Here is a 72,089-nt window from a genome sequence, read left to right as displayed (position 1 = left end):
GTAGACAAGCATCACATCCTGTAACCACTGCAGTCAAAGTGCACGAGGCATCACATCCTGTAAACACTCCAGACAGAGTACACGAGCATCACATCCTGTAACCACTGCAGTCAGAGTACACGAGCATCACATCCTGTAACCACTGCAGTCAGAGTACATGAGGTATTACATCCTGTAACCACTGCAGTCAGAGTACACGAGGCATCACATCCTGTAACCACTGCAGTCAGAGTACACGAGGCATCACATCCTGTAACCACTGCAGTCAGAGTACACGAGGCATCACATCCTGTAACAACTGCAGTCAGAGTACACGAGGCATCACATCCTGTAACCACTGCAGTCAGAGTACACGAGCATCACATCCTGTAACCACTGCAGTCAGAGTACACGAGGCATCACATCCTGTAACTACTGCAGTCAGAGTACACGAGCATCACATCCTGTAACCACTGCAGTCAGAGTACACAAGGCATCACATCCTGTAACCACTGTAGTCAGAGTACACGAGGCATCAAATCCTGTGACCACTGCAGTCAGAGTACACGAGCATCACATCCTGTAACCACTGCAGTCAGAGTACACGAGGCATCACATCCTGTAACAACTGCAGTCAGAGTACACGAGGCATCACATCCTGTAACCACTGCAGTCAGAGTACAGGAGCATCACATCCTGTAACCACTGCAGTCAGAGTACACGAGGCATCACATCCTGTAACCACTGCAGTCAGAGTACACGAGCATCACATCCTGTAACCACTGCAGTCAGAGTACACGATCATCACATCCTGTAACCACTGCAGTCAGAGTACACGAGCATCACATCCTGTAACCACTGCAGTCAGAGTTCATGAGCATCACATCCTGTAACCACTACAGTCAGAGTACACGAGCATCACATCCTGTAACCACTGAAGTCAGAGTACACGAGGTATTACATCCTGTAACCACTGCAGTCAGAGTACACGAGGCATCACATCCTGTAACCACTGCAGTCAGAGTACACGAGGCATCACATCCTGCAACCACTGCAGTCAGAGTACACGAAGCATCACATCCTGCAACCACTGCAGTCAGAGTACACAAGGAATCACATCCTGTAACCACTGCAGTCAGACTACACGAGGCATAACATCCTGTAACCACTGTAGTCAGAGTACACGAGGCATCACATCCTGTGACCACTGTAGTCAGAGTACACGAGGTATCACATCCTGTGACCACTGCAGTCAGAGTACATGATGCATCACATCCTGTACCCACTGCAGTCAGAGTAGACGAGCATCACATCCTGTAACCACTGCAGTCAAAGTGCACGAGGCATCACATCCTGTAAACACTCCAGACAGAGTACACAAGGCATCACATCCTGTAACTACTGCAGTCAGAGTACACGAGCATCACATCCTGTAACCACTGCAGTCAGAGTACACAAGGCATCACATCCTGTAACCACTGTAGTCAGAGTACACGAGGCATCAAATCCTGTGACCACTGCAGTCAGAGTACACGAGCATCACATCCTCTGACCACTGCAGTCAGAGTACACGAGGCATCACATCCTGTAACCACTGCAGTCAGAGTACACGAGGCATCACATCCTGTAACCACTGCAGTCAGAGTACAGGAGCATCACATCCTGTAACCACTGCAGTCAGAGTACACGAGGCATCACATCCTGTAACCACTGCAGTCAGAGTACACGAGGCATCACATCCTGTAACCACTGCAGTCAGAGTACACAAGCATGACATCCTGTAATCACTGCAGTCAGAGTACACGAGCATCACATCCTGTAACCACTGCAGTCAGAGTACACGAGCATCACATCCTGTAACCACTGCAGTCAGAGTACACGAGCATCACATCCTGTAACCACTGCAGTCAGAGTACACGAGCATCACATCCTGTAACAACTGAAGTCAGAGTACACGAGGTATTACATCCTGTAACCACTGGAGTCAGAGTACACGAGGCATCATATCCTGTAACCACTGCAGTCAGAGTACACGAGGCATCACATCCTGCAACCACTGCAGTCAGAGTACACGAAGCATCACATCCTGCAACCACTGCAGTCAGAGTACACAAGGAATCACATCCTGTAACCACTGCAGTCAGACTACACGAGGCATCACATCCTGTAACCACTGTAGTCAGAGTACACGAGGCATCACATCCTGTGACCACTGTAGTCAGAGTACACGAGGTATCACATCCTGTGACCACTGCAGTCAGAGTACATGATGCATCACATCCTGTAACCACTGCAGTCAGAGTAGACGAGCATCACATCCTGTAACCACTGCAGTCAAAGTGCACGAGGCATCACATCCTGTAAACACTCCAGACAGAGTACACGAGCATCACATCCTGTAACCACTGCAGTCAGAGTACACGAGCATCACATCCTGTAACCACTGCAGTCAGAGTACATGAGGTATTACATCCTGTAACCACTGCAGTCAGAGTACACGAGGCATCACATTCTGTAACCACTGCAGTCAGAGTACACGAGGCATCACATCCTGTAACCACTGCAGTCAGAGTACACGAGGCATCACAACTTGCAACCACTGCAGTCAGAGTACACGAGGAATCACATCCTGTAACCACTGCAGTCAGAGTACACGATCATCACATCCTGTAACCACTGCAGTCAGAGTACACGAGCATCACATCCTGTAACCACTGCAGTCAGAGTACACGAGGCATCACATCCTGTAACCACTGTAGTCAGAGTAAACGAGGCATCACATCCTGTAACCACTGCAGTCAGAGTACACAAGGCATCACATCCTGTAACCACTGCAGTCAGAGTACACAAGCATCACATCCTGTAACCACTGCAGTCAGAATACATGAGGCATCACATCCTGTAACCACTGCAGTCAGAGTACACGAGCATCACATCCTGTAACCACTGCAGTCAGAGTACACGAGGAATCACATCCTGTAACCACTGCAGTCAGAGTACACGAGGCATCACATCCTGTAACCACTGCAGTCAGAGTACACGAGCATAACATCCTGTAACCAATGCAGTCAGAGTACACGAGCCTCACATCTTGTAACCAGTGCAGTCAGAGTACATGATGCATCACATCCTGTAACCACTGCAGTCAGAGTACACGAGCATCACATCCTGTAACCACTGCAGTCAGAGTACACGAGCATCACATCCTGTAACCACTGCAGTCAGAGTACACGAGCATCACATCCTGTAACCACTGCAGTGAGAGTACACGAGCATCACATCCTGTAACCACTGCAGTCAGAGTACACGAGCATCACATCCTGTAACCACTGCAGTCAGAGTACACGAACATCACATCCTGTAACCACTGCAGTCAGAGTACACGAGCATCACATCCTGTAACCACTGCAGTCAGAGTACACAAGCATCACATCCTGTAACCACTGCAGTCAGAATACATGAGGCATCACATCCTGTAACCACTGCAGTCAGAGTACACGAGCATCACATCCTGTAACCACTGCAGTCAGAGTACACGAGGAATCACATCCTGTAACCACTGCAGTCAGAGTACACGAGGCATCACATCCTGTAACCACTGCAGTCAGAGTACACGAGCATAACATCCTGTAACCACTGCAGTCAGAGTACACGAGCCTCACATCTTGTAACCACTGCAGTCAGAGTACACGAGGCATCACATCCTGTAACAACTGCAGTCAGAGTACACGAGGCATCACATCCTGTAACCACTGCAGTCAGAGTACACGAGCATCACATCCAGTAACCACTGCAGTCAGAGTACACGAGGCATCACATCCTGTAACTACTGCAGTCAGAGTACACGAGCATCACATCCTGTAACCACTGCAGTCAGAGTACACAAGGCATCACATCCTGTAACCACTGTAGTCAGAGTACACGAGGCATCAAATCCTGTGACCACTGCAGTCAGAGTACACGAGCATCACATCCTGTAACCACTGCAGTCAGAGTACACGAGGCATCACATCCTGTAACAACTGCAGTCAGAGTACACGAGGCATCACATCCTGTAACCACTGCAGTCAGAGTACAGGAGCATCACATCCTGTAACCACTGCAGTCAGAGTACACGAGGCATCACATCCTGTAACCACTGCAGTCAGAGTACACGAGCATCACATCCTGTAACCACTGCAGTCAGAGTACACGATCATCACATCCTGTAACCACTGCAGTCAGAGTACACGAGCATCACATCCTGTAACCACTGCAGTCAGAGTTCATGAGCATCACATCCTGTAACCACTACAGTCAGAGTACACGAGCATCACATCCTGTAACCACTGAAGTCAGAGTACACGAGGTATTACATCCTGTAACCACTGCAGTCAGAGTACACGAGGCATCACATCCTGTAACCACTGCAGTCAGAGTACACGAGGCATCACATCCTGCAACCACTGCAGTCAGAGTACACGAAGCATCACATCCTGCAACCACTGCAGTCAGAGTACACAAGGAATCACATCCTGTAACCACTGCAGTCAGACTACACGAGGCATCACATCCTGTAACCACTGTAGTCAGAGTACACGAGGCATCACATCCTGTGACCACTGTAGTCAGAGTACACGAGGTATCACATCCTGTGACCACTGCAGTCAGAGTACATGATGCATCACATCCTGTACCCACTGCAGTCAGAGTAGACGAGCATCACATCCTGTAACCACTGCAGTCAAAGTGCACGAGGCATCACATCCTGTAACCACTGCAGTCAGAGTACACGAGCATCACATCCTCTGACCACTGCAGTCAGAGTACACAAGGCATCACATCCTGTAACCACTGCAGTCAGAGTACACGAGGCATCACATCCTGTAACCACTGCAGTCAGAGTACAGGAGCATCACATCCTGTAACCACTGCAGTCAGAGTACACGAGGCATCACATCCTGTAACCACTGCAGTCAGAGTACACGAGCATCACATCCTGTAACCACTGCAGTCAGAGTACACGAGGCATCACATCCTGTAACCACTGCAGTCAGAGTACAGGAGCATCACATCCTGTAACCACTGCAGTCAGAGTACACGAGGCATCACATCCTGTAACCACTGCAGCCAGAGTACACGAGCATCACATCCTGTAACCACTGCAGTCAGAGTACACAAGCGTGACATCCTGTAATCACTGCAGTCAGAGTACACGAGCATCACATCCTGTAACCACTGCAGTCAGAGTACACGATCATCACATCCTGTAACCACTGCAGTCAGAGTACACGAGCATCACATCCTGTAACCACTGCAGTCAGAGTACACGAGCATCACATCCTGTAACCACTGCAGTCAGAGTTCATGAGCATCACATCCTGTAACCACTACAGTCAGAGTACACGAGCATCACATCCTGTAACAACTGAAGTCAGAGTACACGAGGTATTACATCCTGTAACCACTGCAGTCAGAGTACACGAGGCATCACATCCTGTAACCACTGCAGTCAGAGTACACGAGGCATCACATCCTGCAACCACTGCAGTCAAAGTACACGAAGCATCACATCCTGCAACCACTGCAGTCAGAGTACACAAGGAATCACATCCTGTAACCACTGCAGTCAGACTACACGAGGCATCACATCCTGTAACCACTGTAGTCAGAGTACACGAGGCATCACATCCTGTAACCACTGTAGTCAGAGTACACGAGGCATCACATCCTGTGACCACTGTAGTCAGAGTACACGAGGTATCACATCCTGTGACCACTGCAGTCAGAGTACATGATGCATCACATCCTGTAACCACTGCAGTCAGAGTAGACGAGCATCACATCCTGTAACCACTGCAGTCAAAGTGCACGAGGCATCACATCCTGTAAACACTCCAGACAGAGTACACGAGCATCACATCCTGTAACCACTGCAGTCAGAGTACACGAGCATCACATCCTGTAACCACTGCAGTCAGAGTACATGAGGTATTACATCCTGTAACCACTGCAGTCAGAGTACACGAGGCATCACATTCTGTAACCACTGCAGTCAGAGTACACGAGGCATCACATCCTGTAACCACTGCAGTCAGAGTACACGAGGCATCACAACTTGCAACCACTGCAGTCAGAGTACACGAGGAATCACATCCTGTAACCACTGCAGTCAGAGTAGACGAGGCATCACATCCTGTAACCACTGTAGTCAGAGTACACGAGGCATCACATCCTGTGACCACTGTAGTCAGAGTACACGAGGTATCACATCCTGTGACCACTGCAGTCAGAGTACACGAGCATCACATCCTGTAACCACTGCAGTCAGAGTACACGAGCATCACATCCTGTAACCACTGCAGTCAGAGTACACGAGGCATCACATCCTGTAACTACTGCAGCAGAGTACACGAGCATCACATCCTGTAACCACTGCAGTCAGAGTACACGAGCATAACATCCTGTAACCACTGCAGTCAGAGTACACGAGGCATCACATCCTGTAACTACTGCAGTCAGAGTACACGAGCCTCACATCCTGTAACCACTGCAGTCAGAGTACACGAGGCATCACATCCGGTAACCACTGTAGTCAGAGTACACGAGGCATCACATCCTGTGACCACTGTAGTCAGAGTACACGAGGTATCACATCCTGTGACCAGTGCAGTCAGAGTACATGATGCATCACATCCTGTAACCACTGCAGTCAGAGTACACGAGCATCACATCCTGTAACCACTGCAGTCAGAGTACACGAGCATCACATCCTGTAACCACTGCAGTCAGAGTACACGAGGCATCACATCCTGTAACCACTGCAGTCAGAGTACACGAGCATCACATCCTGTAACCACTGCAGTCAGAGTAAACGAGGCATCACATCCTGTAACCACTGCAGTCAGAGTACACGAGGCATCACATCCTGTAACCACTGTAGTCAGAGTACACGAGGCATCACATCCTGTAACCACTGCAGTCAGAGTACACAAGGCATCACATCCTGTAACCACTGCAGTCAGAGTACACAAGCATCACATCCTGTAACCACTGCAGTCAGAATACATGAGGCATCACATCCTGTAACCACTGCAGTCAGAGTACACGAGCATCACATCCTGTAACCACTGCAGTCAGAGTACACGAGGAATCACATCCTGTAACCACTGCAGTCAGAGTACACGAGCATCACATCCTGTAACCACTGCAGTCAGAGTACACGAGCATCACATCCTGTAACCACTGCAGTCAGAGTACACGAACATCACATCCTGTAACCACTGTAGTCAGAGTACACGAGGCATCACATCCTGCAACCACTGCAGTCAGAGTACACGAGCATCACATCCTGTAACCACTGCAGTCAGAGTACACGAGGCATCACATCCTGTAACCACTGCAGTCAGAGTACACGAGCATCACATCCTGTAACCACTGCAGTCAGAGTAAACGAGGCATCACATCCTGTAACCACTGCAGTCAGAGTACACGAGGCATCACATCCTGTAACCACTGTAGTCAGAGTACACGAGGCATCACATCCTGTAACCACTGCAGTCAGAGTACACAAGGCATCACATCCTGTAACCACTGCAGTCAGAGTACACAAGCATCACATCCTGTAACCACTGCAGTCAGAATACATGAGGCATCACATCCTGTAACCACTGCAGTCAGAGTACACGAGCATCACATCCTGTAACCACTGCAGTCAGAGTACACGAGGAATCACATCCTGTAACCACTGCAGTCAGAGTACACGAGCATCACATCCTGTAACCACTGCAGTCAGAGTACATGAGGTATTACATCCTGTAACCACTGCAGTCAGAGTACACGAGGCATCACATTCTGTAACCACTGCAGTCAGAGTACACGAGGCATCACATCCTGTAACCACTGCAGTCAGAGTACACGAGGCATCACAACTTGCAACCACTGCAGTCAGAGTACACGAGGAATCACATCCTGTAACCACTGCAGTCAGAGTAGACGAGGCATCACATCCTGTAACCACTGTAGTCAGAGTACACGAGGCATCACATCCTGTGACCACTGTAGTCAGAGTACACGAGGTATCACATCCTGTGACCACTGCAGTCAGAGTACACGAGCATCACATCCTGTAACCACTGCAGTCAGAGTACACGAGCATCACATCCTGTAACCACTGCAGTCAGAGTACACGAGGCATCACATCCTGTAACTACTGCAGTCAGAGTACACGAGCATCACATCCTGTAACCACTGCAGTCAGAGTACACGAGCATAACATCCTGTAACCACTGCAGTCAGAGTACACGAGGCATCACATCCTGTAACTACTGCAGTCAGAGTACACGAGCTTCACATCCTGTAACCACTGCAGTCAGAGTACACGAGGCATCACATCCGGTAACCACTGTAGTCAGAGTACACGAGGCATCACATCCTGTGACCACTGTAGTCAGAGTACACGAGGTATCACATCCTGTGACCAGTGCAGTCAGAGTACATGATGCATCACATCCTGTAACCACTGCAGTCAGAGTACACGAGCATCACATCCTGTAACCACTGCAGTCAGAGTACACGAGCATCACATCCTGTAACCACTGCAGTCAGAGTACACGAGGCATCACATCCTGTAACCACTGCAGTCAGAGTACACGAGCATCACATCCTGTAACCACTTCAGTCAGAGTAAACGAGGCATCACATCCTGTAACCACTGCAGTCAGAGTACACGAGGCATCACATCCTGTAACCACTGTAGTCAGAGTACACGAGGCATCACATCCTGTAACCACTGCAGTCAGAGTACACAAGGCATCACATCCTGTAACCACTGCAGTCAGAGTACACAAGCATCACATCCTGTAACCACTGCAGTCAGAATACATGAGGCATCACATCCTGTAACCACTGCAGTCAGAGTACACGAGCATCACATCCTGTAACCACTGCAGTCAGAGTACACGAGGAATCACATCCTGTAACCACTGCAGTCAGAGTACACGAGGCATCACATCCTGTAACCACTGCAGTCAGAGTACACGAGCATAACATCCTGTAACCACTGCAGTCAGAGTACACGAGCCTCACATCTTGTAACCAGTGCAGTCAGAGTACATGATGCATCACATCCTGTAACCACTGCAGTCAGAGTACACGAGCATCACATCCTGTAACCACTGCAGTCAGAGTACACGGGCATCACATCCTGTAACCACTGCAGTCAGAGTACACGAGCATCACATCCTGTAACCACTGCAGTGAGAGTACACGAGCATCACATCCTGTAACCACTGCAGTCAGAGTACACGAGCATCACATCCTGTAACCACTGCAGTCAGAGTACACGAGCATCACATCCTGTAACCACTGCAGTCAGAGTACACGAACATCACATCCTGTAACCACTGTAGTCAGAGTACACGAGGCATCACATCCTGCAACCACTGCAGTCAGAGTACACAAGGCATCACATCCTGTAACCACTGCAGTCAGAGTACACGAGCATCACATCCTGTAACCACTGCAGTCAGAGTGCACGAGGCATCACATCCTGTAACCACTGCAGTCAAAGTACACGAGGCATCACATCCTGTAACCACTCCAGACAGAGTACACGAGCATCACATCCTGTAACCACTGCAGTCAGAGTACACGAGCATCACATCCTGTAACCACTGCAGTCAGAGTACACGAGCATCACATCCTGTAACCACTGCAGTCAGAGTACACGAGCATCACATCCTGTAACCACTGCAGTGAGAGTACACGAGCATCACATCCTGTAACCACTGCAGTCAGAGTACACGAGCATCACATCCTGTAACCACTGCAGTCAGAGTACACGAGCATCACATCCTGTAACCACTACAGTCAGAGTACACGAACATCACATCCTGTAACCACTGTAGTCAGAGTACACGAGGCATCACATCCTGCAACCACTGCAGTCAGAGTACACAAGGCATCACATCCTGTAACCACTGCAGTCAGAGTACACGAGCATCACATCCTGTAACCACTGCAGTCAGAGTACACGAGGCATCACATCCTGTAACCACTGCAGTCAGAGTACACGAGCATCACATCCTGTAACCACTGCAGTCAGAGTACTCAAGGCATCACATCCTGTAACCACTGCAGTCAGAGTACACAAGGTATTACATCCTGTAACCACTGCAGTCAGAGTACACGAGCATCACATCCTGTAACCACTGCAGTCAGAGTACTCAAGGCATCACATCCTGTAACCACTGCAGTCAGAGTACACGAGCATCACATCCTGTAACCACTGCAGTCAGAGTACATGGGGCATCACATCCTGTAACCACTGCAGTCAGAGTACACGAGCATCACATCCTGTAACCACTCCAGTCAGAGTACACGAGCATCACATCCTGTAACCACTGAAGTCAGAGTACACGAGCATCACATCCTGTAACCACTGCAGTCAGAGTACACGAGCATCACATCCTGTAACCACTGTAGTCAGAGTACACAAGGCATCATGTCCTGTAACCACTGCAGTCAGAGTACACGAGCATCACATCCTGTAACCACTGCAGTCAGAGTACATGGGGCATCACATCCTGTAACCACTGCAGTCAGAGTACACGAGCATCACATCCTGTAACCACTCCAGTCAGAGTACACGAGCATCACATCCTGTAACCACTGCAGTCACCACTGCAGTCAGAGTACACGAGCATCACATCCTGTAACCACTGCAGTCAGAGTACACGAGCATCACATCCTGTAACCACTGCAGTCACCACTGCAGTCAGAGTACACGAGCATCACATCCTGTAACCACTGCAGTCAGAGTACACGAGCATCACATCCTGTAACCACTGCAGTCAGAGTACACGAGCATCACATCCTGTAACCACTGTAGTCAGAGTACACAAGGCATCATGTCCTGTAACCACTGCAGTCAGAGTACACGAGCATCACATCCTGTAACCACTGCAGTCAGAGTACATGGGGCATCACATCCTGTAACCACTGCAGTCAGAGTACACGAGCATCACATCCTGTAACCACTCCAGTCAGAGTACACGAGCATCACATCCTGTAACCACTGAAGTCAGAGTACACAAGCATCACAACCTGTAACCACTGCAGTCAGAGTACACGAGGCATCAAATCCTGTAACCACTGCAGTCAGAGTACAAGAGCATCACATCCTGTAACCACTGCAGTCAGAGTACACGAGGCATCACATCCTGTAACCACTGCAGTCAGAGTACACGAGGCATCAAATCCTGTAACCACTGCAGTCAGAGTACAAGAGCATCACATCCTCTAACCACTGCAGTCAGAGTACACGAGGCATCACATCCTGTAACCACTGCAGTCAGAGTAGACGAGCATCACATCCTGTAACCACTGCAGTCAGAGTACACGAGGCATCACATCCTGTAACCACTGCAGTCAGAGTACACGAGCATCACATCCTGTAACCACTGCAGTCAGAGTACACGAGGCATCACATCCTGTAACCACTGCAGTCAGAGTACACGAGCATCACATCCTATAACCACTGCAGTCAGAGTACACGAGCATCACATCCTGTAACCACTGCAGTCAGAGTACATGAGGCATCACATCCTGTAACCACTGCAGTCAGAGTACACGAGCATCACATCCTGTAACCACTGCAGTCAGAGAACACGAGGCATCACATCCTGCAACCACTGCAGTCAGAGTACACGAAGCATCACATCCTGCAACCACTGCAGTCAGAGTACACGAGGAATCACATCCTGTAACCACTGCAGTCAGAGTACACGAGGCATCACATCCAGTGACCACTGTAGTCAGAGTACACGAGGTATCACATCCTGTGACCACTGCAGTCAGAGTACACGAGCATCACATCCTGTAACCACTGCAGTCAGAGTACACGAGCATCACATCCTGTAACCACTGCAGTCAGAGTACAGGAGCATCACATCCTGTAACCACTGTAGTCAGAGTACACGAGCATCACATCCTGTAACCACTGCAGTCAGAGTACACGAGCATCACATCCTGTAACCACTGCAGTCAGAGTACACGAGCATCACATCCTGTAACCACTGTAGTCAGAGTACACGAGGCATCAAATCCTGTAACCACTGCAGTCAGAGTACACGAGCATCACATCCTGTAACCACTGCAGTCAGAGTACACGAGGCATCACATCCTGTAACCACTGCAGTCAGAGTACACGAGCATCACATCCTGTAACCACTGCAGTCAGAGTACACGAGGCATCACATCCTGTAACCACTGCAGTCAGAGTACACGAGCATCACATCCTGTAACCACTGCAGTCAGAGTACTCAAGGCATCACATCCTGTAACCACTGCAGTCAGAGTACACAAGGTATTACATCTTGTAACCACTGCAGTCAGAGTACACGAGGCATCAAATCCTGTAGCCACTGCAGTCAGAGTACACGAGCATCACATCCTGTAACCACTGCAGTCAGAGTACATGGGGCATCACATCCTGTAACCACTGCAGTCAGAGTACACGAGCATCACATCCTGTAACCACTCCAGTCAGAGTACACGAGCATCACATCCTGTAACCACTGAAGACAGAGTACACAAGCATCACATCCTGTAACCACTGCAGTCAGAGTACACGAGGCATCAAATCCTGTAACCACTGGAGTCAGAGTACAAGAGCATCACATCCTGTAACCACTGCAGTCAGAGTACACGAGGCATCACATCCTGTAACCACTGCAGTCAGAGTACACGAGGCATCAAATCCTGTAACCACTGCATTCAGAGTACAAGAGCATCACATCCTCTAACCACTGCAGTCAGAGTACACGAGGCATCACATCCTGTAACCACTGCAGTCAGAGTAGACGAGCATCACATCCTGTAACCACTGCAGTCAGAGTACACGAGGCATCACATCCTGTAACCACTGCAGTCAGAGTACACGAGCATCACATCCTGTAACCACTGCAGTCAGAGTACACGAGGCATCACATCCTGTAACCACTGCAGTCAGAGTACACGAGCATCACATCCTGTAACCACTGCAGTCAGAGTACTCAAGGCATCACATCCTGTAACCACTGCAGTTAGAGTACACGAGCATCACATCCTGTAACCACTGCAGTCAGAGTACACGAGGTATTACATCCTGTAACCACTGCAGTCAGAGTACACGAGGCATCAAATCCTGTAGCCACTGCAGTCAGAGTACAAGAGCATCACATCCTGTAACCACTGCAGTCAGAGTACACGAGGAATCACATCCTGTAACCACTGCAGTCAGAGTACTCAAGGCATCACATCCTGTAACCACTGCAGTCAGAGTACACGAGCATCACATCCTGTAACCACTGCAGTCAGAGTACACGAGGTATTACATCCTGTAACCACTGCAGTCAGAGTACACGAGGCATCAAATCCTGTAGCCACTGCAGTCAGAGTACAAGAGCATCACATCCTGTAACCACTGCAGTCAGAGTACACGAGGCATCACATCCTGCAACCACTGCAGTCAGAGTACACGAGGCATCACATCCTGTAACCACTGCAGTCAGAGTACACGAGCATCACATCCTGTAACCACTGCAGTCAGAGTACACGAGGCATCACATCCTGTAACCACTGCAGACAGAGTACACGAGCATCACATCCTGTAACCACTGCAGTCACCACTGCAGTCAGAGTACACGAGCATCACATCCTGTAACCACTGCAGTCAGAGTACACGAGCATCACATCCTGTAACCACTGCAGTCAGAGTACACGAGCATCACATCCTGTAACCACTGTAGTCAGAGTACACAAGGCATCATGTCCTGTAACCACTGCAGACAGAGTACACGAGCATCACATCCTGTAACCACTGCAGTCACCACTGCAGTCAGAGTACACGAGCATCACATCCTGTAACCACTGCAGTCAGAGTACACAAGCATCACAACCTGTAACCACTGCAGTCAGAGTACACGAGGCATCAAATCCTGTAACCACTGCTGTCAGAGTACAAGAGCATCACATCCTGTAACCACTGCAGTCAGAGTACACGAGGCATCACATCCTGTAACCACTGCAGTCAGAGTACACGAGGCATCAAATCCTGTAACCACTGCAGTCAGAGTACAAGAGCATCACATCCTCTAACCACTGCAGTCAGAGTACACGAGGCATCACATCCTGTAACCACTGCAGTCAGAGTAGACGAGCATCACATCCTGTAACCACTGCAGTCAGAGTACACGAGGCATCACATCCTGTAACCACTGCAGTCAGAGTACACGAGCATCACATCCTGTAACCACTGCAGTCAGAGTACACGAGGCATCACATCCTGTAACCACTGCAGTCAGAGTACACGAGCATCACATCCTGTAACCACTGCAGTCAGAGTACACGAGCATCACATCCTGTAACCACTGCAGTCAGAGTACATGAGGCATCACATCCTGTAACCACTGCAGTCAGAGTACACGAGCATCACACCCTGTAACCACTGCAGTCAGAGAACACGAGGCATCACATCCTGCAACCACTGCAGTCAGAGTACACGAAGCATCACATCCTGCAACCACTGCAGTCAGAGTACACGAGGAATCACATCCTGTAACCACTGCAGTCAGAGTACACGAGGCATCACATCCAGTGACCACTGTAGTCAGAGTACACGAGGTATCACATCCTGTGACCACTGCAGTCAGAGTACACGAGCATCACATCCTGTAACCACTGCAGTCAGAGTACACGAGCATCACATCCTGTAACCACTGCAGTCAGAGTACAGGAGCATCACATCCTGTAACCACTGTAGTCAGAGTACACGAGCATCACATCCTGTAACCACTGCAGTCAGAGTACACGAGCATCACATCCTGTAACCACTGCAGTCAGAGTACACGAGCATCACATCCTGTAACCACTGTAGTCAGAGTACACGAGGCATCAAATCCTGTAACCACTGCAGTCAGAGTACACGAGCATCACATCCTGTAACCACTGCAGTCAGAGTACACGAGGCATCACATCCTGTAACCACTGCAGTCAGAGTACACGAGCATCACATCCTGTAACCACTGCAGTCAGAGTACACGAGGCATCACATCCTGTAACCACTGCAGTCAGAGTACACGAGCATCACATCCTGTAACCACTGCAGTCAGAGTACTCAAGGCATCACATCCTGTAACCACTGCAGTCAGAGTACACAAGGTATTACATCTTGTAACCACTGCAGTCAGAGTACACGAGGCATCAAATCCTGTAGCCACTGCAGTCAGAGTACACGAGCATCACATCCTGTAACCACTGCAGTCAGAGTACATGGGGCATCACATCCTGTAACCACTGCAGTCAGAGTACACGAGCATCACATCCTGTAACCACTCCAGTCAGAGTACACGAGCATCACATCCTGTAACCACTGAAGACAGAGTACACAAGCATCACATCCTGTAACCACTGCAGTCAGAGTACACGAGGCATCAAATCCTGTAACCACTGGAGTCAGAGTACAAGAGCATCACATCCTGTAACCACTGCAGTCAGAGTACACGAGGCATCACATCCTGTAACCACTGCAGTCAGAGTACACGAGGCATCAAATCCTGTAACCACTGCATTCAGAGTACAAGAGCATCACATCCTCTAACCACTGCAGTCAGAGTACACGAGGCATCACATCCTGTAACCACTGCAGTCAGAGTAGAGGAGCATCACATCCTGTAACCACTGCAGTCAGAGTACACGAGGCATCACATCCTGTAACCACTGCAGTCAGAGTACACGAGCATCACATCCTGTAACCACTGCAGTCAGAGTACACGAGGCATCACATCCTGTAACCACTGCAGTCAGAGTACACGAGCATCACATCCTGTAACCACTGCAGTCAGAGTACTCGAGGCATCACATCCTGTAACCACTGCAGTTAGAGTACACGAGCATCACATCCTGTAACCACTGCAGTCAGAGTACACGAGGTATTACATCCTGTGACCACTGCAGTCAGAGTACACGAGGCATCAAATCCTGTAGCCACTGCAGTCAGAGTACAAGAGCATCACATCCTGTAACCACTGCAGTCAGAGTACACGAGGAATCACATCCTGTAACCACTGCAGTCAGAGTACTCAAGGCATCACATCCTGTAACCACTGCAGTCAGAGTACACGAGCATCACATCCTGTAACCACTGCAGTCAGAGTACACGAGGTATTACATCCTGTAACCACTGCAGTCAGAGTACACGAGGCATCAAATCCTGTAGCCACTGCAGTCAGAGTACAAGAGCATCACATCCTGTAACCACTGCAGTCAGAGTACACGAGGCATCACATCCTGCAACCACTGCAGTCAGAGTACACGAGGCATCACATCCTGTAACCACTGCAGTCAGAGTACACGAGCATCACATCCTGTAACCACTGCAGTCAGAGTACACGAGGCATCACATCCTGTAACCACTGCAGACAGAGTACACGAGCATCACATCCTGTAACCACTGCAGTCACCACTGCAGTCAGAGTACACGAGCATCACATCCTGTAACCACTGCAGTCAGAGTACACGAGCATCACATCCTGTAACCACTGCAGTCAGAGTACACGAGCATCACATCCTGTAACCACTGTAGTCAGAGTACACAAGGCATCATGTCCTGTAACCACTGCAGTCAGAGTACACGAGCATCACATCCTGTAACCACTGCAGTCAGAGTACATGGGGCATCACATCCTGTAACCACTGCAGTCAGAGTACACGAGCATCACATCCTGTAACCACTCCAGTCAGAGTACACGAGCATCACATCCTGTAACCACTGAAGTCAGAGTACACAAGCATCACATCCTGTAACCACTGCAGTCAGAGTACACGAGGCATCAAATCCTGTAACCACTGCAGTCAGAGTACAAGAGCATCACATCCTGTAACCACTGCAGTCAGAGAACACGAGGCATCACATCCTGTAACCACTGCAGTCAGAGTACACGAGGCATCAAATCCTGTAACCACTGCAGTCAGAGTACAAGAGCATCACATCCTCTAACCACTGCAGTCAGAGTACACGAGGCATCACATCCTGTAACCACTGCAGTCAGAGTAGACGAGCATCACATCCTGTAACCACTGCAGTCAGAGTACACGAGGCATCACATCCTGTAACCACTGCAGTCAGAGTACACGAGCATCACATCCTGTAACCACTGCAGTCAGAGTACACGAGGCATCACATCCTGTAACCACTGCAGTCAGAGTACACGAGCATCACATCCTGTAACCACTGCAGTCAGAGTACTCAAGGCATCACATCCTGTAACCACTGCAGTTAGAGTACACGAGCATCACATCCTGTAACCACTGCAGTCAGAGTACACGAGGTATTACATCCTGTAACCACTGCAGTCAGAGTACACGAGGCATCAAATCCTGTAGCCACTGCAGTCAGAGTACAAGAGCATCACATCCTGTAACCACTGCAGTCAGAGTACAAGAGCATCACATCCTGTAACCACTGCAGTCAGAGTACACGAGGAATCACATCCTGTAACCACTGCAGTCAGAGTACACGAGGCATCACATCCTGTAACCACTGCAGTCAGAGTAAACGAGCATCACATCCTGTAACCACTGCAGTCAGAGTACTCAAGGCATCACATCCTGTAACCACTGCAGTCAGAGTACACGAGCATCACATCCTGTAACCACTGCAGTCAGAGTACACGAGGTATTACATCCTGTAACCACTGCAGTCAGAGTACACGAGGCATCAAATCCTGTAGCCACTGCAGTCAGAGTACAAGAGCATCACATCCTGTAACCACTGCAGTCAGAGTACACGAGGCATCACATCCTGCAACCACTGCAGTCAGAGTACACGAGGCATCACATCCTGTAACCACTGCAGTCAGAGTACACGAGCATCACATCCTGTAACCACTGCAGTCAGAGTACACGAGGCATCACATCCTGTAACCACTGCAGACAGAGTACACGAGCATCACATCCTGTAACCACTGCAGTCAGAGTACACGAGCATCACATCCTGTAACCACTGCAGTCACCACTGCAGTCAGAGTACACAAGCATCACATCCTGTAACCACTGCAGTCAGAGTACACGAGGTATTACATCCTGTAACCACTGCAGTCAGAGTACACGAGGCATCAAATCCTGTAGCCACTGCAGTCAGAGTACAAGAGCATCACATCCTGTAACCACTGCAGTCAGAGTACACGAGGCATCACATCCTGTAACCACTGCAGTCAGAGTACAAGAGCATCACATCCTGTAACCACTGCAGTCAGAGTACACGAGGAATCACATCCTGTAACCACTGCAGTCAGAGTACACGAGGCATCACATCCTGTAACCACTGCAGTTAGAGTACACGAGCATCACATCCTGTAACCACTGCAGTCAGAGTACACGAGGTATTACATCCTGTAACCACTGCAGTCAGAGTACACGAGGCATCAAATCCTGTAGCCACTGCAGTCAGAGTACAAGAGCATCACATCCTGTAACCACTGCAGTCAGAGTACAAGAGCATCACATCCTGTAACCACTGCAGTCAGAGTACACGAGGAATCACATCCTGTAACCACTGCAGTCAGAGTACACGAGGCATCACATCCTGTAACCACTGCAGTCAGAGTACACGAGGCATCAAATCCTGTAGCCACTGCAGTCAGAGTACAAGAGCATCACATCCTGTAACCACTGCAGTCAGAGTACAAGAGCATCACATCCTGTAACCACTGCAGTCAGAGTACACGAGGAATCACATCCTGTAACCACTGCAGTCAGAGTACACGAGGCATCACATCCTGTAACCACTGCAGTCAGAGTAAACGAGCATCACATCCTGTAACCACTGCAGTCAGAGTACTCAAGGCATCACATCCTGTAACCACTGCAGTCAGAGTACACGAGGTATTACATCCTGTAACCACTGCAGTCAGAGTACACGAGGCATCAAATCCTGTAGCCACTGCAGTCAGAGTACAAGAGCATCACATCCTGTAACCACTGCAGTCAGAGTACACGAGGCATCACATCCTGTAACCACTGCAGTCAGAGTACAAGAGCATCACATCCTGTAACCACTGCAGTCAGAGTACACGAGGAATCACATCCTGTAACCACTGCAGTCAGAGTACACGAGGCATCACATCCTGTAACCACTGCAGTTAGAGTACACGAGCATCACATCCTGTAACCACTGCAGTCAGAGTACACGAGGTATTACATCCTGTAACCACTGCAGTCAGAGTACACGAGGCATCAAATCCTGTAGCCACTGCAGTCAGAGTACAAGAGCATCACATCCTGTAACCACTGCAGTCAGAGTACAAGAGCATCACATCCTGTAACCACTGCAGTCAGAGTACACGAGGAATCACATCCTGTAACCACTGCAGTCAGAGTACACGAGGCATCACATCCTGTAACCACTGCAGTCAGAGTAAACGAGCATCACATCCTGTAACCACTGCAGTCAGAGTACTCAAGGCATCACATCCTGTAACCACTGCAGTCAGAGTACACGAGCATCACATCCTGTAACCACTGCAGTCAGAGTACACGAGCATCACATCCTGTAACCACTGCAGTCAGAGTACACGAGGTATTACATCCTGTAACCACTGCAGTCAGAGTACACGAGGCATCAAATCCTGTAGCCACTGCAGTCAGAGTACAAGAGCATCACATCCTGTAACCACTGCAGTCAGAGTACACGAGGCATCACATCCTGCAACCACTGCAGTCAGAGTACACGAGGCATCACATCCTGTAACCACTGCAGTCAGAGTACACGAGCATCACATCCTGTAACCACTGCAGTCAGAGTACACGAGGCATCACATCCTGTAACCACTGCAGACAGAGTACACGAGCATCACATCCTGTAACCACTGCAGTCACCACTGCAGTCAGAGTACACGAGCATCACATCCTGTAACCACTGCAGTCAGAGTACACGAGCATCACATCCTGTAACCACTGCAGTCAGAGTACACGAGCATCACATCCTGTAACCACTGTAGTCAGAGTACACAAGGCATCATGTCCTGTAACCACTGCAGTCAGCGTACACGAGCATCACATCCTGTAACCACTGCACTCAGAGTACATGGGGCATCACATCCTGTAACCACTGCAGTCAGAGTACACGAGCATCACATCCTGTAACCACTCCAGTCAGAGTACACGAGCATCACATCCTGTAACCACTGAAGTCAGAGTACACAAGCATCACATCCTGTAACCACTGCAGTCAGAGTACACGAGGCATCAAATCCTGTAACCACTGCAGTCAGAGTACAAGAGCATCACATCCTGTAACCACTGCAGTCAGAGTACACGAGGCATCACATCCTGTAACCACTGCAGTCAGAGTACACGAGGCATCAAATCCTGTAACCACTGCAGTCAGAGTACAAGAGCATCACATCCTCTAACCACTGCAGTCAGAGTACACAAGGCATCACATCCTGTAACCACTGCAGTCAGAGTAGACGAGCATCACATCCTGTAACCACTGCAGTCAGAGTACACGAGGCATCACATCCTGTAACCATTGCAGTCAGAGTACACGAGCATCACATCCTGTAACCACTGCAGTCAGAGTACACGAGGCATCACATCCTGTAACCACTGCAGTCAGAGTACACGAGCATCAAATCCTGTAACCACTGCAGTCAGAGTACTCAAGGCATCACATCCTGTAACCACTGCAGTTATAGTACACGAGCATCACATCCTGTAACCACTGCAGTCAGAGTACACGAGGTATTACATCCTGTAACCACTGCAGTCAGAGTACACGAGGCATCAAATCCTGTAGCCACTGCAGTCAGAGTACAAGAGCATCACATCCTGTAACCACTGCAGTCAGAGTACAAGAGCATCACATCCTGTAACCACTGCAGTCAGAGTACACGAGGAATCACATCCTGTAACCACTGCAGTCAGAGTACACGAGGCATCACATCCTGTAACCACTGCAGTCAGAGTAAACGAGCATCACATCCTGTAACCACTGCAGTCAGAGTACTCAAGGCATCACATCCTGTAACCACTGCAGTCAGAGTACACGAGCATCACATCCTGTAACCACTGCAGTCAGAGTACACGAGGTATTACATCCTGTAACCACTGCAGTCAGAGTACACGAGGCATCAAATCCTGTAGCCACTGCAGTCAGAGTACAAGAGCATCACATCCTGTAACCACTGCAGTCAGAGTACACGAGGCATCACATCCTGCAACCACTGCAGTCAGAGTACACGAGGCATCACATCCTGTAACCACTGCTGTCAGAGTACACGAGCATCACATCCTGTAACCACTGCAGTCAGAGTACACGAGGCATCACATCCTGTAACCACTGCAGACAGAGTACACGAGCATCACATCCTGTAACCACTGCAGTCAGAGTACACGAGCATCACATCCTGTAACCACTGCAGTCACCACTGCAGTCAGAGTACACAAGCATCACATCCTGTAACCACTGCAGTCAGAGTACACGAGGTATTACATCCTGTAACCACTGCAGTCAGAGTACACGAGGCATCAAATCCTGTAGCCACTGCAGTCAGAGTACAAGAGCATCACATCCTGTAACCACTGCAGTCAGAGTACACGAGGCATCACATCCTGTAACCACTGCAGTCAGAGTACAAGAGCATCACATCCTGTAACCACTGCAGTCAGAGTACACGAGGAATCACATCCTGTAACCACTGCAGTCAGAGTACACGAGGCATCACATCCTGTAACCACTGCAGTTAGAGTACACGAGCATCACATCCTGTAACCACTGCAGTCAGAGTACACGAGGTATTACATCCTGTAACCACTGCAGTCAGAGTACACGAGGCATCAAATCCTGTAGCCACTGCAGTCAGAGTACAAGAGCATCACATCCTGTAACCACTGCAGTCAGAGTACAAGAGCATCACATCCTGTAACCACTGCAGTCAGAGTACACGAGGAATCACATCCTGTAACCACTGCAGTCAGAGTACACGAGGCATCACATCCTGTAACCACTGCAGTCAGAGTACACGAGCATCACATCCTGTAACCACTGCAGTCAGAGTACACGAGGTATTACATCCTGTAACCACTGCAGTCAGAGTACACGAGGCATCAAATCCTGTAGCCACTGCAGTCAGAGTACAAGAGCATCACATCCTGTAACCACTGCAGTCAGAGTACACGAGGCATCACATCCTGCAACCACTGCAGTCAGAGTACACGAGGCATCACATCCTGTAACCACTGCAGTCAGAGTACACGAGCATCACATCCTGTAACCACTGCAGTCAGAGTACACGAGGCATCACATCCTGTAACCACTGCAGACAGAGTACACGAGCATCACATCCTGTAACCACTGCAGTCAGAGTACACGAGCATCACATCCTGTAACCACTGCAGTCACCACTGCAGTCAGAGTACACAAGCATCACATCCTGTAACCACTGCAGTCAGAGTACACGAGGTATTACATCCTGTAACCACTGCAGTCAGAGTACAAGAGCATCACATCCTGTAACCACTGCAGTCAGAGTACACGAGGCATCACATCCTGTAACCACTGCAGTCAGAGTACAAGAGCATCACATCCTGTAACCACTGCAGTCAGAGTACACGAGGAATCACATCCTGTAACCACTGCAGTCAGAGTACACGAGGCATCACATCCTGTAACCACTGCAGTTAGAGTACACGAGCATCACATCCTGTAACCACTGCAGTCAGAGTACACGAGGTATTACATCCTGTAACCACTGGAGTCAGAGTACACGAGGCATCAAATCCTGTAGCCACTGCAGTCAGAGTACAAGAGCATCACATCCTGTAACCACTGCAGTCAGAGTACACGAGGCATCACATCCTGTAACCACTGCAGTCAGAGTACAAGAGCATCACATCCTGTAACCACTGCAGTCAGAGTACACGAGGAATCACATCCTGTAACCACTGCAGTCAGAGTACACGAGGCATCACATCCTGTAACCACTGCAGTCAGAGTACAAGAGCATCACATCCTGTAACCACTGCAGTCAGAGTACACGAGGCATCACATCCTGCAACCACTGCAGTCAGAGTACACGAGGCATCACATCCTGTAACCACTGCAGTCAGAGTACAAGAGCATCACATCCTGTAACCACTGCAGACAGAGTACACGAGCATCACATCCTGTAACCACTGCAGTCAGAGTACACGAGCATCACATCCTGTAACCACTGCAGTCACCACTGCAGTCAGAGTACACGAGCATCACATCCTGTAACCACTGCAGTCAGAGTACACAAGGTATTACATCCTGTAACCACTGCAGTCAGAGTACACGAGGCATCAAATCCTGTAGCCACTGCAGTCAGAGTACAAGAGCATCACATCCTGTAACCACTGCAGTCAGAGTACACGAGGCATCACATCCTGTAACCACTGCAGTCAGAGTACAAGAGCATCACATCCTGTAACCACTGCAGTCAGAGTACACGAGGAATCACATCCTGTAACCACTGCAGTCAGAGTACACGAGGCATCACATCCTGTAACCACTGCAGTCAGAGTACAAGAGCATCACATCCTGTAACCACTGCAGTCAGAGTACACGAGGCATCACATCCTGCAACCACTGCAGTCAGAGTACACGAGGCATCACATCCTGTAACCACTGCAGTCAGAGTACACGAGCATCACATCCTGTAACCACTGCAGTCAGAGTACACGAGGCATCACATCCTGTAACCACTGCAGACAGAGTACACGAGCATCACATCCTGTAACCACTGCAGTCAGAGTACACGAGCATCACATCCTGTAACCACTGCAGTCACCACTGCAGTCAGAGTACACGAGCATCACATCCTGTAACCACTGCAGTCAGAGTACACGAGGTATTACATCCTGTAACCACTGCAGTCAGAGTACACGAGGCATCAAATCCTGTAGCCACTGCAGTCAGAGTACAAGAGCATCACATCCTGTAACCACTGCAGTCAGAGTACACGAGGCATCACATCCTGTAACCACTGCAGTCAGAGTACAAGAGCATCACATCCTGTAACCACTGCAGTCAGAGTACACGAGGAATCACATCCTGTAACCACTGCAGTCAGAGTACACGAGGCATCACATCCTGTAACCACTGCAGTCAGAGTAAACGAGCATCACATCCTGTAACCACTGCAGTCAGAGTACTCAAGGCATCACATCCTGTAACCACTGCAGTCAGAGTACACGAGCATCACATCCTGTAACCACTGCAGTCAGAGTACACGAGGTATTACATCCTGTAACCACTGCAGTCAGAGTATACGAGGCATCAAATCCTGTAGCCACTGCAGTCAGAGTACAAGAGCATCACATCCTGTAACCACTGCAGTCAGAGTACACGAGGCATCACATCCTGCAACCACTGCAGTCAGAGTACACGAGGCATCACATCCTGTAACCACTGCAGTCAGAGTACACGAGCATCACATCCTGTAACCACTGCAGTCAGAGTACACGAGGCATCACATCCTGTAACCACTGCAGACAGAGTACACGAGCATCACATCCTGTAACCACTGCAGTCAGAGTACACGAGCATCACATCCTGTAACCACTGCAGTCACCACTGCAGTCAGAGTACACGAGCATCACATCCTGTAACCACTGCAGTCAGAGTACACGAGCATCACATCCTGTAACCACTGCAGTCAGAGTACACGAGCATCACATCCTGTAACCACTGTAGTCAGAGTACACAAGGCATCATGTCCTGTAACCACTGCAGTCAGAGTACACGAGCATCACATCCTGTAACCACTGCAGTCAGAGTACATGAGGCATCACATCCTGTAACCACTGCAGTCAGAGTACACGAGCATCACATCCTGTAACCACTCCAGTCAGAGTACACGAGCATCACATCCTGTAACCACTGAAGTCAGAGTACACGAGCATCACATCCTGTAACCACTGCAGTCAGAGTACACGAGCATCACATCCTGTAGCCACTGCAGTCAGAGTACAAGAGCATCACATCCTGTAACCACTGCAGTCAGAGTACACGAGCATCACATCCTGTAACCACTGCAGTCAGAGTACATGAGCATCACATCCTGTAACCACTGCAGTCAGAGTAAACGAGGTATTACATCCTGTAACCACTGCAGTCAGAGTACACGAGGCATCAAATCCTGTAACAACTGCAGTCAGAGTACACAAGCATCACATCCTGTAACCACTGCAGTCAGAGTACACGAGCATCACATCCTGTAACCACTGTAGTCAGAGTACACAAGGCATCATGTCCTGTAACCACTGCAGTCAGAGTACACGAGCATCACATCCTGTAACCACTGCAGTCAGAGTACATGAGGCATCACATCCTGTAACCACTGCAGTCAGAGTACACGAGCATCACATCCTGTAACCACTCCAGTCAGAGTACACGAGCATCACATCCTGTAACCACTGAAGTCAGAGTACACGAGCATCACATCCTGTAACCACTGCAGTCAGAGTACACGAGCATCACATCCTGTAGCCACTGCAGTCAGAGTACAAGAGCATCACATCCTGTAACCACTGCAGTCAGAGTACACGAGCATCACATCCTGTAACCACTGCAGTCAGAGTACATGAGCATCACATCCTGTAACCACTGCAGTCAGAGTACACAAGCATCACATCCTGTAACCACTGCAGTCAGAGTACACGAGGCATCAAATCCTGTAACCACTGCAGTCAGAGTACAAGAGCATCACATCCTGTAACCACTGCAGTCAGAGTACACGAGGCATCACATCCTGTAACCACTGCAGTCAGAGTACACGAGGCATCAAATCCTGTAACCACTGCAGTCAGAGTACAAGAGCATCACATCCTCTAACCACTGCAGTCAGAGTACACGAGGCATCACATCCTGTAACCACTGCAGTCAGAGTAGACGAGCATCACATCCTGTAACCACTGCAGTCAGAGTACACGAGGCATCACATCCTGTAACCACTGCAGTCAGAGTACACGAGCATCACATCCTGTAACCACTGCAGTCAGAGTACACGAGGCATCACATCCTGTAACCACTGCAGTCAGAGTACACGAGCATCAAATCCTGTAACCACTGCAGTCAGAGTACTCAAGGCATCACATCCTGTAACCACTGCAGTTAGAGTACACGAGCATCACATCCTGTAACCACTGCAGTCAGAGTACACGAGGTATTACATCCTGTAACCACTGCAGTCAGAGTACACGAGGCATCAAATCCTGTAGCCACTGCAGTCAGAGTACAAGAGCATCACATCCTGTAACCACTGCAGTCAGAGTAAAAGAGCATCACATCCTGTAACCACTGCAGTCAGAGTACACGAGGAATCACATCCTGTAACCACTGCAGTCAGAGTACACGAGGCATCACATCCTGTAACCACTGCAGTCAGAGTAAACGAGCATCACATCCTGTAACCACTTCAGTCAGAGTACTCAAGGCATCACATCCTGTAACCACTGCAGTCAGAGTACACGAGCATCACATCCTGTAACCACTGCAGTCAGAGTACACGAGGTATTACATCCTGTAACCACTGCAGTCAGAGTACACGAGGCATCAAATCCTGTAGCCACTGCAGTCAGAGTACAAGAGCATCACATCCTGTAACCACTGCAGTCAGAGTACACGAGGCATCACATCCTGCAACCACTGCAGTCAGAGTACACGAGGCATCACATCCTGTAACCACTGCAGTCAGAGTACACAAGCATCACATCCTGTAACCACTGCAGTCAGAGTACACGAGGCATCAAATCCTGTAACCACTGCAGTCAGAGTACAAGAGCATCACATCCTGTAACCACTGCAGTCAGAGTACACGAGGCATCACATCCTGTAACCACTGCAGTCAGAGTACACGAGGCATCAAATCCTGTAACCACTGCAGTCAGAGTACAAGAGCATCACATCCTCTAACCACTGCAGTCAGAGTACACGAGGCATCACATCCTGTAACCACTGCAGTCAGAGTAGACGAGCATCACATCCTGTAACCACTGCAGTCAGAGTACAAGAGCATCACATCCTGTAACCACTGCAGTCAGAGTACACGAGGCATCACATCCTGTAACCACTGCAGTCAGAGTACAAGAGCATCACATCCTGTAACCACTGCAGTCAGAGTACACGAGGAATCACATCCTGTAACCACTGCAGTCAGAGTACACGAGGCATCACATCCTGTAACCACTGCAGTTAGAGTACACGAGCATCACATCCTGTAACCACTGCAGTCAGAGTACACGAGGTATTACATCCTGTAACCACTGCAGTCAGAGTACACGAGGCATCAAATCCTGTAGCCACTGCAGTCAGAGTACAAGAGCATCACATCCTGTAACCACTGCAGTCAGAGTACAAGAGCATCACATCCTGTAACCACTGCAGTCAGAGTACACGAGGAATCACATCCTGTAACCACTGCAGTCAGAGTACACGAGGCATCACATCCTGTAACCACTGCAGTCAGAGTACACGAGCATCACATCCTGTAACCACTGCAGTCAGAGTACACGAGGTATTACATCCTGTAACCACTGCAGTCAGAGTACACGAGGCATCAAATCCTGTAGCCACTGCAGTCAGAGTACAAGAGCATCACATCCTGTAACCACTGCAGTCAGAGTACACGAGGCATCACATCCTGCAACCACTGCAGTCAGAGTACACGAGGCATCACATCCTGTAACCACTGCAGTCAGAGTACACGAGCATCACATCCTGTAACCACTGCAGTCAGAGTACACGAGGCATCACATCCTGTAACCACTGCAGACAGAGTACACGAGCATCACATCCTGTAACCACTGCAGTCAGAGTACACGAGGCATCACATCCTGTAACCACTGCAGTCAGAGTACACGAGCATCACATCCTGTAACCACTGTAGTCAGAGTACACAAGGCATCATGTCCTGTAACCACTGCAGTCAGAGTACACGAGCATCACATCCTGTAACCACTGCAGTCAGAGTACATGAGGCATCACATCCTGTAACCACTGCAGTCAGAGTACACGAGCATCACATCCTGTAACCACTCCAGTCAGAGTACACGAGCATCACATCCTGTAACCACTGAAGTCAGAGTACACGAGCATCACATCCTGTAACCACTGCAGTCAGAGTACACGAGCATCACATCCTGTAGCCACTGCAGTCAGAGTACAAGAGCATCACATCCTGTAACCACTGCAGTCAGAGTACACGAGCATCACATCCTGTAACCACTGCAGTCAGAGTACATGAGCATCACATCCTGTAACCACTGCAGTCAGAGTAAACGAGGTATTACATCCTGTAACCACTGCAGTCAGAGTACACGAGGCATCATGTCCTGTAACCACTGCAGTCAGAGTACACGAGCATCACATCCTGTAACCACTGCAGTCAGAGTACATGAGGCATCACATCCTGTAACCACTGCAGTCAGAGTACACGAGCATCACATCCTGTAACCACTCCAGTCAGAGTACACGAGCATCACATCCTGTAACCACTGAAGTCAGAGTACACGAGCATCACATCCTGTAACCACTGCAGTCAGAGTACACGAGCATCACATCCTGTAGCCACTGCAGTCAGAGTACAAGAGCATCACATCCTGTAACCACTGCAGTCAGAGTACACGAGCATCACATCCTGTAACCACTGCAGTCAGAGTACATGAGCATCACATCCTGTAACCACTGCAGTCAGAGTAAACGAGGTATTACATCCTGTAACCACTGCAGTCAGAGTACACGAGGCATCAAATCCTGTAACAACTGCAGTCAGAGTACACGAGCATCACATCCTGTAACCACTGCAGTCAGAGTACACGAGCATCACATCCTGTAACCACTGTAGTCAGAGTACACAAGGCATCATGTCCTGTAACCACTGCAGTCAGAGTACACGAGCATCACATCCTGTAACCACTGCAGTCAGAGTACATGAGGCATCACATCCTGTAACCACTGCAGTCAGAGTACACGAGCATCACATCCTGTAACCACTCCAGTCAGAGTACACGAGCATCACATCCTGTAACCACTGAAGTCAGAGTACACGAGCATCACATCCTGTAACCACTGCAGTCAGAGTACACGAGCATCACATCCTGTAGCCACTGCAGTCAGAGTACAAGAGCATCACATCCTGTAACCACTGCAGTCAGAGTACACGAGCATCACATCCTGTAACCACTGCAGTCAGAGTACATGAGCATCACATCCTGTAACCACTGCAGTCAGAGTACACAAGCATCACATCCTGTAACCACTGCAGTCAGAGTACACGAGGCATCAAATCCTGTAACCACTGCAGTCAGAGTACAAGAGCATCACATCCTGTAACCACTGCAGTCAGAGTACACGAGGCATCACATCCTGTAACCACTGCAGTCAGAGTACACGAGGCATCAAATCCTGTAACCACTGCAGTCAGAGTACAAGAGCATCACATCCTCTAACCACTGCAGTCAGAGTACACGAGGCATCACATCCTGTAACCACTGCAGTCAGAGTAGACGAGCATCACATCCTGTAACCACTGCAGTCAGAGTACACGAGGCATCACATCCTGGAACCACTGCAGTCAGAGTACACGAGCATCACATCCTGTAACCACTGCAGTCAGAGTACACGAGGCATCACATCCTGTAACCACTGCAGTCAGAGTACACGAGCATCAAATCCTGTAACCACTGCAGTCAGAGTACTCAAGGCATCACATCCTGTAACCACTGCAGTTAGAGTACACGAGCATCACATCCTGTAACCACTGCAGTCAGAGTACACGAGGTATTACATCCTGTAACCACTGCAGTCAGAGTACACGAGGCATCAAATCCTGTAGCCACTGCAGTCAGAGTACAAGAGCATCACATCCTGTAACCACTGCAGTCAGAGTACAAGAGCATCACATCCTGTAACCACTGCAGTCAGAGTACACGAGGAATCACATCCTGTAACCACTGCAGTCAGAGTACACGAGGCATCACATCCTGTAACCACTGCAGTCAGAGTAAACGAGCATCACATCCTGTAACCACTGCAGTCAGAGTACTCAAGGCATCACATCCTGTAACCACTGCAGTCAGAGTACACGAGCATCACATCCTGTAACCACTGCAGTCAGAGTACACGAGGTATTACATCCTGTAACCACTGCAGTCAGAGTACACGAGGCATCAAATCCTGTAGCCACTGCAGTCAGAGTACAAGAGCATCACATCCTGTAACCACTGCAGTCAGAGTACACGAGGCATCACATCCTGCAACCACTGCAGTCAGAGTACACGAGGCATCACATCCTGTAACCACTGCAGTCAGAGTACACGAGCATCACATCCTGTAACCACTGCAGTCAGAGTACACGAGGCATCACATCCTGTAACCACTGCAGACAGAGTACACGAGCATCACATCCTGTAACCACTGCAGTCAGAGTACACGAGCATCACATCCTGTAACCACTGCAGTCACCACTGCAGTCAGAGTACACAAGCATCACATCCTGTAACCACTGCAGTCAGAGTACACGAGGTATTACATCCTGTAACCACTGCAGTCAGAGTACACGAGGCATCAAATCCTGTAGCCACTGCAGTCAGAGTACAAGAGCATCACATCCTGTAACCACTGCAGTCAGAGTACACGAGGCATCACATCCTGTAACCACTGCAGTCAGAGTACAAGAGCATCACATCCTGTAACCACTGCAGTCAGAGTACACGAGGAATCACATCCTGTAACCACTGCAGTCAGAGTACACGAGGCATCACATCCTGTAACCACTGCAGTTAGAGTACACGAGCATCACATCCTGTAACCACTGCAGTCAGAGTACACGAGGTATTACATCCTGTAACCACTGCAGTCAGAGTACACGAGGCATCAAATCCTGTAGCCACTGCAGTCAGAGTACAAGAGCATCACATCCTGTAACCACTGCAGTCAGAGTACAAGAGCATCACATCCTGTAACCACTGCAGTCAGAGTACACGAGGAATCACATCCTGTAACCACTGCAGTCAGAGTACACGAGGCATCACATCCTGTAACCACTGCAGTCAGAGTACACGAGCATCACATCCTGTAACCACTGCAGTCAGAGTACACGAGGTATTACATCCTGTAACCACTGCAGTCAGAGTACACGAGGCATCAAATCCTGTAGCCACTGCAGTCAGAGTACAAGAGCATCACATCCTGTAACCACTGCAGTCAGAGTACACGAGGCATCACATCCTGCAACCACTGCAGTCAGAGTACACGAGGCATCACATCCTGTAACCACTGCAGTCAGAGTACACGAGCATCACATCCTGTAACCACTGCAGTCAGAGTACACGAGGCATCACATCCTGTAACCACTGCAGACAGAGTACACGAGCATCACATCCTGTAACCACTGCAGTCAGAGTACACGAGCATCACATCCTGTAACCACTGCAGTCACCACTGCAGTCAGAGTACACAAGCATCACATCCTGTAACCACTGCAGTCAGAGTACACGAGGTATTACATCCTGTAACCACTGCAGTCAGAGTACACGAGGCATCAAATCCTGTAGCCACTGCAGTCAGAGTACAAGAGCATCACATCCTGTAACCACTGCAGTCAGAGTACACGAGGCATCAAATCCTGTAGCCACTGCAGTCAGAGTACAAGAGCATCACATCCTGTAACCACTGCAGTCAGAGTACACGAGGCATCACATCCTGTAACCACTGCAGTCAGAGTACACGAGCATCACATCCTGTAACCACTGCAGTCAGAGTACACGAGCATCACATCCTGTAACCACTGTAGTCAGAGTACACAAGGCATCATGTCCTGTAACCACTGCAGTCAGAGTACACGAGCATCACATCCTGTAACCACTGCAGTCAGAGTACATGAGGCATCACATCCTGTAACCACTGCAGTCAGAGTACACGAGCATCACATCCTGTAACCACTCCAGTCAGAGTACACGAGCATCACATCCTGTAACCACTGAAGTCAGAGTACACGAGCATCACATCCTGTAACCACTGCAGTCAGAGTACACGAGCATCACATCCTGTAACCACTGCAGTCAGAGTACATGAGCATCACATCCTGTAACCACTGCAGTCAGAGTAAACGAGGTATTACATCCTATAACCACTGCAGTCAGAGTACACGAGGCATCAAATCCTGTAACAACTGCAGTCAGAGTACACGAGCATCACATCCTGTAACCACTGCAGTCAGAGTACACGAGCATCACATCCTGTAACCACTGCAGTCAGAGTACACGAGCATCACATCCTGTAGCCACTGCAGTCAGAGTACAAGAGCATCACATCCTGTAACCACTGCAGTCAGAGTACACGAGCATCACATCCTGTAACCACTGCAGTCAGAGTACATGAGCATCACATCCTGTAACCACTGCAGTCAGAGTAAACGAGGTATTACATCCTATAACCACTGCAGTCAGAGTACACGAGGCATCAAATCCTGTAACAACTGCAGTCAGAGTACACGAGCATCACATCCTGTAACCACTGCAGTCAGAGTACACGAGCATCACATCCTGTAACCACTGTAGTCAGAGTACACAAGGCATCATGTCCCGTAACCACTGCAGTCAGAGTACACGAGGCATCAAATCCTGTAGCCACTGCAGTCAGAGTACAAGAGCATCACATCCTGTAACCACTGCAGTCAGAGTACAAGAGCATCACATCCTGTAACCACTGCAGTCAGAGTACACGAGGAATCACATCCTGTAACCACTGCAGTCAGAGTACACGAGGCATCACATCCTGTAACCACTGCAGTCAGAGTACACGAGCATCACATCCTGTAACCACTGCAGTCAGAGTACACGAGGTATTACATCCTGTAACCACTGCAGTCAGAGTACACGAGGCATCAAATCCTGTAGCCACTGCAGTCAGAGTACACGAGCATCACATCCTGTAACCACTGCAGTCAGAGTACAAGAGCATCACATCCTGTAACCACTGCAGTCAGAGTACACGAGGAATCACATCCTGTAACCACTGCAGTCAGAGTACACGAGGCATCACATCCTGTAACCACTGCAGTCAGAGTAAACGAGCATCACATCCTGTAACCACTGCAGTCAGAGTACACAAGGTATTACATCCTGTAATCACTGCAGTCAGAGTACACGAGGCATCAAATCCTGTAGCCACTGCAGTCAGAGTACAAGAGCATCACATCCTGTAACCACTGCAGTCAGAGTACACGAGGCATCACATCCTGCAACCACTGCAGTCAGAGTACACGAGGCATCACATCCTGTAACCACTGCAGTCAGAGTACACGAGCATCACATCCTGTAACCACTGCAGTCAGAGTACACGAGGCATCACATCCTGTAACCACTGCAGACAGAGTACACGAGCATCACATCCTGTAACCACTGCAGTCAGAGTACACGAGCATCACATCCTGTAACCACTGCAGTCACCACTGCAGTCAGAGTACACGAGCATCACATCCTGTAACCACTGCAGTCAGAGTACACGAGGTATTACATCCTGTAACCACTGCAGTCAGAGTACACGAGGCATCAAATCCTGTAGCCACTGCAGTCAGAGTACAAGAGCATCACATCCTGTAACCACTGCAGTCAGAGTACACGAGGCATCACATCCTGTAACCACTGCAGTCAGAGTACAAGAGCATCACATCCTGTAACCACTGCAGTCAGAGTACACGAGGAATCACATCCTGTAACCACTGCAGTCAGAGTACACGAGGCATCACATCCTGTAACCACTGCAGTCAGAGTAAACGAGCATCACATCCTGTAACCACTGCAGTCAGAGTACTCAAGGCATCACATCCTGTAACCACTGCAGTCAGAGTACACGAGCATCACATCCTGTAACCACTGCAGTCAGAGTACACGAGGTATTACATCCTGTAACCACTGCAGTCAGAGTATACGAGGCATCAAATCCTGTAGCCACTGCAGTCAGAGTACAAGAGCATCACATCCTGTAACCACTGCAGTCAGAGTACACGAGGCATCACATCCTGCAACCACTGCAGCCAGAGTACACGAGGCATCACATCCTGTAACCACTGCAGTCAGAGTACACGAGCATCACATCCTGTAACCACTGCAGTCAGAGTACACGAGGCATCACATCCTGTAACCACTGCAGACAGAGTACACGAGCATCACATCCTGTAACCACTGCAGTCAGAGTACACGAGCATCACATCCTGTAACCACTGCAGTCACCACTGCAGTCAGAGTACACGAGCATCACATCCTGTAACCACTGCAGTCAGAGTACACGAGCATCACATCCTGTAACCACTGCAGTCAGAGTACACGAGCATCACATCCTGTAACCACTGTAGTCAGAGTACACAAGGCATCATGTCCTGTAACCACTGCAGTCAGAGTACACGAGCATCACATCCTGTAACCACTGCAGTCAGAGTACATGAGGCATCACATCCTGTAACCACTGTAGTCAGAGTACACGAGCATCACATCCTGTAACCACTCCAGTCAGAGTACACGAGGTATTACATCCTGTAACCACTGCAGTCAGAGTACACGAGGCATCAAATCCTGTAGCCACTGCAGTCAGAGTACAAGAGCATCACATCCTGTAACCACTGCAGTCAGAGTACAAGAGCATCACATCCTGTAACCACTGCAGTCAGAGTACACGAGGAATCACATCCTGTAACCACTGCAGTCAGAGTACACGAGGCATCACATCCTGTAACCACTGCAGTCAGAGTAAACGAGCATCACATCCTGTAACCACTGCAGTCAGAGTACTCAAGGCATCACATCCTGTAACCACTGCAGTCAGAGTACACGAGCATCACATCCTGTAACCACTGCAGTCAGAGTACACGAGGTATTACATCCTGTAACCACTGCAGTCAGAGTACACGAGGCATCAAATCCTGTAGCCACTGCAGTCAGAGTACAAGAGCATCACATCCTGTAACCACTGCAGTCAGAGTACACGAGGTATTACATCCTGTAATCACTGCAGTCATAGTACACGAGGCATCAAATCCTGTAGCCACTGCAGTCAGAATACAAGAGCATCACATCCTGTAACCACTGCAGTCAGAGTACACGAGGCATCACATCCTGCAACCACTGCAGTCAGAGTACACGAGGCATCACATCCTGTAACCACTGCAGTCAGAGTACACGAGCATCACATCCTGTAACCACTGCAGACAGAGTACACGAGCATCACATCCTGTAACCACTGCAGTCAGAGTACACGAGCATCACATCCTGTAACCACTGCAGTCACCACTGCAGTCAGAGTACACGAGCATCACATCCTGTAACCACTGCAGTCAGAGTACACGAGGTATTACATCCTGTAACCACTGCAGTCAGAGTACACGAGGCATCAAATCCTGTAGCCACTGCAGTCAGAGTACAAGAGCATCACATCTTGTAACCACTGCAGTCAGAGTACACGAGGCATCACATCCTGTAACCACTGCAGTCAGAGTACAAGAGCATCACATCCTGTAACCACTGCAGTCAGAGTACACGAGGAATCACATCCTGTAACCACTGCAGTCAGAGTACACGAGGCATCACATCCTGTAACCACTGCAGTCAGAGTAAACGAGCATCACATCCTGTAACCACTGCAGTCAGAGTACTCAAGGCATCACATCCTGTAACCACTGCAGTCAGAGTACACGAGCATCACATCCTGTAACCACTGCAGTCAGAGTACACGAGGTATTACATCCTGTAACCACTGCAGTCAGAGTACACGAGGCATCAAATCCTGTAGCCACTGCAGTCAGAGTACAAGAGCATCACATCCTGTAACCACTGCAGTCAGAGTACACGAGGTATTACATCCTGTAATCACTGCAGTCATAGTACACGAGGCATCAAATCCTGTAGCCACTGCAGTCAGAGTACAAGAGCATCACATCCTGTAACCACTGCAGTCAGAGTACACGAGGCATCACATCCTGCAACCACTGCAGTCAGAGTACACGAGGCATCACATCCTGTAACCACTGCAGTCAGAGTACACGAGCATCACATCCTGTAACCACTGCAGTCAGAGTACACGAGGCATCACATCCTGTAACCACTGCAGACAGAGTACACGAGCATCACATCCTGTAACCACTGCAGTCAGAGTACACGAGCATCACATCCTGTAACCACTGCAGTCACCACTGCAGTCAGAGTACACGAGCATCACATCCTGTAACCACTGCAGTCAGAGTACACGAGGTATTACATCCTGTAACCACTGCAGTCAGAGTACACGAGGCATCAAATCCTGTAGCCACTGCAGTCAGAGTACAAGAGCATCACATCTTGTAACCACTGCAGTCAGAGTACACGAGGCATCACATCCTGTAACCACTGCAGTCAGAGTACAAGAGCATCACATCCTGTAACCACTGCAGTCAGAGTACACGAGGAATCACATCCTGTAACCACTGCAGTCAGAGTACACGAGGCATCACATCCTGTAACCACTGCAGTCAGAGTAAACGAGCATCACATCCTGTAACCACTGCAGTCAGAGTACTCAAGGCATCACATCCTGTAACCACTGCAGTCAGAGTACACGAGCATCACATCCTGTAACCACTGCAGTCAGAGTACACGAGGTATTACATCCTGTAACCACTGCAGTCAGAGTATACGAGGCATCAAATCCTGTAGCCACTGCAGTCAGAGTACAAGAGCATCACATCCTGTAACCACTGCAGTCAGAGTACACGAGGCATCACATCCTGCAACCACTGCAGTCAGAGTACACGAGGCATCACATCCTGTAACCACTGCAGTCAGAGTAAACGAGCATCACATCCTGTAACCACTGCAGTCAGAGTACTCAAGGCATCACATCCTGTAACCACTGCAGTCAGAGTACACGAGCATCACATCCTGTAACCACTGCAGTCAGAGTACACGAGGTATTACATCCTGTAACCACTGCAGTCAGAGTATACGAGGCATCAAATCCTGTAGCCACTGCAGTCAGAGTACAAGAGCATCACATCCTGTAACCACTGCAGTCAGAGTACACGAGGCATCACATCCTGCAACCACTGCAGTCAGAGTACACGAGGCATCACATCCTGTAACCACTGCAGTCAGAGTACACGAGCATCACATCCTGTAACCACTGCAGTCAGAGTACACGAGGCATCACATCCTGTAACCACTGCAGACAGAGTACACGAGCATCACATCCTGTAACCACTGCAGTCAGAGTACACGAGCATCACATCCTGTAACCACTGCAGTCACCACTGCAGTCAGAGTACACGAGCATCACATCCTGTAACCACTGCAGTCAGAGTACACGAGCATCACATCCTGTAACCACTGCAGTCAGAGTACACGAGCATCACATCCTGTAACCACTGTAGTCAGAGTACACAAGGCATCATGTCCTGTAACCACTGCAGTCAGAGTACACGAGCATCACATCCTGTAACCACTGCAGTCAGAGTACATGAGGCATCACATCCTGTAACCACTGTAGTCAGAGTACACGAGCATCACATCCTGTAACCACTCCAGTCAGAGTACACGAGGTATTACATCCTGTAACCACTGCAGTCAGAGTACACGAGGCATCAAATCCTGTAGCCACTGCAGTCAGAGTACAAGAGCATCACATCCTGTAACCACTGCAGTCAGAGTACAAGAGCATCACATCCTGTAACCACTGCAGTCAGAGTACACGAGGAATCACATCCTGTAACCACTGCAGTCAGAGTACACGAGGCATCACATCCTGTAACCACTGCAGTCAGAGTAAACGAGCATCACATCCTGTAACCACTGCAGTCAGAGTACTCAAGGCATCACATCCTGTAACCACTGCAGTCAGAGTACACGAGCATCACATCCTGTAACCACTGCAGTCAGAGTACACGAGGTATTACATCCTGTAACCACTGCAGTCAGAGTACACGAGGCATCAAATCCTGTAGCCACTGCAGTCAGAGTACAAGAGCATCACATCCTGTAACCACTGCAGTCAGAGTACACGAGGTATTACATCCTGTAATCACTGCAGTCATAGTACACGAGGCATCAAATCCTGTAGCCACTGCAGTCAGAGTACAAGAGCATCACATCCTGTAACCACTGCAGTCAGAGTACACGAGGCATCACATCCTGCAACCACTGCAGTCAGAGTACACGAGGCATCACATCCTGTAACCACTGCAGTCAGAGTACACGAGCATCACATCCTGTAACCACTGCAGACAGAGTACACGAGCATCACATCCTGTAACCACTGCAGTCAGAGTACACGAGCATCACATCCTGTAACCACTGCAGTCACCACTGCAGTCAGAGTACACGAGCATCACATCCTGTAACCACTGCAGTCAGAGTACACGAGGTATTACATCCTGTAACCACTGCAGTCAGAGTACACGAGGCATCAAATCCTGTAGCCACTGCAGTCAGAGTACAAGAGCATCACATCTTGTAACCACTGCAGTCAGAGTACACGAGGCATCACATCCTGTAACCACTGCAGTCAGAGTACAAGAGCATCACATCCTGTAACCACTGCAGTCAGAGTACACGAGGAATCACATCCTGTAACCACTGCAGTCAGAGTACACGAGGCATCACATCCTGTAACCACTGCAGTCAGAGTAAACGAGCATCACATCCTGTAACCACTGCAGTCAGAGTACTCAAGGCATCACATCCTGTAACCACTGCAGTCAGAGTACACGAGCATCACATCCTGTAACCACTGCAGTCAGAGTACACGAGGTATTACATCCTGTAACCACTGCAGTCAGAGTACACGAGGCATCAAATCCTGTAGCCACTGCAGTCAGAGTACAAGAGCATCACATCCTGTAACCACTGCAGTCAGAGTACACAAGGTATTACATCCTGTAATCACTGCAGTCATAGTACACGAGGCATCAAATCCTGTAGCCACTGCAGTCAGAGTACAAGAGCATCACATCCTGTAACCACTGCAGTCAGAGTACACGAGGCATCACATCCTGCAACCACTGCAGTCAGAGTACACGAGGCATCACATCCTGTAACCACTGCAGTCAGAGTACACGAGCATCACATCCTGTAACCACTGCAGTCAGAGTACACGAGGCATCACATCCTGTAACCACTGCAGACAGAGTACACGAGCATCACATCCTGTAACCACTGCAGTCAGAGTACACGAGCATCACATCCTGTAACCACTGCAGTCACCACTGCAGTCAGAGTACACGAGCATCACATCCTGTAACCACTGCAGTCAGAGTACACGAGGTATTACATCCTGTAACCACTGCAGTCAGAGTACACGAGGCATCAAATCCTGTAGCCACTGCAGTCAGAGTACAAGAGCATCACATCTTGTAACCACTGCAGTCAGAGTACACGAGGCATCACATCCTGTAACCACTGCAGTCAGAGTACAAGAGCATCACATCCTGTAACCACTGCAGTCAGAGTACACGAGGAATCACATCCTGTAACCACTGCAGTCAGAGTACACGAGGCATCACATCCTGTAACCACTGCAGTCAGAGTAAACGAGCATCACATCCTGTAACCACTGCAGTCAGAGTACTCAAGGCATCACATCCTGTAACCACTGCAGTCAGAGTACACGAGCATCACATCCTGTAACCACTGCAGTCAGAGTACACGAGGTATTACATCCTGTAACCACTGCAGTCAGAGTATACGAGGCATCAAATCCTGTAGCCACTGCAGTCAGAGTACAAGAGCATCACATCCTGTAACCACTGCAGTCAGAGTACACGAGGCATCACATCCTGCAACCACTGCAGTCAGAGTACACGAGGCATCACATCCTGTAACCACTGCAGTCAGAGTACACGAGCATCACATCCTGTAACCACTGCAGTCAGAGTACACGAGCATCACATCCTGTAACCACTGCAGTCACCACTGCAGTCAGAGTACACGAGCATCACATCCTGTAACCACTGCAGTCAGAGTACACGAGCATCACATCCTGTAACCACTGCAGTCAGAGTACACGAGCATCACATCCTGTAACCACTGTAGTCAGAGTACACAAGGCATCATGTCCTGTAACCACTGCAGTCAGAGTACACGAGCATCACATCCTGTAACCACTGCAGTCAGAGTACATGAGGCATCACATCCTGTAACCACTGCAGTCAGAGTACACGAGCATCACATCCTGTAACCACTCCAGTCAGAGTACACGAGCATCACATCCTGTAACCACTGAAGTCAGAGTACACGAGCATCACATCCTGTAACCACTGCAGTCAGAGTACACGAGCATCACATCCTGTAGCCACTGCAGTCAGAGTACAAGAGCATCACATCCTGTAACCACTGCAGTCAGAGTACACGAGCATCACATCCTGTAACCACTGCAGTCAGAGTACATGAGCATCACATCCTGTAACCACTGCAGTCAGAGTAAACGAGGTATTACATCCTGTAACCACTGCAGTCAGAGTACACGAGGCATCAAATCCTGTAACAACTGCAGTCAGAGTATACGAGCATCACATCCTGTGACCATTACGAGCGATCACTGTTGTTTTCACCTGCTGCTTCTGGTGCATGTTAAGTCACTGGTTTGCAACAAGTGAGTGACTATTAAAACATGTCACGTGCAGTTTTCAAACGTCATTTATGTTCATTTTGATTTAGAAGATAAAATGTGTACATAGAAAAGACCCTGTAACCTTTGTCAAACTTTACGCATGTACCGCTGACTGCTCACGCTGACCGCTGGCGTAGTTAGATTTTCTGTGTCTGTGTCGAGGGAAGATTTCTAAGCAGGTGCTGCAGATGAGAAAAGTGATGACATTTGAATGTCAGAACCTGCGGGCCGAGCGGGTGTGTCAAGTACAAACAGCATTCTGAAAACAATGGTCTTCACCAGTGTTGGGCATTTGTTACTGTAATTTAACATTTGAGTCTAACCCTAACCCTAACCCATTTAGTAATTAGATTATACTTACTAACCCTAGAAACTACTTTTTAAGACCAAAAAGACATCTGTAAATCATGTAAATCTGGTATCAAATGGTACAAATAAAATAAAAAGGAGCTGCTTCTTAGTGACGTCAGCACCAGGCTGTGATTCAACACCAAACCAACGAGACGAGAGTCGCCTCTGATGTGGGAGATGTGGAAAATGTTTAAAGGAGTGAACTCTGCAAGTCCAGAGCAGTTACAGAAACAAGAGGTTGGTATATTTTATGACAGTGCAGCCTCTTTTACTAGATTGATCAGCTTCAAATTCGCTCATAACACTAAGATTAAACAGGTCCAGACTTCAGACTGTCCTTGAGGTTTGGATCTGAAACAGAGTTCAGATCTCGTGTTAGGACAAAAACAGAAACAGAAAAACAAACTAAACCACCACGATTAGAATAAACACAATCCTAAATAATAAACAGGACGGAAAAGTTGAGAGACTTCATTATAACAAGCTTTTTAATACAAGGGCAAATATTTATTTTTCATAAATTTATTTATTTCACTTTTTTCCAAGTAAAAAGATAAATATACAAATCCAGTTGCACATAACGATTTTTTTGAACAACCTACAATTCTTATTATACAAGACAATTTGTACTTATCCACACTTTTAGCTGGTCAGTGGTGCTTTAATCCAGTGTCATTGTGTTTTTATCCAGTGTCATTGTGTTTTTATCCAGTGTCATTGTGCATTTATCTATCTTAAAAAGGGAAATATGAATGTATTTTATCTGAATACATTTCGACTTAAGGATTTACATGACCATGAGCGTTCACAATGTTTGATGTCAGACTGGCCTCTTTTTACATGACCGCTCGCTGTGTCCATTGAATCCATGTTCAGTCTGTGCTCCACACAAAACGCTGGTGGAAGTATTCTATTGAGGACGGTAAATGGTAAATAGTCACATTCATACAGTGCTTTTCTACTTTCAAGGGCCTCAGAGCACTTTACATCAAGTAACCTGCCACACACCAGTTTCCTCAGACACTGGGGGTGAGGCGGGTTAAGCGTCTTGCCCAAGAACGCAGATGGCTGAGGCAGCTGCGATCGCACCGCTAACTTTCTGTCAGTGTTTTCTGACTGCTCAAGCAAGGATTCGAACCCCCGACCTTCGGATCAGAGGACGAGCATTCTGCCACCGACTGGAGGCCGTTTTGAGTTGATAAATACTGGACAACTTGTTTTTTGTGACCCATGCAAAATATAACACTTTCAGGTATACATATATACATGTACATTCACTTACTTTTACCTCAGAGTGGGCCATGAACCGCAGATCGAATTAGGCGTGTTTGGTGCACTTTCCTGGCTGATTCAGTCTCCACCACTTGTTTCTTTGGAGGGGCCGGTAAAGCCACGCCCTGGTCAGTCCTGGAAGAGGCCACAGTCACTACGTTTATATGCAGTAAAGCCACGCCCTCCTCAGTCCTGGAAGAGGCCACAGTCACTACGTTTATATGCACAGCAGGAAAACTGAGAAGTGGCCTGGTCCAATTAAAACCAATTGTTCAAAACCCAGGAATTAATGAGTTGTCTTGATTCGAATCTCAAGCGTCTCAATAACATACCTGAAGAAGTCGTGTGAACTAGGACTGATGCTTGAGATGACGAACTACGGTCCATTAATCTGTAAATTCACGCTGGGGAGAAAAGATATCTAAACTAACTGAAAGGTAAATGCTTAATGTATGATGTGCGTATGTATGATTGCTGTTTTCATTAGCAATTACAGCTACAAAGTTTGAATGCTAATGCTAAATGAATAAACTTCCCTGGACCACCGCTCGCACAGACAGTATTTGGTTCTTTCTGCTGCATGTAGACTTGAGTAGCCGTGACAGGTTCTGGATAAAGATGAATTGAGTTTGGTTGTTTAACGCACTCTTCTTTCGACCTCCGTGCATGTAAACGTAGAGACTGAATCAACTGCTCTTCCATCCGCGTCGCCCCATCACCGGCTACACCTTTCATCACCAATAATATATAATGTGACAAAGTTACGCTGTTTTTATCCGCGCAACCATTCCTTTCTTACCTCTAGTGGTGCTACAGAATAAGCGTTCACTGTCTGTGTGTGAAGTGTGAGCCAGGAGGTGATGACAGAATGACAGAGGAATGTAATATGAATCCTCAAACTCTCTGGCTCCTCACGGCTCCATAGAGAAAACAGTGTGGTTCAGGCATTCAGGTGCAAAGAGGCCCTCTCGCTGTAATAGTCCTCTGGAGTCATACGCACGGTGCATAGGAAACACCAAACCTTTCAAATATGGTGTAGGTTTGAACAATAAAGGTAAATTAGGTTTCATGATGGTGAGTCTGGTTCGGCCCCCGGCGCACACCACGGGACATAAATCCACTTTTATGGCTGTGCATTCCTGGGTATGAATGTCCCTGTACAAAGCTGGATTGGGTGTCACAGTGCAAACACATTGTCCGGGATTGCCCGCCCAGGCTGCTGCTCAGTTGGTATCTTTATGATCGGGGTGGAGGAGGTCGCGTTTCGCAGAGTGTTTATCTCCCGTTTCATCGGCCACTTCTCGCCGCACCCGAACTGGAACAGCCATTTTGCAGATGCAGAATTGTCAGATCATTTGTAAACCTGCAGTGCCACAGGATTGTAACATGTAATCAATTATGTTTTATGGGTGCATTGTGTACTGTTGTTGTATCAATGTGAGAAATAAAATAACCCTAATCCAAACTGTGTAGATGGTATTTTAGCATTTTCTATTGTTCCTCTTTCGTTTTCTGTAATTTCAGTGCGACTTTGGGGTCAAAAACAGTCAATAAACAAGTGTGTGCTGCCAACTATGATTCAACTCTGCCACTGTAGAGCCAACCCAAGGACGACTCAAGCGCTGAACTCTGAATTACCAAGTCCACGTCACAGTGACATACTCCATTTGGAATTGGAAGACAGAATGGGATCAAACTGAGAGGAATTGAGTTTGTATTATAATTAATGAATTCATCAGCACCAAAGCTTTGTGAAAAAACATCTAAAATAATTTGATTTATCAGCAATCTGCCAACACATCCTTTCACATCATTCTCCATTCAGGGTTTCCACATAGTATCTTTATATCAGCAGAGATAATACTATTAAAGTTATGTGTTTTACTGTTTCTTATTAGTTATCTCCAAACTTCCAAGATCACATGAATGCAGCATTAGACCTCCAGGCACTGCCCAGTTTAAGTCATACTTGATCATCAACATAATATTATAATTCTACAACTAAAACATTTCTACCAAACAAGCTTGACTTTTACTTGAACCTAAAAGCAAACTATTGCATTTATATTGGTCAACTTTTCATTAAATGGCTTTCTATGCAGCCCATACATTCAACATTTTTCATAAACCTTTATCATCGCTTTTATCCAAGTGGAAAATGAAAACTGTCTGTGATTCCACCTCCCGACGGCAATCTCGCCGTTTACCCCTCAGCGTAAATGAGATTTCAGCCGGTGGATACATTCTGTACCGAATGCACAACGCTTGCACAGAATATCTCAACTTTCATCAGACCAGATAATGCACGGCGGTTCCACTCCGGTGCCGCTGAGATGGACCCAAAAGCATCGTCGGGAGGGAAATGCGCTGGTTATCACATGTGCCCGATGCCAGGGGAACCGCTGGGGTTTTCTCTACACAAACCTGGCTCGTTCATCAAACTTGTTATGATGGACCAGGGTTTGTGTTGTCAACCTGGCAAATGATGTGTGACGGAGGCAGTTCCACGTCCGCGAGCACGCACGCTGTACAAGCAAGTCTATATTCAGCAAATAAAGACATTCTGCCAGCTGAATTCAAATCTGTGCCTGTTCTTCTTTCATTGCTTTTCAGATTGGATGGTGACAGGTGGTTTGGTGAATTTACTAGATGCCAATACCAGAGCCGTGTCCCATAAGTATTCCAATTTGGTGAAAGGTTTGGTGGAGGAATAGTTCACATGAGGAGGCAAATCAAAGGCTGGGCTTAGTCTAATTATATATAACAGTACATTGAAACATGACCTATCTGTGTCCCTAGGTATGAGGTGAACATGTCCCAATCAAATATTGCTTTTACAAATATCGATTGATATTAATACCTGCTAACAAAAACATTGTACATGTCTGTTTTGGCTCCACAATCGAAGGTTCTGAGCTTTCACATGAGACACGGGCTGCGTCCCCATGTCCACCCGTGTCCCTGACCCCTCATTCACTACATAGTTCAACACAGCACAAGTTTGATTTCACATGGATCTCACATCAAACATCAAACTGATTGGATTATTATTATTATTACGCAGTTACCGTTAGCAACTTTACTCATAACCATTTATTTAAAGTGCATATAACAGGTTCAACTACACATTTTACTAAAATGCAGTGATTATATTTCAGATTTTACCAAACATTTGACTAAGTTCTCCCCAGTTTGACATGTTTTGTAAAGTTTATACTTTTACTTCCTGGTTGGACATGGTCAGAGGTAACCACAAGCGTTACCTAGCAACTGTACAGTAAACAAGGCCAAAGTCCATATCAATTACACAATAATTATGATTTGTCAATAAATGAAGTGTAAATTGTCTCTTGTGTTTTCAATGGCACGTCGCATTTTGATGACATCACAGAGGAATTCATCTCTACTGTCATTTTAACATATTATTTGTCAATATTTCTTCACAAACTGCAACTTCACAGATGTAAAATTATGATAGATATTTACTACAGGTTCAATTCCACCAAACTAAGTCATAAAAGTCATAGAGCTTTATAGAGTTGTTCATTCATAATGGTGAGACCACAAGGCTTTATTAAAACAGCTCTTTTACCTGCTTAATTTAGTTGTGTTGGTTCCAGTTAAAGACCAATGCATTGTGGTCTATATTGACTGATCTACTGAGGTGGACAATACTTTTCAAGATGCAGCGTGGAAAGTTTTGTGCGCACTATTTTTACACCCGCTCGACATCCAGACAGCACGAACATGGTGTGACCCCCATAAAGTGCTTTTAAGTAGGGAATAAAGTGGCCCCTGGGAGCCATGGTGTGTACATGCTGAAAATGAACAAAACCTGTATTTGTATCTTCAGTAAGTGGGTTTAGGCGCTGGCATTCCTGTTGATTGCAGTTCCTTTTTCAAATCAGCAATGCATACGTGACTAAGTAATTTAATAACGACTGATGGACCTCTTAACCTGAGTATAAAGATAATTAGTGCTTTACTTTGCACGTCCGTATCCAGCTGAAACGATTCTTAACCTATGATTAGTTCTCATGCATTCTGTACATTCATATTTCCTGTTCACATATTTCAAATACATTATTTCAGTGAAAGAAAAAGCACTGATGTGGTTGTCATCTTGAACTTTTAATCTATTTTTCAGTGTTTTTTTCAGAATAATGAAGGGAATTACTTCCTGTGTCAGAGGTGAGACAAACACTGTTGAGCTCCATTAACAGTTGCGTCGACATAAATTCCCAGACAGCTTAAATAGGTGGATTATGTAAGCGGCGTTCTGTATGTACTGTACACTCACAGTAGGAACAGACCTGTCAGGTTGGTATAAACGGTTTTAAGATTTCTAGCACATCAACAACAACAACTAGTTCCAGATTAGTTTGGCTAATTCATTCTCCGACGCTTGTTCAACAGCTAAATCCCATAATCTTCAGAAATATTCCCACAAGTGCCTTAAGTCCCTCTGATACAACCGTGACCTTTGCTTTCTGTTTAAATGAGGATTATTATTTAACATTGTTTAGCTTGTTTAGTCCGATCTCTGTTGGTTGTTCAAGTCTGACATGTTTCATTGTGTTGCTGCCAGATTCCTCCTGCGTCAGCCCGAGCGGCTCCGGGGCCTTTTAACGGACACGTTTGGGCTCGGGGCCAACGCAGTCATTTTCAACTCTGCTGCCCTATGAAATGAGTCACAATTAGCTCCATTCAGGTGACTGTCAACAGGCTAATCTCGGGATACTTTGAAATAATTAAAGGTGAGGCTTTCAGGGTGTTTACACAAAACAAGGTCAGATTATGAGAAGTGTAAATTTGACTTAGATTTGTCGCAGCGAGATGAGAAACCGTGTCTGGGATTGTGCGGCTAAGTGCTGCAGACTATGTGGATATAGTGATTAGCTTAAAAGTTGTGGTATGAAATGTGGTTTTGATATTCTAACGTTTGTTGTAAGTTAACGCTCCCACTTTGCAGTAAATAATGCATTTTATTTGAAGCGCAGACAATATAAGGCATGTTTCCACTGGTTTGTTGGACAGTCCAGAGGCGTCTCCAGTGTCTAAAATGAACCGTACTGGTCCATTTAAGTCAGGCATGTCCAAACTAAGGCCCGGGGCCAAATGCGGCCCTCAGACCAATTTTTGTCGGCCCTCTGGCTTCCTGTTAAGTTGGTCCAAACAACAAAATGTAGTAGTTTTTACTGTAAAAACGGAGAGATTGAAGCATTTCAATGATATACCAACATAATATTAATGTTTCAAGTCTTATTAAAGGTGTGGAGGCAAAAAATCATTTTCAGGTTGTTTGTGGCCCTCTGCTCCGTATAAGTTTCAAAATGCGGCCCTCAGTGAAAAAAGTTTGGACAGCCCTGATTTAAGTGATCCAAAGTGGACCCTTCGAGGTAACTAGCTTCCAAAGTGCTCTGGCTTGTTTCTGCTTCAAGTATAATTTTGAGCAAAATGATTGGCTAAGAGAGACTCAGGTGAAAACAAGATGCTAAAAAGCAGATAAACAGAAGACAAACTCAAAGCTAACACACTTTAGCATCAGGTGTTTCCTGTTTATCAGCGAATAATATTATATTTCCAGAGCATAATGCATCTAATATTATACAAACCCAAACGCATTACATGGATAGACTTTAAAACACAGTGTAGAGGTGCACAGAAGACTTTGTGGAGATGTTTTTGCTTTGCCCGAAATGTACCACAGTATTAATTATAAAATGTACAAGACAAGTTAAAAAAGTGTCACGCTGTGATCGCCGGGGCTGCAGACAGTACCTGTGTTCCCCTGTTGAAAGAATATATATATGTACATTTTTAAAAGGTACCAATGTTCCCCATTCCTGCTACAGGTATCTGCAAATAATGCTTTTACATGGATGTTTCCACCGTGTTCCTACATGTGACACTAACCTAACCTTAATCATTCTACCTCTTCTAAAGTCTAACCTTTATCATTTGAAAACTAAACTACTGTAAGAAAAATATCTAAAGACAACATAAATGTATGCTCCTGTAGAACATGGTACCTCCATCGCCTGAAGGTGCCATGTCCCTGAGGAGGTTCAGGGGAACATACACAAGGCAGACCCCCCCACAGGTGGTGCAGTGGTTAATCTGTTGCACACGTGTGGGAGGTTCTCTTCATTTTAGATTTACCCTGAACAAAGCTGTATATTTTTATTATAAACTGCAAAAGGTGCAAACTGTGTCTCCTACACACCATACACCAGGCAAGATGAGAAGAACAGCCGTTTAATGCCTAACAACAGAACTGCACAACAGTGAGTCATGCAGTAAATGCTGGTGTATGTACAGTAGACAGGTACGGGCCCTCAGCCTGTGAGTGGGTGAGTGAGGGGGAGTTCTGGTGGGTCACGACTGGCCCTGCGCTCTGACTCACGGACCACATGTCAATCAAAGCAGGCCCTGCTGTCAGAGGTGTAAACAAGACTGTGTGGTCCTCAAGACACGGAGCAAAGACCATCCATGTATCGTCAAGGTGAGGGTGACTCAGTCGTGCTGCTGCTCACTTAAGAGCCCCACACCTGGGCTTTGGTGCACTAAAAAACAGAAGCAGTAATGGAAGGCCCCCCATGCTGCCTACATGGGGCCCACTGAGCAGAGCGGAGCTGTACAACAGCTCTTCTGCACCAGCTCCACTTTGTCATTTCCATTCATGGTTCAGAAAATGCCAGTCCACTACCTCACACACCGAGCTGCAGCGTGCAGATGCCACAAGTGGAATATAGAATCAAGATGTTTCATCGTTGGTTGATCAACATTCTAGGGAAAAAGTCCAGTTGATCTCATGCATATTTTATATATATATAATATATTGTATTATTTAGAGAAGGAAAGATTGACTTGCACAAAAGTGCTTTCTTTAGGGCGTTATTATAACTAAACTAACCTTTTCTTCTTTTTTTTGGGTCTTTTTTTATCCACGCTGGACCTTCATTTTAGTTTCGACAGGTGTAAGTCATTTGGGAGTCACTGTGGCTCATAAAAGCAGTTAGACAAAAATGTGTGATATGTTTAGCAAATCATCACTAAAGTACAATTACTTTGCTAATCAATGAATAGGGTGATAATGCCTTTGATTGATGGATTAGTCGTTTAGATTGCTGTAAATATAAGATGTAAATTTGAAGCTTAAAGGTGCCATAACATGCTTTTTTTCACGTTTCGTAGTCTATCCTAAGTGTATAATTTATAATAATATGGGTTGTGCAACACCCTTAACATAATAGTTAAGAAATATCACCCAGACCTTGGACCCCCTCACCAACCCGGAAATGCAAACGGCTTGGTTTGATATTCTCCCCCACCCTTGCGAAGAGCGATCTGGCTCTCCCGCCCAACCCGTGACGTAGTCTCAGAGAGAGCGTGTGTGCCCCGCCCACCCGTGACGTAGTCTCAGAGAGCGTGTGTGCCCCACAGCTGTAAGCTCTGCGGTGCGCCGCTCTGCGCGAGTGAGTGAGAAAGAGTCTACTCCGAGACTATAAATCTGGTGTTCATTCTACAGCGTGCGCAGAACAGATATATGTATATATATATATATATAAAAGTCTTATGTCCATCGCGCTCTTATTTCCTGGTTTTTCGGTATCGGATAGAACTTCTCTCCGTTTATTGTCCCGGTTGCTGCATCAACTGCCACATAAACCTTCACCATTGTGATAATAGTAAAGAGTGCGATATCATTAATGAAGTTTTGGGCCTCTTTGAACCATGTTTTGTCGTAAATCGAAGCAGAAAAACTCCGGGGCTTGTATGGTGAGACACGGGAGCCTGGACCAGCGCGGAGCCGGGGGGAGGGTGAGGGCGGATGATGACTGATTGCACCCACCCCCCGTCAGTTTGGAGATTCGCAGAAAGGAGATAGTCTGTAATATAGCTAAAAACTGCGGGAATCAATCTGAAAAACACTCTGGGTACATATATGACGCACCAATAGCAATGTAAGGAGGTTAAAAGCTCTGAAAAGTCAATTTTGCATGTTATGTGACTTTTAAGCGTAGCCACCATGATGGAGTATTATATTTACAGACTAAATAGACTTTTCATGCAAAAACACTAAATGTACATGTTTCCTGTGTCATTCTAGTGTCATTCTCTCTTTGACTGAGCCTGATGGTTTGGAGTCGGTTTAGTTCAGTTAATGATTATTCTATTACTAAATTTGTTAATGATTATTTCAATAATCAATTAATTTGTTGCAGTCCCACACTTTGTACAATTATTTACAATTATTCTGAGGAATGTGGATTGTATCAATTACAATTACATTAAATTAATCTAAAAACAAAAAGTTTAAAAGATCATATTGCAAAGTTTTGTAAATGTGTTCTGCTTTTGTACTTCTATTCCACCGTCATGCAAACGAATCAGTCAGGCAGTGTTCATGATGTCCATTTCATGCTTTAATCACATTTAACGCTTTAACGCTCCTAATTAGGCTGTACAAGCTTCATATGTGGTATAATGTTCCAGAATATAATTATCACTTGAATTAATAAACAACAGTTTTTGGGAACAAAATCCACTGCAGATAATTTGAAGAACAACTTAAAGTATAAAAGGAATGGCCACACAAACATACATGTATTTCCTCTAACACGGGTCCACAACCTTCAGGCCGGGGCCCAAATCCGGGCCGCGGGCCATCTGCTAACCTATGTATTACAATATATTATTTTTGATTTATAGCCTGTTGCTATAAACCTTTAATCTCCACATATGTTTTGCCATGAATATATGGATCAATTAATAAACCAATAAACAACGAACAAAAGTAATAAGATATTTTAAACACATTATACGCTGTTGTTACTGGCTCCGCCTCCTTCAACCGGCCCCTGCCCCGCCCCGGAAACAAATCCTTTGATTGTACTGGTCCTCGTGAGGAAAAAAGTTGGGGATCGCTGTCCTAAAATATTTTAAGATGCTAAATACTAAACTTACTAAACGTTGTTTCAAAAGTATTCAGAGACAATACTGTATATAGTTCAATACATGTATTTACCAGCAGTTTATTATGTCTCCCAGCTCTTTAGTTTACTTTTGAAATTTGCTTTTGGACGTTTGGACACATCTGGCCTGTAACTTTAAATATTTGTTTTTAGGTTCAACCCCAAGCTCCATAAGCCTCGTTCTCACGTCTCATCCCTTCACTCTGCAGCTGTCATGCCTCACAACGCTGGGAAACTGTTGCTAATACGTCGGCCGGACGGCGATTTAACGGCGTCCGGAGCTCTGGCCTTGAATGGAGCCTCAACAAGCCTCAACTCAGCACTCGGCACTCTCTAATCTGCGTGAAGCGTCTCAAACACAGCAGGGATCCACAGCCGGCCGCTCCACCGCGCCGGCCGGCCGCTCCACCCGCTCCACCCGCTCCATCGCCCAGCCCGGCCGCTAAGTGCTCCACACCGAGGCTGGATCGATACGAGGCAGAGGGCAGCAGCTGCTCACTGTCCGCTCGGCCACACTTCAGATAAAGCACAGACAAGAGGAAGACAGACAGACATAGAAGAGGTTTCCAGGATCGCAGGCTCTCGTGTGAGTGGCGTGTAACAGATGGAGATGGCTAAAGGTGTGGACTGGATTCATGTTTACTCATTAACTTGAAACTCAAACCATATATTTACCATTCTGAATAAAAGCACTATTTGAGTCCTCGGGAGTACTAGGAGTACTGGGAGTACTGGGAGTACTGGGAGTACTGGGAGTATGTGAAAGATTTGTATTGATGATATTAAAGGGGACATTCTGTATTATGTCAAATTGGCTGTATTCCCTCATCTTTCGAGCAGTTTGATTGGTCCATGCATGTTTGTGTTTCCTGTATTGTACTTGTCTGTCTCAGTTCACAGAAAATGTCAGTTTTCACCTACCCCTTCTCTCCACCCACGGCTCTGTTCTTGCTTGATTGCTCAAAAACATTCCGACTGCAGGTCAAACACGTCAGGATGAGATTTTTCAACAATGAAAACACGTAGATGAAAATCTGCTGCTTTATACAGCAAAATGACAATTATGTTTTAATTTAACACAAAATACAAAAAATATATTATATCCTGTTTCAAAATGTATTTATCTGAATATATAGTTTATTATTATATTGTTCTATTGTTTTAATAATTCTTGCAAATTTTCTAATTAGTATTAAAATCTAATATTTGGAAAATGAAGCAAAATGTCAGTTTAATTATATTACCCCAATATCTTCAAGTCTTATTAACATACTTGCTTTCTTCTTTGTAAGATAAGATAAGATAAGATATTCCTTTATTGTCCCACATGGGGAAATTTCATTGGTGCAACGCAGGTAGATACAGAGGTAGACACAGAAGAACAGATCACTTATAGGAAGTCTGAAAAACAAAATTTGTAAGATTTTGTCTAGTTTTTTCCACTCTAGTGTTCATTTGGTTTCCGTGGGAACCTGTATCAGGATAAAAAGGTGACAGAGCATAATTCCAAATAAATAATGGTAAAAATGCAATATTATTTTGGGGGGACTCTAAGCACATGAACATTATAGTTGCACCTGTTTTCTCCTTACTCACTTTAACGTGCACGGCAAAACCAATAACTAGAGCTCAGCAATATTTACAAAACCCCCCCAAAAAAGTAGCACTTTTGAAGATCTGTTCATAATGACAAACTGTTGCGTTATTATACATTTCCACAGCTGTTTAAGTACAATTCCACCAGCTTTATGTTGTGTACACACAATAGACTCAATGCAGCTCCAGACAGTTGGTTGACATCATTGTAATATTTATTGAGTAAAGTCAAGCGCACGAGTTACAGCAGCTGCACCACAGCAGTGTCAAGGGCGAGGCTTTTGTGTCTTATTTACAGCATCTGCAAACTATGAGCGTCTTTAGAAAAACAAGACATAAGTTCAGTGGCAGTTCAATGTAGCATTTGCACAAGTAACATTCATGTATATAAGATGGAAAGTAATTAATTCATTAATTGGAAGAGTGTGTGTGCGCGCGTGTTTGTGTGTGTGTGTGAGAGTGTGTGTGTGCGCGCGTGTTTGTGTGTGTGTGTGTGTGTGTGTGTGAGCGTGTGTGTGTGTGTGAGAGTGTGTGTGTGCGCGCGTGTTTGTGTGTGTGTGTGTGTGAGTGAGCGTGTGTGTGTGTGTGTGTGTGTGAGAGTGTGTGTGTGTGTGTGTGTGTGTGTGAGAGTATGTGTGTGTGTGAGCGTGTGTGTGTGTGTGAGAGTGTGTGAGTGTGTGTGTGTGCGCGCGTGTTTGTGTGTGTGTGTGTGTGTGTGCGTGCGTGTGTGTGAGTGTGTGTGTGTGTGTGTGTGTGAGTGTGTGTGAGTGGGTGAGTGTGTGTGCGCGCGTGTTTGTGTGTGAGTGTGTGTGTGTGTGTGCGTGTGTGTGTCTGTGTGTGTCTATGTGTGTGTGTGTGTGTGTGAGCGTGTGTGGTGTGTGCGTGTGTGTGTGTGTGAGCGTGTGTGGTTTGAGTGTGTGTGTGTGAGTGAGTGTGTGTCTGTGTGTGTGTGTGTGTGTCTGTGTGTGTGTGTGTGTGTGAGTGTGTGTGTGTGTGTGTGTGTGTGAGTGTGTGTGTGAGTGAGTGTGTGTCTGTGTGTGTGTGTGTGTCTGTCTGTGTGTGTGTGTGTGTGTGTGAGTGTGAGTGTGAGTGTGTGTGTGTGTGTGTGTGTGAGTGTGTGTGTGTGTCTGTGTGTGTGTAGTTCAGATCACCTCTGAACCTGTGCGGTCAGAGCTGTAATCTGCAGATAAAGACACAAGTGTTTCACAGGCTGCACGAGCGCTGATTCATGATTGGCTGGTGCTGGATTTAGGTTTAGGATTATTCTGTTTTCTGATGTGAGAACACTAAATTACAACATAAACTACATGTCCGTCATGTCCAATGTTTATGTCATTAAGAATAAATCAACATTACAATTGTCATCAGCAAAAGTGATATTTGATTTGATGTTCATCTCGTATCTGGGACACAGATTGGTCAAGTTTATGAAATTTGAAATCAATTGTGTTGGAACTCCATCTATTGGCTTCAGAGGCAATTACAAATGGGAGCTAAAGAAATCTAGCTTGCCTTGTATGTGCTAATGCAGGCACTATTCGTAATGAGCGCTATTTAATGGCAGAAATGTTCAAAAAGAACCTGTTGATGATTTATGGACTGAAAGAGCACAGGAAGCTCTAGGTACGACTCACAAAACTACATCAAATTACGAACCTGGATCCTTTTAAAACATAAATACATGTTTATGCTGAAGCTGCTGCTGCTGCTGACACGAGGATTAATATGCACTGTTCAGACAAATGAGGTTTTTGGACATGACAGTGGAGGGGGAAATGGGGACGAGAGGGGGAAGGACATTCAGCAAGTTGTATGAGCCTGCTTACAAAAAGCTTCATGTATGTATCCATGAGCCCCTGAGCAGCACAAATCACACCTTCTCAAAACAACACATCTGTAGCATTGACCTAGTGATGCAAACTGTTTTTTTTTTGTTTTTTTAAGTGTGAAAATGTTCAAGTTTTGCAAAAATCCAGCTCCATTTTTTTTCCAGGCAGATCTCACTTATATATTTCTGGAGAGCTGGAAACCGACAGTGATGAGCACGACCACAACACTATTTCCACAAAGGGTAAAAGCCACTACAAGAAATGAGAATGTGTGTCATAAATAAGTGTTTGTAACGACTAAACGTGACATCATCTGCTCAATACTCTTCTGCCTCTGGATCCTGAAGCTGATCTGGAGGAGTGACACTCTGACACTGCACTGCACTGCACTGCACTACACTGCACTACACTGCACTACACTGCACTACACTGCACTACACTGTACTACACTACACTACACTGCTCTGCCACTGCACTGCACTGCACTGCACTACACTACACTACACTACACTACACAACACTGTCACTGCACTGCACTGCACTACACTGCACTACACTGCACTACACTGTACTAGACTACACTACACTGCTCTGCCACTGCACTGCACTACACTACACTACACTACACAACACTGTCACTGCACTGTCACTGCACTGCACTGCACTACACTGCACTACACTGCACTGCACTGCACTGCACTACACTGCACCGCACTACACTACACTGCACTACACTACACTGCACTACACTGCACTGCACTACACTGCACTACACTGCACTGCACTGCACTACACTGCACTACACTGCACTACACTACACTGCACTGCACTACACTACACTACACTGCACTACACTACACTACACTACACTGCACCAGACCAGTGTTACATAACCAGACCTGACAGGGCACTGTGGCAGTGACACAGAGACATGACAGGGCACAGTGGCAGTGACAGAGACATGACAGGGCACTGTGGCAGTGACACAGAGACATGACAGGGCACAGTGGCAGTGACAGAGACATGACAGGGCACGGTGGCAGTGACAGAGACATGACAGGGCACGGTGGCAGTGACACAGAGACATGACAGGGCACGGTGGCAGTGACAGAGACATGACAGGGCACGGTGGCAGTGACAGAGACATGACAGGGCACGTGGCAGTGACAGAGACATGACAGGGCACGGTGGCAGTGACAGAGACATGACAGGACACGGTGGCAGTGACACAGAGACATGACAGGCACAGTGGCAGTGACAGAGACATGACAGGGCACGGTGGCAGTGACAGAGACATGACAGGGCACGGTGGCAGTGACACAGAGACATGACAGGGCACAGTGGCAGTGACAGAGACATGACAGGGCACGGTGGCAGTGACAGAGACATGACAGGGCATGGTGGCAGTGACAGAGACATGACAGGGCACGGTGGCAGTGACAGAGACCTGACAGGGCACGGTGGCAGTGACAGAGACATGACAGGGCACGGTGGCAGTGACACAGAGACATGACAGGGCACAGTGGCAGTGACAGAGACATGACAGGGCACGGTGGCAGTGACAGAGACATGACAGGGCACGGTGGCAGTGACACAGAGACATGACAGGGCACAGTGGCAGAGACAGAGACATGACAGGGCACGGTGGCAGTGACAGAGACATGACAGGGCACGGTGGCAGTGACACAGAGACATGACAGGGCACAGTGGCAGAGACAGAGACATGACAGGGCACGGTGGCAGTGACAGAGACATGACAGGGCACGGTGGCAGTGACAGAGACATGACAGGGCACGGTGGCAGTGACACAGAGACATGACAGGCACAGTGGCAGTGACAGAGACATGACAGGGCACGGTGGCAGTGACAGAGACATGACAGGGCACGGTGGCAGTGACACAGAGACATGACAGGGCACAGTGGCAGTGACAGAGACATGACAGGGCACGGTGGCAGTGACAGAGACATGACAGGGCATGGTGGCAGTGACAGAGACATGACAGGGCACGGTGGCAGTGACAGAGACCTGACAGGGCACGGTGGCAGTGACAGAGACATGACAGGGCACGGTGGCAGTGACACAGAGACATGACAGGGCACAGTGGCAGTGACAGAGACATGACAGGGCACGGTGGCAGTGACAGAGACATGACAGGGCACGGTGGCAGTGACACAGAGACATGACAGGGCACAGTGGCAGAGACAGAGACATGACAGGGCACGGTGGCAGTGACAGAGACATGACAGGGCACGGTGGCAGTGACAGAGACATGACAGGGCACGGTGGCAGTGACACAGAGACATGACAGGGCACAGTGGCAGAGACAGAGACATGACAGGGAACGGTGGCAGTGACAGAGACCTGACAGGGCACGGTGGCAGTGACAGAGACATGACAGGGCACGGTGGCAGTGACACAGAGACATGACAGGGCACAGTGGCAGTGACAGAGACATGACAGGGCACAGTGGCAAGGACAGAAGACAGAGAAGGGCTGTGAGGACAGAGGACACACTGGGCTCTGGGTGCGGCGCTGGTAAACGTATGTATTGAGCGTAGCGGCGTTTCAACCATTAATTGCACTAAGTCTTTTCATTTGAGGCAGAGATGAGCCGGGTCCAAACCAGCCGTGGTCGGCTTCAGGACGTGGGCGGGGCACGTGGGCGGGGCACAAGGTCACACACTCGCTCGTCCGACTAAAAATAGAAGATCAAGGAGCTCCAAGACGACATGTTGGTCTGGTTCAAGTTACAGTGGAAAAACAAGGATTTTGTCTGATCGAACACCATTAATCTGGATGAAAGGATTAAAGGAGATGATAATGAAAAAAACACGTCAACGGCTGATGATGTAAAATACAAGCTTTTTTTAGTATGTTTTCTGCTCTTATGGAGATTAGTTTATTAAAGGTGGAATGGATGATTTTTTTCAGCACATTTTTTATCATATTTCCTCGTGGCGTGGATAAATCATTTGTCCTGCCACGTATCAATCATAAAACGCACCTGTCGCTCACCTGCAGCCGTGTCAGGCTCGTCCCCACGTTTCCGCGTGCCTAAGCGCATGGATCTATCATAATATAGTTCCCTCAGTGTACGGGGCAAAATGAAGACGGAGGAAGACAGTTTGAGCTGACGCAGAAGTGGACAGAAATCTACGGGAGACGAGAGATGCGATGCGCTCCGTTGCGCTAATAAACAAACGCACGTGTGTGTTGTATCAGTCCACACGGGGGAGTGGCCATGCGCACCTCCGCCTGCGTTCTCAAATCGCCGAAAAATCGTCCATACCGCCTTTAAGGTCCCTGGTGGATTGCCTGTCCGCAAAAGTAGATCATATTGTGTTTCTGAATAAAACCAAAGTCATCTATTGTGCCTCACTGACGCTCAGTAGAACTGTCGCCTCAAATAGGGGCGGGGAAACCGTTGTGGTCAAGCTCGATCTTCAGATATTTTCTTCATTTATTCACTTCAAAAAGCTTCTAATTCCTATGATTTCAATTTGAAGTTCAAAAAGGTTTTGATATTTTTTGGGAACATCAATCTATAAACTGCAAATTGGACGTTGCGTTCGGCCGGTTGTACTTGAAATGTGGTTTAAGGACATTAATTGTTTAACTCTTTTTTGAGTGATTTCTTGGACCACTATTTTGAACCTCTAGATGACTAATATGATGATGCTGTAATGGACAGTGGTGGAAAGTAAGTAAGTACAAAAGTAAAAGTACTGCACTTAAAAAGCGTTAATTAAAGCCTTTCAGATTTGTCACTGTTTTTAAGGGTGAAAAACAGAACTAGTTCATTTAAACTCGTCACAGCTCCACGTGCATCGCTCACTTACCACAATGAGTTTGTAAGCACTTTGAAGTCTCTGAGCCGGAGCGAGTAAAGCTAACAACCATTAGCATGCTAACGCTAACGTACCAGGAGAAGGGAAGCTCGGTTAAAGCTTTAAAGCGAGCAACATCTGACGACCACTGAACCATGGGTTCCAGGCGGACATGAACCATGTGCAGCGACCACTTCATAACTGTGAATTAGTCAGTGATCTTATGTTGCTCCAGCTATATATCATGTATATATTATGTATATATTATGGCCAAATGACTGTATGGATGAGAAATGATAGTGTGCTATCATCTACATTCAATTCCTCGCTGCTTCTTTCACTGTCAATGTTAAATGTGATAAGATAAGATAAGCCTTTGTTTGTCCCACAATGGGGAAATTCTAGTGTTGCAACACAAAGTAGGTACAGAAGTAAATAATAAAAACGTATGTAAAAAAAAGCTCTTATACTATATAATAATAACAATAGTGACAGTGATAACTGAGGGATTACACAGACTTTCATCATTGTCTACAGTATTATAACATCGCTTTTATTCACTAAAATGTTTTTGTTGACCACAGGGTTCTAATCTATCGATTCAAGTGACCCAGGCCAGTTCAGTGACCCATCCTCCACCCTGGGTACACCAGACCACGAGGAGGTCTCTGCTGTCGCTGAAGAGGAGAACGTTTGAGTCCAGCTCGTCTCATCCGACAGAAAGAACCGTTCTCACACCCGATAATCAGAGCTTAAAGTGTAATATTGAATCCTGGTCACTGTTTTCTTACCATAATTCCATATTATTCAATAGATACCACCTGATAGAAACATGGCACTGGTAAAACATCTTTAAATACAACACATTTAACACACTTTTATAGATTCACTGTTTGTGAGCTTAGTTATAATATGATCATATTTATATAAATTGTATTTAACGCACATTTTGATTGTTGTTTGGATTCAGGCAAATTGTTCTTTCCTGGTTTAAAGGATTTTGTAAGGACTTTTTCACGTTCAATGTATATGTTGGAAATTGTGCAAATCAGAAAGGAATATAAGTGTTTTAAACCTGCAACTACCTGTGCCAGTGCTGTGTGCAAATTGTGAACTCTAGTATTACATAGAATAGTAGCATGTTAATAGTTAATACATTTTGTCTATGTCTAAAATGACAGGTGCAACAGACAGTGCCACAGTGGACCCTGTCACTGAGCCTCTGACACAGCAGGGACGACTTGAAGAATGAGAACACAAAGATGCAGGAGACGTGTCAGTGCTTGGAATGTGTAGTTGATCGCTTAAGAAAGGAGAGGGATAAGTTGAGATCAAAACTTAAATAAACTACATAGTCATTTCAACTCACAGACCAGAAATACAACGTCTTCACTGGTAAACCAAGTGTTGCATTGTTCTTTTTGTCTGTGAACTCGTCAAGGACTTTATGAAGGGCCTGAAGTCTGAAAGCAAATCACCTCATGAAGCTGAGACTTGGGACCTTCAGATTTGTTTCTAAAATCATGAATCGCTGCATTCCTGTCCTAGCATCACGTCTGTGTTCTTGAGAGTGATCACTGTACTGAGATCCGGATTAAAAGTGAAAGTGATTTTGGTTACTTTTTGAGATTTGGAAGGTCGAGGGGATATTTTTAGCTTTTTTAGTTTTTAGTTCTTAGTTTGAATTATCGCCCCTAATTTAACATATAAAAATAAAAACTGCTTGAAAAATTAGGAAATCCATCAGCTCAATGTTTCATACTTTTTTTGTTATAGTTCTCTAAATCTCAAAATGTCTGAATTCTGAAAGTGCATTTTTAGAGAAGCATTTCAAAATGATACGTTTGCTCCTGTATCCGTACGTTTACTTAAATAACACAAGTGAGTAGTGTTTTTGGGGTCCCTCCACATCAGCAGTGCCACTTCATATTTCTGTTGATCAGCTGCCGTCGCTCGCTGCTGCACATGCCCTGGTGTCTAATCATTACAGCCACGTTTGCTTTGGTTAAATGTGCCTATTTCCAGCGTCTAATGGAATCAGTTTTTAATTAAAATAGCTAAGATGACATTTTGAGCCTATGAAGCCTCCTGAGTGTGGCACTATATGTGGCCTCTGAGCGGAAACATGCTCAAACTCTTCATGTAACGACTCTTTTGATGGTGTGCACAGAGAACATATGTATGACAAATGTAGTTAATCCCATGGATGGTTCATGTGCAAGGGCGAGATCATTTCATTTTCTATTTGAGTGAGGAAGGTATTTTTAGGGTTTAATGAACAGTTTTCAGGAAGGTTTTATTGCTTCTTTTTTTTTATGTAGAATTTTTGTAAGTTGTATGTTTCCCAACAGACAAAGAACTGGACATATTTACATTGCTTAGTATCATATTGCTGCAAATGTTTTTAACTACTTTTTTTAAATGTTGTTAACTAAAAGTAAAAGCATGCATGAAAAATACTACTCAAAGAATTAGTTAATTGTTATTTTAATGCAATTTTGGTAAAAATTATAATAAATGTTACATTATTTATTATTTATTTGTATTGCACTTCACATTTCAATGAAATCTCAAAGTGTTCCAAAGGTTTAAATTAGTGATTAAACTATTTCCAACATTTACAATATAAAGCTTAAAATAAAATAATGGAGAAATGAAGCCTGCGTAAATTCACCTGGAAGACCTAACTTAAATCGGCGTCGGCCACCATGGAAGGACCCCTCTCCCCAGCGCCATCATCGCACTCAAGCGGCGTCCCCCTGTCCGTCTGTGAGAGTCAGATCCCTCACTTCACCATGGACTCTTCCAGGTTTCTGCGCTTATCCCAAAGAGGTTATGCAGTTTTTCCCGGCCAAGAAGGAGGATGAAAGGTCAGGGGACGTCTGCATCATGGCCCCTAAACCTGCTCCTCATCCACAATCAACGCTCTCAAGTCACTCCTCCCCGCTCCAATCAGCACCAGGCGGTCACATTTAAGCCCTCAGGCAGATGGCTCGGCCGCTCAAACCGTACTGCGACCCACCGCCTCCCCTTCTCCTCCTCTGCATTCCCCTCATCCTCAACCTTCTCTCCATATCTACCACCACCAGTCTCCAGGCTCCTTGGGGAGACATCTAATTCAATTAGATTATGGAGTGCCCATGATCACTGTCTTCCACCGGGGTCTGAGCGCCAAATAACCTCCGTAATAAAGCTCGCTAATCATTCTCTTCTGTGTCCTGTGTCTGAGTCTCTCCAGGGTGAAATGTTTAATACTGAATTATGTTACTAATCCAAAATGTTTTATGTGGTTTTCTTCAACTCTCAATACTTTTATTTCCTCTATCAACTGGTCTAATAGAGACAATAAATGTTGCTGAGATTCAATGTTGTTTGTGCTGTGTGTTTGTAAGTTTAAAAAATCTGCTCAAAAAAGTACCATTTCCCCAAACATCTACTCACTTACAGTAACGTGGGTATTTGTAATGAGTTACTTTCCACCTGTGACACGCCCACACTGAGAATGTGGGTGCAGCAGTAGTGTCCTGTCCAAGGACACAACAACAGAATCAAACTGCCAACCACCCGACAAAATGAAACGGAATCTATGCCATTATTCATTTATTGATTGATTCATTTACTCCATGTTAAAGTTGACCCACGCGCTGGTAGAACGTGCACTAATACGACAGAATGGTGGGTGACGTGTCTTGCCCAAGGACATAACAGCAGTTAGAAAAGCAAGATGGAATCAATTCAAATAAGTGGATCTTACACAATTGACTGTAAAACCAGTAATATGTCCAAATATCCTTTTCTATCACTGGCTTCTTCATGTTACATACGAATGTGAGAAAAAACATGAAATGAATCCAATATTATACGGCAATAAACCTTACTTCTATCTTGTGGTAATATCTGCGAGTGTGAGGTTCTCAAAATAAACTCGCCTCCGTCTGTCAAGGCGGAAAAAAAAAAAGTTTCAAGCAGAAAACTATTCCAGTTTAGTCTATTTTCGCCGTCCGTGCTGAAGTTTGTAATGGCCTCTCGGACTCGCGCATGCATAATAAATACACAAGTGTCAAGTCTGATTCCACAGGCTGAAGGTCCTGGTGTGACAGGGGCTTCACTGCCCCTGTCACGCCAGGACCAGGACTGAGGTATAACTGACCCGAGTGACCACCGTTCTGCAGGCGTTCAGCTCACTGGACGTGGAGCTGAGAGTGTGAGGAAAACAACAGAAAGATTCTTCAGTCTGACACCTTCACCTGCATCCACAGAATAACTCCATTTATCTTCAATTGCAAATTTGTCACATAAATAAGACTTTCCTGAAAATGTATTGAACAGCCTTTTCCCAATTTAGTGAAGAATGTGTTTCAGAATGAATGTCAGCCTTAGTTAGTACTTAGTAGTGATTATTAGGATTCAAAAACAACATTCTGCTGCTTGTTACTGTGAAATGTCGCTTCAGTTCTGCAGTTTTGAACAGGAAGTCAATGGACCTGTTTCTATTATTAAGCCAATTTATCATCAATATTGCAGTAAAATGATGATGATGTACTGTAGATAATACCTTAGTAAATGTTCAATACAAGTGAGAGAAATGTTTTATCAAGCTAAAACTGAACTTGTATGATAAAAAAAATCAAATTTCCGTCACCACATTGACAAATCACCACCAAGCACCACATTTTAAAGAGATTTTTTCCACGCATGTTTCATTGATTCTGTTAACAAGGTCCGCTCAAAAAAACTGTTTCAAATTTCCCTGATAGACTGAGCTCTGAGGTCTTCTCTGCTGTTTTTATATCACTATGTCAGAGCCAGACACATTCTGAGCATTTTGAAGATGAAGTTCTAACACTTCAAAAGTGATGAGAGAATGCCTCACAGGTAGAAAGCAATGGGTCATTTTCAATGCAAAGTCTATAGTTCTAAAACAAAAGATGCCAAAGCAGCATGTTTAAATACAAATACAATTTAAATCATATGTGTCCTTCCACTGTTTTAGCTACAGCCTTCAAATGCAGCATAAAACTCCCAGAGACGTCACAGCAGAAGACGGACTCTTTCTCAGTTTTAGCAGTGCTCAGTGTCCTCCATAAGCCTCGCTCCGTATTCATCACAGCTGTGTATGTGCTGCTAATGCTACAGAGACGTGTGGCCCATAGGTGGACATCACGGGTCAGTGGCAGACAACCTGACAAGGACAAGGGCCACAGCAAGAAGGAAGGTGGACACATAATTGGGCAATCAATTATGGGTTTTAATTTTCAAATCAATTTTACCAGTTAATTTATGAACTTTTTTTTATTATTGACCAATTTAATTGCTACTATTTTGCATAGTTTTCTGCTGTAACAAAAGGCCAGTTTTTCATCCCTCTAAGTTATTATTGAGATGTATTTGTACATTTGGAGCATACTTCTGGCGGCAGGAAAGAAGGTCATTACAAAGAAATGGGCGACACAAACTGAAACCACCATTTGTGCTGTTTCAGTTTATAGTTTTACCCCTGAATTTCTCCGGAAAAGACTGGAGCAATAACAGTATCGTAAACACTCTGGCAAGGGTCAAACCATCGACTCTTTGGTTGTAGAGCCACATTTTCTCCTAACAAAATGTCCATCAGGATAAAAAAGATTGGTGTTGCATGTTACGGTTATAACTATTACAGAAACTATAGCCAGATGCTACAGACTTGCTTTGCGTATCTTTCGCAGCATCAGAATTGAAGTCATCTCTCATTGGATTATCGCCGGTTCCTCTCCGTGGCTCATTCACAGGCGCTTGTAGCACGTCAGAGGAGAGAAAGAACTATTCCAACACAGATTCTTGTGCAATGGCGTTAAATATACGTCACGTTCAGATCGGTCGCTAACTCTACCACATTTGGGCCTTTGTGAGGGAGACAGAGCGTTATATCCGTGAGGAATCAGCAGCAGTGTGAAGAGCTGGGCTATAATGGGAGCGGGTGAAGGAGCAGGTGTCAGCTCTGCAGGAAAAAGGAGCGGAAGTCACGATCGGGGACACTGGGAATGGAAAGTGTAGTTCCGAAATTTGGAAAATGAAAGCCGACGTTGAAAGGCCTATTATGGGTTTTAAAGGCGAGACACGGCAGGTGTAAAGGAAACAGCTTACATTTGAAACTTAGCAGTAGTTTAATGACATAAATGTAAGGGCCAGGTTTAAACTTACTTCACACTGTGTCTCCCTCATGTCAAGAGAAGTCTTCAAACACTAAAACCATGAAACAGACATTAATGATATAATGTTACCTTGAATTTGACCATAAAAACTGCCTGTCAGGGAGAAAATTAGAGGCAGTTTTTCAGCTGTTGATATAAAAAGTTCATAGAATCGATTAAAAGTCATGCGTTTTGTAAAAGTGTTTTTGACAGACAGAAACAGTGACTTTTGAAAAATACATCAGTCATTTATTAATATTAATGACAGTCCAGACCAAGCAATGGCCACAACACATACACAATACAGTAAACATAAAAGCAAAAAGGGTGAAACAAAGGCAGGACAAGGCAGCAGCTCGTTCCGGGGGCCACGGCTCCGTAAGGCTCCATACGGCTCCATACGGCTCCATACGGCTCCACACGGCTCCGTAAGGCTCCATACGGCTCCGTAAGGCTCCATAGGGCTCCATATGGCTCCGTAAGGCTCCATACGGCTCCGTAAGGCTCCATACGGCTCCATACGGCTCCATACGCACATTGTACACAAACGCACCACTTTATGATGCAGCGCGACTCTCAATCACAGAGTTGACGCCGGACAGTCGAGGCAGATGAAGGTGAAACCTACCAAATGTGGACAGTGAGTACAGTTAAGCAATCATCCAGATCCACACAGGAAATACACGATTTGTATTAGCACATAACATGGCACCAGGAATAAACAGCTAATGTAGTGCACCTCACCTTTACACGAGACAGCAATAGTCACACCGAAGCGTATCATTGGACGGGTAAGTTGAGTGGTGCAGAATGGCAGAAAGTAACAGGAGAGCACAGCAACACTTTGACCCTGGCAAGTATCTGCAGTGAAGGGTGTAAAGACACTGGTGGAGGCGGTGAAGAGGAGGAGATGGAGTGGCTCATTGTTCTACTGATTGTGAGGCAGATGTAGCAGGTGGTGATTGGCTGACAGGGATCGGAGCCGCAGGTGACAATCGTCCTGCGACCGACCAACTACAGGTCCAGAACATGCACTTCATTCTACACAGTGTTTGAATTTGCTTTCATCAATAATGAGTCATTTAAAGACCATTTGAATACACATTCGCAGAAAAAATCATTTCAAACCCCTCTTCAGCCGCAGCCCGAGCAGCCGAGCCTCAAGGGGATGGACTGGGCTATAAATGATAATCACTTGTAATTACCTCCGAGCTGAGGTTCACTCTTCAAATGTGTGTGTCTTTAAAATGGCTCTCCTCTTTTCAAACTACGTGCAAAAAGTACTGATCTGGAGACACTAAATAAGTCCATTAAAGCTGCCAATCTGCGTGAGTAGAAACCGCCATCAGGGAGTGAGCAAAATGGGTGAGAAACATGCACTTTCTGCTCCATGTGGCACATCTGAGCACCTGCATGGGTTAATTATGGGGTGGGGGGGCACTGCAGATAAACACCATGATAGTTTAATAGTTAAATATTCATGGAGAGAAGCAGGTGGCGTACTTTCCATCAGAAAACGTGCACCCTTGATGTAGGATTTCAGCGCGGAGACTCGTGCACATACTCTACCGCCCGTCGCTCTTTGGAAGCCACTGGAAGGTTTGGTGGTGTCGGCAGCATGTGTCTGTGTGATCTGGACGGCCCTCAAAGGACGGAGGACAGGTCTGTGTCGCAGGAGAGGTTTCTCTAGTCATGAGTTTTCATATGGACGACTGACGGCAGCGCAACGTTCTGACCGAAAACACAACTTTGTCCCCTTTTTCCGATGATGTGTATTTTAATCACAAATAATTCAAGTTGAGTCACAAATCATTCTTAAACTACCGTGGCAAGATGAGCGCACACAAAGATTTAAGTAACCAACAATGCCATGGGCCTTGTACCTAGACAGAGTATGACAAGTATTATTACAGTTACTTTGGGTTTGAGACACATGTAATGAAATTGGCGGAAAGGAGTCAAAGTTTGCACATTAACATACCGTATTTTCTGGACTATAAGTGGCACCAGCCAAAAAATGCGTAATAGAGAAGAAAAACAGATATAAGTCGCACTGGAGTATAAGTATGAGAATATGAGAATCTGCAACTATTGTGTCTCCCCATCGCCCTGGTACTCGGTCTCTCTTAAGCAGCACCTGCCCACACGCTGCTCATTACAGTCGAGACCCTGCGCTACAGAAAACACTATCACAAGAATACATTAGCAAAACATTCAGACACATTCTGTTTTGCTGCCAGACTCAGCAATTCATTTGATGCAATTAAAAAGCCTTCATCATTAATTGGCTGTACTGCTGCATTGTTCTTCTGTTTGGAACATTGAGGCTTATTGCGGCTCAGCTCAGAGTTATTAGTTCCACTTGCGCTTCTCAGACGCGACAGACTGTCAGCAGCATCGCTTCACTATGTACACTTTCATGCCTAGTTGGAAACAGTCGGAGTAGAGAATAGTCGCTCTGTGGACATCCAAAAACCTTTCTTGGATGACTTTGAATCGCTATTAATACACATCTTATTGTTTGATAATGCCTAAAAGAAAAGAGGGGTGAGACTGTGAGCACTGGTGTAAATTGCATGTGGTGCTGTTAATTAAAATCATTCTCACCTTTCTGAGCCGCCTTCATGCACCAGTCGCTCTGTAAAAGTGTGCTACATGGGAGAGAAGCTTTAAAAGTTTAAACCACTTTTATTAAAGGCCACAAAACACACAATAAACATGTTTTCAAGAATTCTACATGAATTAAGGATATGCCAAATCGGGTAATGACAGATGTAATGTCCCCAATAACATGGAAACCCAGCATGCACTGGGGGAGTGGGATCCAAACCATTCAAAAAGACATTAAGAAGTTCATAAATGTTCTATATTTGCTGCTGCAAACGCGATCACTTTAGCTTGTCTACAGAGTTACGCAGGTGACTGGAGCCTATCCCAGTGACTTCGGGTCTTGGGCGGGGTACACCCTGGACAGTGGCCAACTCGTCGCAGGGCCAACACAGAGACATAACAGACAGTTCACGCTCACATTCATTCACTAGGGCCAATTTAGAGTCACCAATTTTACCTGACACATGCATGTCTTTGGACGGTGGGAGGAAGCTGGAGAACCCGGAGAGAACCCACGGTAACACGGGGAGAACATGCAGACTCCACCCAGAGAGATCATGTGATGTTGGTCTGGTCCGGGAATCGAACCCATGATCTCCTTCTTGGGAGGCAAGAGCGCTACCCGCCTTTGCCACCGTGCACCCTTTGGGACGTGTAAGTGGAAATGTGGCCAAGATGCAACAGTAAGTTGTTATGACAGATGTTTTCCCAGTTCTATTCAGACTAAGATGAACGTGAACATGAGACAATGAAGAAGAGCGGAAAAGGGATCTGCAGATGTGAAGAGTGAGGTCAGAGGTCACAGGCAGCGAACAGGGATTCTGTCCTGTGCAAAGCTGTCTGACAATGATGACAGCATTTGAATAGAAAACTTTAAAATACCCGTTTCTGAAATGAATTCCAAGAGGTGTTTTGTAGCTCTCTTTATAAAATTGTATGCATGCACTTTAAAAGCTGGTATGTGCTCTAATTTTTAAAAAAAACACAAACTCAAAGTTTAAACTAAAATATGACATATTTTTTTACAGCAAAGGTATTCTTTTCAAGTTTCCCAAGGACACAGAAAAGTTGGAATAGCGCACAATTCTAAATGCAGAAACTTTCAATGGATATTCAAGGTGCAACAATCTGACAACACTTTCTTTGACACCCGGAGCAGCTCATGGAAACAAAACACACACTGCACCGCCGACAAGGCCAGTTCAGATAAGCATCACTGTTTTGTGCAGAAACAATCCGACAGGGATGAGATTTTGGTGAAACTTGCTGTTGCTTTTAGCTTGTAAGTGCCAGGATAAATTAGCTCCTTCTTGTGGCAGGCCGAGCTGTGCATCTGGCAGTTCAGTCTTGGCCCTGAAAAGTCCACACAGCAAGACACATTGCTTCATATTTTCATCCAGCGAAAAAACATGCCTGGAACTTGCATATCCACTTCTTATATCCACTTGAAAAATCTTGCTGTTGGCCTACTTCTGTTCAAAATGCCTTTTGAGGGCCCCGTACAGCTCGTACAACTGCCAGAGAATAAACATTTACTCCAGACACTTAGTGAGAGTTTAAGTGAGCTTATCTCAAACAATGTAATGCACCAGGACTCCGTTTTGTAGGTCAGAGAGCCTTTGTTGAATGTTTCATGAGGCATTGTTTCACAAGCAGGACAAATGTGGTGGTCCGGCTGCTCACAGGTACAAGGCGTCACCTACATATTAGTCCAGTCCTGGCATTACTCCTACACATGCTTCCAGTTTTCCAGAATCCAATCATTCCAATTTTTGCTCATGGTTTTTAAGTCTCTAAATGGTCTTCATGTTATTTGAAGGAGTCATTGTCCCACCATGTTCCTGCTCTTACCATGTGCTGCTCCTCTGGGATGTGCCCAGCTCAAAGCTAAAATGCAGAGCATATACCATATACCCATGACATATACCATATACCCATGACATATACCATATATCCATGACATATACCATATACCCATGACATATACCATATATCCATGACATATACCATATACCCATGACATATACCATATATCCATGACATATACCATATACCCATGACATATACCATATACCCATGACATATACCATATACCCATGACATATACCATATACCCATGACATATACCATATATCCATGACATATACCATATACCCATGACATATACCATATACCCATGACATATACCATATACCCATGACATATACCATATATCCATGACATATACCATATAGCCATGACATATACCATATACCCATGACATATACCATATATCCATGACATATACCATATACCCATGACATATACCATATATCCATGACATATACCATATAGCCATGACATATACCATATACCCATGACATATACCATATACCCATGACATATACCATATACCCATGACACATACTATATACCCATGACATATACCATATACCCATGACATATACCATATACCCATGACATATACCATATAGCCATGACATATACCATACACCCATGACACCTCGACTGGAGCGAGAGACTGGTGATGGGCAGAGATGGCCGAGATGGGCAGAGATGGGCAGCCATGCTTCGGTCAAATATATTCAAACTGTCATTCAATATTTTGTCACTTATTGACTCAGGGAAAAAGGGAAAAGTAACTACCGTAATATTTTCACAGTTTGACACCATACTTTTACATGTATTTGTGTAAGAGTGTCTAAAAAAGCAAGCACAATATTTTATCATCAGTCAAAAGTGTTTCTGGTCCAATGAGGTTCATTTGGTCATAGTTTATTTTAAAGAGTGTGTTTGTTTCCTGTACCTGACAGTTTGGACCGCTCACGAGCACAGTTGCTGTTGACAGTAATTTACACGCCGTCTTCCCGCCAATATTGGTAGCGCCATCTGCAGTCCGACTTCCTCAGGACAGTATACTCAGGACAGTATACCAGATGTGTGAGAGTAGCAATCCCCCCTCATTCCGGTTTATAGCATGTTTCTGTGTTTCATTTGCCTCGTTAATCCAATGACAATGTTTGGTGTCCTCGGCCCCAAAGTTTGCTCCATCTCTGTCCATTAAAACCAGAGCTGGACTGAGGAGGCAATATAAAGATGGAAACGTCACAAGCAACTGACAACGTGACAGAAAAACAAAGCCAGGTCTGAAAAAACCCTCTTAAATCAAAACAGTTTCTGTTCTGAGTTTGTTCTCTCCTGTGTCAGTTTTCTCCACAAAGTTCAAAACATAAGACTCAGACATGAGGGGCCCCTGGCTCCTGACACAACACCCAGCGGCTCTGCTTTAAGGATGGGTCAAGAAATGGGAATATACGAAACATGGATGGACTATATTAGTGACAAACAGCTTTTGCAGAACGAACCATTTCCAGTCTCACGTCTTTATCAAGTGTTGAATGAAATCAGAGCTCTTGTACTGACACATTATAATTATGACAGAACAGTATTATGAAAACAGGCACTTTAGCATTCGTCCTAATTATGCGTTTGCTCAAAGACAAAAGCTGCACGCCCACGCCTCCTCTCTCTGTTAGCTTTGGACAATCATTGATAACTGAGTGACAATTGCCATTTATTCTTAACCTATTAAACAAATCTTAAATAAGAAGTCGTGTAACATCCAGGAGTATTATTCAGTTATATCATCTGGACTCAAAACATTTCAACTCTCATCCAAGAGTCATTCTCAATCTGCAGATCAAGTCTGGGAACTTAGATATTTATCCCACTCTGAGTAGGCCCCACCCACCGGGCGGGACCCCCTCCTCCCAAAACATCAAAATATATGTGTATAGCACCTTTACATTAAGAACATGCACAAGGTGATACAAGGCAAAAACAGCATTAAGCATAAAATATGCTATTGAAAAAAAAAATCCATCCATCCATCCATTTTTTGCCGCTTATCCGGGGCCGGTTTGCGGGGGCAGCAGTCTCCCAGCAGTCTGGGAGCAGGGACTCCCAGACTTCCCTCTCCCCAGACACTTCCTCCAACTCCTCCGGGGGATCCCGCCGCGTTCCCAGGCCAGCCGAGAGACATAGTCTCTCCAGCGCGTCCTGGGTCTTCCCGGGGCCTCTTCCCGGTGGGACATGCCTGAAACACCTCCGGGACAGATGCCCAAGCCACCTCAGCTGGCTCCTCTCGACGTGGAGGAGCAGCGGCTCTACTCCGAGCTCCTCCCGTGTGGCCGAGCTCCTCACCTTATCTCTAAGGGAGCGCCCAGCCACACGGCGGAGGAAACGCATTTTGACCGCTTGTATCCGCGATCTTGTTCTTTCGGTCACTACCCAAAGCTCATGACCATAGGTGAGGGTAGGAACGTAGACCGACCGGTAAATAGAGAGCTTCGCCTTTCGGCTCAGCTCCCTCTTCACCACAACGGTCCGATGCAGCGACTGCATCACTGCAGCCGCTGCACCGATCTGCCTGTCGATCTCACGCTCCATCCTTCCCTCACTCGTGAACAAGAGACACTTGAACTCCTCCACTTGGGGCAAGGACACCCCACCCACCTGAAGAAGGCAAGCCACCTTTTTCCGGTCGAGAACCATGGCCTCGGATTTGGAGGTGCTGATTCTCATCCCAGCCGCTTCACACTCGGCTGCAAACCGTCCCAGTGCATGTTGCAGGTCCGGGTTTGATGGAGCCATCAGGACAACATCGTCTGAAAACAGCAGAGATGGAATCCTGTGGTCCCCAAACCGGACACCCTCCGACCCCTGACTGCGCCTAGAAATTCTGTCCATAAAAATTATGAACAGAACCGGTGACAAAGGACAGCCCTGGCGGAGTCCAACA

Source organism: Eucyclogobius newberryi, unplaced genomic scaffold (genome assembly GCF_026437365.1).
Source record: "Eucyclogobius newberryi isolate DKJ021-1_F unplaced genomic scaffold, fEucNew1.0.hap1 SCAF_11, whole genome shotgun sequence".
NCBI classification, from domain to species: domain Eukaryota; kingdom Metazoa; phylum Chordata; class Actinopteri; order Gobiiformes; family Gobiidae; genus Eucyclogobius; species Eucyclogobius newberryi.
Note: the sequence above shows the minus strand (reverse complement) of the source record.